General features: G+C 54.0%; 3 protein-coding genes across 7 annotated transcripts in view; 2 read left to right on the forward strand and 1 right to left on the reverse strand.

Annotated features, from left to right (window-relative positions):
• Positions 1 to 20,855: 20,855 nt before the first annotated feature.
• Positions 20,856 to 33,507, reverse strand: MRPL14 (mitochondrial ribosomal protein L14). Of its 2 annotated transcripts, XM_045866955.2 has the most exons (4): positions 33,374 to 33,475; positions 26,571 to 26,713; positions 23,269 to 23,347; positions 20,856 to 21,323 (listed from the first exon to the last, which is right to left on the reverse strand). In XM_045866955.2, exons 3-4 carry the CDS (start codon positions 23,337 to 23,339, stop codon positions 20,957 to 20,959), a joined length of 438 nt encoding a protein of 145 aa, XP_045722911.1. In that variant the 5' UTR covers positions 23,340 to 23,347; positions 26,571 to 26,713; positions 33,374 to 33,475; the 3' UTR covers positions 20,856 to 20,956. The 2 variants fall into 2 exon arrangements, with proteins under 2 accessions (XP_045722911.1, XP_045722910.1); XM_045866954.2 differs by lacking the exon at positions 26,571 to 26,713 and having other exon boundaries at positions 33,374 to 33,507.
• Positions 33,508 to 33,595: 88 nt separating this feature from the next.
• On the forward strand, positions 33,596 to 57,175 carry TMEM63B (transmembrane protein 63B). 4 transcript variants are annotated; one of them, XM_045866950.3, is made up of 25 exons: positions 33,597 to 33,716; positions 39,031 to 39,103; positions 39,607 to 39,789; positions 40,057 to 40,136; positions 40,374 to 40,415; positions 41,380 to 41,470; positions 42,920 to 42,957; positions 43,797 to 43,939; positions 44,050 to 44,101; positions 44,838 to 44,946; positions 45,555 to 45,625; positions 48,678 to 48,758; positions 49,226 to 49,349; positions 49,960 to 50,093; positions 50,209 to 50,346; positions 50,464 to 50,617; positions 51,541 to 51,647; positions 51,884 to 51,970; positions 52,168 to 52,233; positions 53,489 to 53,651; positions 54,216 to 54,321; positions 55,332 to 55,499; positions 55,765 to 55,880; positions 56,061 to 56,141; positions 56,411 to 57,175. In XM_045866950.3, exons 3-25 carry the CDS (start codon positions 39,631 to 39,633, stop codon positions 56,600 to 56,602), a joined length of 2,502 nt encoding a protein of 833 aa, XP_045722906.1. In that variant the 5' UTR covers positions 33,597 to 33,716; positions 39,031 to 39,103; positions 39,607 to 39,630; the 3' UTR covers positions 56,603 to 57,175. The 4 variants fall into 4 exon arrangements, with proteins under 4 accessions (XP_045722908.1, XP_045722907.1, XP_045722906.1 ...); XM_045866952.3 differs by lacking the exon at positions 40,374 to 40,415 and having other exon boundaries at positions 33,596 to 33,716; XM_045866951.3 differs by lacking the exon at positions 39,031 to 39,103 and having other exon boundaries at positions 33,596 to 33,716.
• An 11,159-nt stretch (positions 57,176 to 68,334) lies between these two features.
• CAPN11 (calpain 11) overlaps positions 68,335 to 68,914 on the forward strand; it is a 13,551-nt gene continuing 12,971 nt past the window's right edge. Inside the window, exon 1 of the mRNA XM_064597658.1 lies at positions 68,335 to 68,655. Coding sequence (XP_064453728.1) covers positions 68,416 to 68,655 — 240 coding nt within the window. The 5' untranslated portion in view covers positions 68,335 to 68,415. The remainder of the gene's footprint in view (positions 68,656 to 68,914) is intronic.

Genomic DNA, 68,914 nt, shown 5'->3' on the forward strand with positions numbered 1-68,914 from the left:
TAAAGGCTCTGGCCTTGAATTCAGACAGACCTGGATGTAAATACTGACCCCACCCCTGGCTCTGTGATCTTGGACATCCACTGTGCCTTCCTGGGCCTCAGTTTTCTCATCTGGAAAATGGAGATACGAAGAAGCATCTCTCAGGGGGCCTGGATGGCTCAGTCGCTGGAGCGTCCAACTCTTGGTTTCAGCTCAGTCACGATCTCAGGGTCATGGGATTGAGCCCCACGTCGGGCTCCACACTGAGTGTGGAGTCTGCTTGGGATTCTCTCTCCCTCTGCCCCCTACCCCCGCTCTCTCTCTTTCTCTAAAATGAATAAATAAATCTTTTAAAAAACAGTGACAATAAATGTTTTAAAAAGCAGCAGCATTTCTCCATGTTGCTGGGAGAATTCAGTGAGTTCACACGTGTGGAAAAGCCCCAAGCATAGTACCTGACACACAGTGAGAGCTCAGCGAAGTCTGCTCCCTCTCTTCCTCTCCTTCTGCACCCACACAGGCCCTTGACGTGGGTCCCGACCAGATTTCACCTGGATAAGCACCTTCCCAGAGGTTGCACGCACGCACACATACACACACACACACACACACACACACCCAAACACCTAAGCCAACAATTCCCAAGAGCTGGCTCCTAACCATGGTTTCACCTGTCCGCAGCCCAAAATGTTGGTGTAAGAATGCCTATAAACCTTTCCAGAGAAAGATTATTCTTTCTTTCTTTGTATTAAAATTTTCATTTTTAAAAAAAGATTTTATTTATTTATTTGAGAGAGTGAGAGAGAGAGGGAGGAGCAGAGGGAGAGGGACAAGCAGACTCAATGCTCAGTGCAGAGCCGAACATGGGGCTCGATCCCACAACTCTGAGATCACGACACCTGGGCGGAAACCAAGAGTGAGACGCTTAACCTACACTTAAGCCACCCAGGCGCCCCCATGTTCATTTTTTAGGATGTAGTAATAAGAAATTAATTTTTTAGGGGTGCCTAGGTGGCTCAGTCGGTTAAGCGTCTGCCTTCGGTTCAGGTCATGATCCCGGGGTCCTGGGATCGAGGCCTACATCGGGCTCCCTGCTCCACGGAAGCCTGCTTCTCCCTCTCCCACTCCCCCTGCTTGTGTTTCCTCTCTTGCTGTCTCTCTCTCTCTCTGCCAAATGAATAAATAATATCTTTTAAAAAAAAAAGAAATTAATTTTTTAAATTATCCTATGTCCTTATTTGACAAATTAAGATGCCAGCAACCCTTACATCAGTTCCCAAAATGACTTTTTGAAATTTTATTGGTAAATCCTCAAATCTGAGAGCACAGCCCTGCCTGACCTGCCCCTCAAGTCTCCCTCTTTTTTTTTTTTTTTAAGATTTTTGTTTATTTATTTGACACAAAGAGACACAGCGAGAGAGGGAACACAAGCAGGGGGAGTGGGAGAGGGAGAAGCAGGCTTCCCGCAGAGCGGGGAGCCCGATGCGGGGCTCGATCCCAGGACTCTGGGATCATGACCTGAGCCGAAGGCAGACGGTTAACCGGCTGAGCCACCCAGGTGCCCCAAGTCTCCCTCTTTTGGCAGAGGGTGAATCCTGCTTCACTTGTTCAGCGGGTGGGAGGATGGTGGGGCCCCTGGGGTCCATCCCTACCAGAGCGGCTCTCTCCAGCCCCTGGTCCCCACATCAGCTGACTCCCACATCCTCACAGGTCAGCCTCTGCTTACCAAGAGACTGCTCCCTGCATCCTGGCACCAGAGGCCTGTCCTCCAGCAATGAAGGGGGTGACATGGAGCCATAGCACCTCCCATTTACCAGACCTCTAGTTTGGCTTAAGAAGGGACAAGCCATGTTCAGGGACCAATTTTCTTGTGAACCAAATGAGACTTCATTAGACTATGTGGAGCCCACTCATCCTGAGCAATTCACAGCCCAAGTTCTTCTACCTGGGAGGGGCCCAGGGTCAACACTGGGACCTCTTGGCCCTCTGCAAGTCTCTCAGGTTAGACCAGACCATTCTAGATGCTACAGCCAGGACTGTACCCCAAACTCCTCACTGAAAATCCTGGTTTGGGCTTGGAAGCAAAGCAAGAGCCCTGCCTGGGAGGCACTCCTACTCTGGAAGATGCCAGGCTCAGCCTGGCATGCACTGGAAGCCATCAGGAGACCATGAGGAGCTGTGAAGAGAAAAGAAGGGAGGAGAACAAGGATGGGCAGACAGACAGCAAATATGGACTAAGGGCCTACCCTGGGCCAGGCCTGGTGCTCTGTGTGAAGAATACAATCATGACAGAGACATACTCCCTGCCCTGAGGGGCTCCCCGATGAGCAAGCAGAAGGGGTGAGGCCAGGGCTAATGCATTGAGTCTGGTCATCTTCCATAATCCCAGAGACAAAAGCTTCATCTGCAAGAGTTCAAGAGCTGACAACCAAGGCAAAAAGTAGGAAAATTCTTTAAGCAATTTTTTAACGACTTTATTTATTTATTTGAGAGAGAGAGAGACAGAGATAGCAAGCGAAAGAGAGAGAGAGAGAGAGTGCGAAGGGGGTGGTGGGGGGAGAGGAAGAAGCAGGAGCCAGACACGGGGCTCAATCCCAGGACCCTGGGACCATTACCTGAGCAGAAGGCAGATGCTTAAGGGACTGAACCACCCAGGTGCCCCAAAAAAGTAGAAAATTTTAAACTGGGGAAAATACACAGAAGGTGGGACAAAGCAGAGTGGAGCCGGCGATTTAGGGGGTGGTTGCAGAGGGCCTCTCTGAGGAGGTGACATTGGAAATGAGGTGGAGAAGAAGAGCATTCCAGGTAGAGAACAGCAGATACGGAGGCTAGGAGGCAAGAAAGGACTTTATGTTCAAGAATGAAGAGTGGGGGGGGGGAGGGAGCCCCTGTGTGGCTGGAGTGCGGCCAGCTACCTGGACAGGGACTGGAGACAGGTCAGGCAAGGCCTTGCAGACTGGGGTGAGGAATTTGGGTTGTGTAATGAGAGCTTCACCTGCATTTAGCTGATAAGAAAACTAAGGCTCAGAGAGGTAAATTACCTTGCCCACAGTCACACAGCTAGTGAGTGGCCAAGGAAGATTCCTCCATGCAGTCTGGGGTCAGAACGCACACTTCTTTCCTCTACCTGCTGAACAGGAACTGGGCGGCCTGTTCCAAAATGCAGTAACTGGAAAGGGATTAACGACAGCTGATTTAATGACAAGGGCAGGAGGGTGGCCAGTTCACCAGGGCAGTCTTTGCTGGAGGTGCTAACAACTGAACGGGACTTTAAGGATGAGGAGGACTTTACCAGGCAGAGAAGTGGGGAGGAAGAGTATTCAAAACAGCTTGAGCGGATGCTGGAGACAGGGAGCACATGGTCTGGTTTGGGATGGGAAGCAATGCATTGCAGAACGTGGAAGACAAGTGTGAGGAGGCAGGTTGGGCCAGATTATAAGGGGCTTGAGTGCCTGGCAAGGATGTTGGAACTGACTCACAAGCCATGAAAAGCCAAGGAAGGTTCTTGAACAGGCTAAGCTGCTCTGTGCTTTAGGAAGAGAACTCCAGTGCAGAGGCAGGAGAGGCTGGGGATGTGGGAAAGGGACAGCTAACATAAAGGAGGGGACAGAGTCTGATGGAGAAGAGAGGAAGAAGAAGGAGGGGAGTGGTGAGTTGTGAATTACAGAGGGAGGTGGAGAAGGGTAGGGCCCCTCAAACCCCAGAGATCACTGGTGCTGCGGGTAACCACCCGTCCCGCCTACTTCCGGGGTCCGGGGCAGACTTATCCTGATCACACGTGACCTCCGCAACCTGTCTGGTGTGTATTTGGCAGAGCAGAGGGGCTCAGGCAGTAGATAAGGAGGGATCTTTGCAGGACCTCACCCCAGGACCCACCCTGCTTCACTCCACCCCCCCACCCCTGCCTGGCCTGGGTCCATGATCCATTCCTAGCCAACATCCCCAGGCCCTGAGCCAGCGACCCCATCCACCCAGAGCTTTCTCTTTATGTCCACAGACCCCAGGCCCATCTTCGTCCCTCTTTGCTTTCATGATGACCCCGCCAGATGATTCCTGCCAGAACTGAGGTGGGCATGCCGGGATTTGGCGTCTGGGCCTCAGCCTCTGCCCCGGCCTGCCACAGTGGATGGTGAGGAACTCAGCCTGTCTGAAGCTTCCCCCACCCCTAAATCACTGCAGAGCCCGCCACCCCCCACCCCTGGACCTGCCCATAGCAAACCTCAGCCAGCCTGTCCCTGCCCCTCTGCTGAAGGGCCCCACGAGGCAACATCCCCCCCCCCGCCCCCACCCCCTACAGCCGCCTCTACCCCCACCTCCCCCAACCCCCACCCCCACCCCTGCTGCCGGGCTGTCCTGGGAAATATTCGCGGCACAGGCTCTGGGACCAGGGAGCTGGAAGCCCTTGTGCCCACTAGATGTCGTGATGCGCACAGAAATGTCGGTTTGACCAGCCCGGCCTCCCTCCTCGCCTGCCCCGGGGGAACTGAATTCACCACACACCCTTTGTCTTTATCTCGCTTTTATTCCCCTTCGGCCCCACCCACAGCCAACCTTTTGTATGCGTTCTTGTAAAACAAGTGCATGGTTTTTTTTTAAATGGGTGCTTAGTATGTCGTGTATTTCTTACTTCGTTCTCTCAGCACCAGGTTTTTTTTTTTTTTTAAAGATTTTATTTATTTGACAGTGAGAGATACAGCGAGAGGGAACACAAGCAGGGGGAGTGGGAGAGGGAGAAGCAGGCTTCCTGCGGAGCGGGGAGCCTGATGCGGGGCTCGATCCCAGGACCCTGGGACCATGACCTGAGCCGAAGGCAGATGCTTAACAACTGAGCCACCCAGGCGCCCCTCTCAGCACCAGGTTTTTAAAACCCATCCATGTTGCTAGTCCCTGGTGGGTACCATTTATTTCCCCGCTCTCGGGGTGCCGGGCATCTGGATTCCCTCCAACTCCTCCCCTCGACAATCCTGCCGTGAGCGTCCTTGCACATTGACCCCTTGGCCCTGCCTGAAGATTCAGGGAATGGAACTGCCAGGTCACAGGGTTGACCTGATTTGATGACCAGCCAGCTCTCAATTCAACTGATTCATGGATGCTTCATGGGAAAAGACTTCAAGCCTCTACCTCTAGGATTTCCAGGCTGGGAACTGCCCAACTCCCTGTGGGATATGATCCCAGTCCTTTTTCTGGGCATTCAACACACATTTTTCCACATGTGCAGAAATAAGTAATATTGTTGAGTGCTTTTATTTTATATAAATGATGCGTGTGTGTATATCACTCTTCAACATGCTTTTCCCCACTCAACAATATGTCTTGGAGAGCTCCATCTCTTTACGCCTATGTCCTCCTTTCTTGGAACCATTGTGTCTGGATGGGCTTTACTGATCAAACCTGCCCCTTCTGATGGCTGTTCAAATTGTTCCCAGGTTGCATTATTAAAAGCAGGGCTGAAAGGAACATACCTATGCACTGTGGCAGGAGGCCTGCACGGGGCAGGGACACCACCTCTTGTCGGTCACACTGCTCACAAATACACCTGATGGGAGTTCTCAATCTTGGGGCCACTGGAGGCCTCGGGGGCCTCGAACCCCTGAAATCATACCCCAATTTATCTGTGTGTGCCTCTGGATGTATGGACTATTTTGCAGAGAGGGGTGGAGAGGGGCCATAACCCTCACGGGTTTTCTGGTTGTCAGAGGGCCTCATAAAAGCTAAGAAGCACCAACCTGTGTGAACTTTGTGTCTTTACAAAGTACCATGTTATGTCAAAAGGGCAAGGTGGGCAGCATAAAGCCTCTTCCCTCCCGGCGGTTTAGGCAAGGATTCCATCTACAGCTGAGACGACCTTTGCAGCCAGACCTAGCGCAAATCCTGGCTCCACCCCTCACCCTGGGCACCTAATTAACCCGAGCCTCAGTTTCCACTTTACAAAATGAAGTCATCCCTGCCACATAGGACTGCTGTGAAAAGAATGAAGTCACCAGTGCCAAGCGGTAGGCGCTGCTCTGTGTCCCTGCCCTTGGCCTCCTTCCTTCCAGCCAAGATCCTTAGACAACCAGGACCCTCTCAAGGGCAGGGACGAAGGCTCACTCAGAGTCTGCCACCCCCTTGGGCTGGGAGCCTAAATCTACTGTGGACAAATGAGAAACACCATGAGCAGAGTCCCTGCCCCGCCTCTGTGGGCCACACCAGGGCGACACCACACGACAGACCCTGCGCTGGGACCGAAGTAGTGTATAGGTGTGTGTGCACGCATGGGAGTGTGAGTGCGTGTGTATGGACGTGGATGTGTGTGTGTATTAGTGTGTCCACATGTGCAGGAGAGGCAGAGACCAAAGTGGGCAGCCAGGGTTTCCTGAGAGGCAGGAGCCCCGGCCCCTTTCCAGGAGGAGCTTCCAGGCTGAGGAAACAAATATACAATCCCCCTGTGGGCTGGACAAGGCTCTGGTCCTTGAGGAACTCACAGGGGACAAAAGCAAGATTTCCGGGGCACCTGGGTGGCTCAGTCGTTAAGCATCTGCCTTCGGCTCAGGTCATGATCCCGGGGTCCTGGCACTGAGCCCCGCATCGGGCTCCCTGCTCAGTGGGAAGTCTGCTTCTCCCTCTCCCACTCCCCCTGCTTGTGTTCCCTCTCTCGCTGGGCCTCTCTCTGTCAAATAAATAAATAAAATTTAAAAAAAAAAAAAAAAAGCAAGATTTCCAGGTGGCAGCACTGTTCCCACCCCCTGGAGGCGGACTCGTAATTCCACAGGCACGGCCCCATGCGTGGCACCCAGGAACAGAAGAGTGTTCAAGACCCAGAGTGGAAGCGGGGGGTCAACTCTGTCCTGGGGCCACACACCCACTGGGAGAGAGGGGGCCCTGCAGACCCTGACCCAGGATGTCCACAGCCACCTTCTCTCCCCACCTCGCACGTGGCCACTGAGCCCTGCTGGGCAGACGCCTCTAGGGCACAGACAGGAAACCACAGGGACCCAGCGCCCTAGTACACTGACAACCCATTCTCTATCCTCAGCCCTCTCCCTCCTTCTGGGCAGCTGATCCCCACCTTTCCCACCCCTCACCCCCACTCTCCGGTGGCAGCCTCCCCCTCCCAAGGCTTTTAGGAGGGAACCCTGCAAGGTCCTGCCCGCCTGCCCCTCTACACAAACTGACCTCCCCGAGCGTCCAGCCTGCCAGCAGGCTCAGGGCCCAGGTGCCCTTTGCTTCCTTCCTTCCGGCTCCCCTGCTCTCCCTTCTGTTGGGGCCTCCACCTCCAGCAGCAACCGCAGAGGCCGAGCACCCCAGCTCCACCAGTTCCTGGCCCTGGGACCCGAGACAGTTACTGTACCGCATCAGAACCTCAGTCCCCACATCTGCAGCGCGGGCCCAGCCCAGGAAGACTGACAAAACCCTTACCTCCTAAGGCTTTGGGAAGACAGGATAGTATCAGCACCCGAATGCTTGGGAGAGGGCTGGCAGGCGGAGGGGGCTCATGATCGAAATTGCCTGAAGCCCTAGGCAACACCCACCTGTTCCAAAGGCCACAAAGGCGCCATCCGGTGATCTCTTGCCCCATCACATCACCGTTCGGCCTAAGTCAGAGGGATGGACCCCCAAATCCACTCCTCCTGGGGCCTCAGCCCGCCTCCGCCGAGGGTCCCGACTCTCCCTCAGGCAGCTCTGTTCTACTTTCCTCCCGGGGCGGGGGGGTCCCCTTCCTTGGGCCTGGGTGTCACCGGAGGGCCTTCAGGGTGAAACGTAGACCGTGCTAATGATGGGTCTTCTCGTGCTGATGATACGGACTCCCTAGCACTTACCAGGTAGCAAAAGTTCCAAAATAACAGAAGTAAAACCAGTGAATCACCCAAGTAGTAAGTAATAAAAGTTTATTGTGCACACACCAAAAAGCCGGTGTGCAAGGCAGCAGTCAGCACTTAAGCCAAAACATGGAATGAGGCTCAAGTATATTGTTTTAAAGCAGTTTATATGGTGAGGAAGCAGTGACTGTTTATTCTGCACAGTGATTGGTTATGATGTCAGAGTTTTCTTAAATGATAGGGAATTAGTCCGTGTTACCTCCTATCAACCTTGGGAAAACTTTCAGTTTTGCTTGTGATTTCCAGAGGCATAAGCAGGAAGTGACCCAGGTCAAGTCAGTCGTGCAAAATAAGCTAACTTAAGCTTGGCTCATATGACTAACCTGGTTTTGTCTGCTCAGGGAATTTTCAAGGCTGGCCTCCGTTTGTTGGTAATTTCTACATATGCTAGCATCTTCTTACCAAAGACCCCCTCCCAGCTAGGAGGAGAACCCACCCGTGTACAAACTGCTCAGATCTCTCCCAGCCTTTCAAAGCGTTCCTCATGCTGCCCTCTCTCGGTCCTCTCTTGTCAGACAAGCTTCTGGAAGAAGTCCTCCCCACTCCTCGTGACCATCGCGCGCCCTCACCCGTCCTCGACCCACTGCGGGCTGCCTGCGCCCTCACTCTCCGCCAGTGACAGCAGGCAGTCACGCCACCCATCCCTCTGCAGACCTCGCTGCTAAGGGCCCCTGCCCCCTGGGACCGGGGAGACCACCCCCTCCTCACACCGCACCTCTCTCCGGCCCTTCTCCCTCCCTCCCATTTCTTCTTGATCTCCTGCCCAGCCAGCTCTTAAACACCAGAGCTCTCCAGGGCTGTGCTCTGGCTGCTGGCTCCTCTCCCCCTCCTCTCTCCCTGAGTGACCACATGCGTCCTGATGCCTCTGCAACCTTCCGTTCTGTTCTCTCCCCGACCTTGTGTTTAGTGTCCCCCAAACACTTGCAGCCAGAAAAGAGCTCCCTTCCTCCTCTCCTCTCCTCTCCCAGGGTTCCCCCAGCCCCCCAGGCTGCAGACCTCAGAAGGCACCCTCACCTCCTTCCACTTCCAAATGTTCATCGGATCCTGCCCATTCCATGTCTGGGGCAGTTCCACAGTTGGGTGGCCCAGCAGGTTTAAGACTCAAGGTTCAGGATCATGGATGTACTTTATTTCAGGAAAGTGGCTCAGAGGGCAGCCTCGAGCCGCACGCCCCCAGTCACAGGCAGTCAGACTGGCCTCCCGCAGGCCCCAGCCGTATCGGGGATGCTGCAGGCACCTTCCCCTCCCTGCCTTGGCCCAGGTCACCGCCAGTCACCCCCTGAGCTGGCCACGCTCCCCCCTCTCCACAGGCACAGCCTGCAGCCTGCCCCATGCTCGGCTCCTCCACTCCCCGCCCACTCTCCTTTACTGTCTCCCACCACACAGTTCCTCTGGAGGCAAAGCCCAGCCCTTGATAACCTATCCGTGTATAGCCCGGTTGTGCTTTCTTGAGTTTCTGGACCCCTGCCCTATCTCCCAACATGACTCCTCTATGCCAAACTGGCTCAAACTGCTAAATACCAATTTTCTCCCAAATACGTCCTAACTCCCATCCTTCATCCCTGCCTTGTCCTACCCTAGTGCTCTTACATCTCTTGAACTGAGTGATTTCCCTGCCGCCTGCCTGGCCCTCCCACCAGCCGTTAGAGGGTCCTCCGCTCAGCAGCCTGGTCCATCTTGACAACCGCAATCTGGGATGAAGAGCCTCGGAGTATTTAAAGCCAGGTGGTGAGAGGGTCGGGTGTAGCCCCGCCAGCCTCTAGGGCCCCCAAACTGTTGACAGTTCGCAGTCCACCCCACTCAGTGTCACATCTCTGCCTTTGGTTGGGATGAAAGTCGCCTCCCACTTTACAATGTCACTGGACTGACTAATCTTCCAGCTTCCAGGAATCTCCTCGGGAAGTGTTTCTGGGTCTCCCAGGCTAATGGCTTCTGAGGCAGACACTTCCTGACACTTCCCGACACTTCCCATAGAATGAACCAACCCCATCACCTCCCAGGAGCTTCTCCAGGGCAGGGGCCGTCGTTTGCCATCTGGGTTCACATGCTCCATGTTTGTATCCAGTAGGGTCCTAGCAGGTCACTAGGTGGGCCACTCCATCAAAATCATTGGAAAAGGGTTTAACAAAGGCGTAGGCAGGGGCACCTGTTAAGCGTCAGTTAAGTCATTTAAGTGTCTGCCTTCGGCTCAGGTCATGATCCCGGGGTCCTGGGATCCAGTCCCACATGGGGCTCCCTGCTCAGTGGGGAGCCTGCTTCTCCCTCTCCCTCTGCCCTGCTTGTGCTCTCTAATAAACAAAATCTTAAAAAAAAATTAAAGGTGTAGGCAGCATAGTGGGCTCCACAGTGGCCTAGGGGCTTGGAAGGGGTGTGGCAGAGCTGTTCCGAGAGGGGCCTGAGGGATGCGGCCAGCCCTGCAGGGGCAGGGGACAGCAAAAAGTACCCCCGTACCCTCTCTTTCCTCCTGTCCTGTGAGCTCCTGCTGGAGCCTCCCCCTGGCCAAACCCAGCTGGAAGTCAGAGGGCCTGGGAGCCCCCGACGCAGTCCCTACAGGTCAGCCTCCGGGACAGAACCAGGCAGAAAGAGGCAAGAGGGACCCTGACAGGCAAATTAGGATGTCTGCGCCCAGGGCTCAATAAATGTCAGTGGATCAGAATTTAATCGATGAGCTGTCCGAGTGGAGCTCCACAGGATGACTACTGTGTCTCCAGGAGAAGAGGCCGTTCCGAGCCGAACACGCACAAAGGCACAGCCGTGGGCTCAGCCGGCTTCCCTGGGCATAAAGGCAGCAGGAGAGTGCGAGGGGTGGACCAGCCAAGTACGGGACTCCACGCTGGCGGGACCCGGTGAGCAGAGCTGTTCAGCCGGCCTGTACAGGACCTCCTTGGCCTGGCTTTTCCAGGTGGGAATGGGTTAGGAGAGGCAGAGGCTGCCTTTCATGGGGGCAGCGAAAGACCCGCGCTCTTCATTTGATGAATCACTCAGCAAACACTGAGAACCCACTTGGTACTGGGTGCTGAGAGCCAAGTGAGCCAAGACCAGGTGCCGGCCCCAGGGGGCCCACAGTCAGCTGGGCACGGAGTGCAAGGGGAGGCCCACTTCCTCAGCTGGAGCTGAAGCTCAAGTTGCAGGGGACCGGAGACAGTGCTGATAAATAAGGCAGGGAGCAGGCCTCCAGCGAGAAGCGCTGCCCTTGGCGGCTGGAAGGAACTGACCTCAGAGAAAACTGGAAGCAACTGTGGGTCTCCGCAGTGGCTATCCATCCAACTGATGCTTCCGGGAGACTTTACCAGCTGAGGGAGGGCACGTTACCAAGAAAGATCCCCAGCACAGGTCAGTGCGGCAGAAGGAACAGGAGCTGTGAGGTCAGACAGACCTGCCTTCGAATCCCGGCCCGTCATCGGCCTGGGTTTGCTCACTCACGTATCAGGCACAGCAAGGACTAGCTGGGACAGAATGTGTCAAGGGCCTGGCACAAAATCAGCCGTCAGACAGCAGGAGGAAAGCGATGTGATGTCTACACCGAGAGCCGGACTGTCCCAGAACTCGGTAGCAGGCTGCAGCATGCTGGCGCCGTACTGGGCCCCGGCCTGCAGCAAGAGTGCCACTCTACCCTAGGAAAATGGCAGCACCCTGTGGAAACTAAGAATGGGCAGGGAAAGCAGGGCAAACCCAAAGGGACACCACGGCTGTGAGATTTGTAAGTTAAGAAGGCTGCGAGTGCCACCACTAGGACTGTCGTGGAGAATGGGGGCAGGGGCAGAAGCCAAACCTCGGAGGAGAGTGATTAGCCCCCATGACCGAACCGGTGAGTGATGGCTGAGCCCAACCTACAGCCTTGCCTGCAACCCCAGCGCACGGCTCTCATGCGGTCTGAGACCCTCCGTCCACGCTCTGCGAGCCCAGCGCCTAATCCTCTGATGGCCTTGACTCTGCTGGTCTAGTTCTCCACCCTTCTATTTTTTTTTTTTTAACCACTTTTTTTTTTTTTTGTCAGAGAGAGAGAGAGCACAAGCAGAGGGAGTGGGAGAGGGAAAAGCAGGCTTCCCGTGGAGCAGGGAGCCCGATGCGGGGCTCGATCCCAGGACCCTGGGATCATGACCTGAGCCGAAGGCAGACGCTTAACAACTGAGCCACCCAGGCGTCCCCCTAGTTCTCCACCCTTCTAAATCCCCCATTAGCTGCTGCCCTACCTTTAGGGCTCAAGCCAGGGTAAAATGGCAGGTAAACAGCGACCAATAGAGAGTTTCACGGATTTCGGTGTTAGAGGGTTTCACACCTCTAATTCAACACCATTATTTAGGGACCGATGGTTGGCTGTGACTCCCGGATGTCCCCGGTCCCCTTACACACAACCAGTCTTATCCCAGGGTTTCCTATCCTTGGCACTATCGGCACTTGGGGCCGGATGTTCTGTGTTGTGGAGCCTGTCCTGTACATCGTGGCATGTCTAGCACTGACCCTGGTCTCTACCTACCAGATGCCACCCCCAGTCGTGACAATCACCAACGCCTCCAGATATTGACAAACGTCCCCAGTTAAGCACCACTGCCTTATCCCTTGCACAACTTTCTTTTCTCCTAAACATGGTGAAGATTTAGAAACTCAACTTTAGTAAGAAGCATGTTTATTTAGTACCTTTCCAGGTGGGGACGGTGGAGGAATCAAGATGGAGGAAGGTAGAAAAGCTTTGTCAACAAGAAGTAACCAACAGCCTTGGCACTTAATGCTGAAGCCAACTTATGGTGGCACATTGTCACTGTCACATGCGTCTCTTCCTCTTTCTTTTCCACCCTCTTTCTGTCCCCGAGCCTGAGGACTGCTGACTGCTTCCAAGGACATCATGTGAACCTGACGAACCTGCAGCAAGGGGTGAGTCGTTTACCTTCATCTCACTCCTTCCGTCCCCACAGCCTGAAGGGGATTGCTGTCCTCTAAACCCTGTACAAACAACTGCCCCATAAGCCACCTTGTAACTCTCTTTTATATTGTTGCCTAAACATTTGAAGGGACTAAAATTTTCATATGAACGAAACCAAGTATAGGAGGGGGGAAAAGTATTTTATTATTTGGAAAAGAAAGCAAGCAAGTTCCAGTAAAGGGCTCCTTTTTCATCCCGGCTAGTCCTGGCAAGAGATATCAAAAGTATGGCCAAAAGCCACATTCATCATGAGTTCTCTCCAAGAAAGCACATCTTGACACTTTGGACATGAACGTGAACTCTGGTTTCACAGGGTTACCAGTCTACACTCAGCATGGGCAGACGTCCTATGAGCAGGAAGCACTGGGCATCTGTCCTGTGTGGGTGAAGTCCACGGGTAAGGACCTGCACAGAGACATGCAACCCTGTCCAGCACCGGTCCTTGGAAATACTCTGAAAATGTCTTAATTTTGCACACTCCTATACTAAACATCTAAACACAGACTCCTAAATTAAGAATCCAAATTTTGGGGCACCTGGGTGGCTCCACTAGCTAAGCATCCAACTCTTGATTTCAGCTCAGGTCATGATCTCGGGGTCCTGGGATCGAGCCCCACATCAGGCTCCGCGCTCAGCACCAAGTCTGCTTGAGATTCTCTCCCTCTGCCCCTTCTGTCCCACTTGCTCTCTCTCCCTCTCTCTAAATAAATAAAATCTTAAAGAAAAAAAAAAAAAGAATCCAGACTTTAATCTTTGAGCTGTCAATATTTTTTGTGTACCTACTGAGCACCAGGGAGACAGCAGAGAACAGGACGGACACTCCTGAGCGCCTGGGGCCTGCCCGATTACAAAGTGGTGTGAAAAGGGCCATGCTAGGGGCATACAAAGCACAGCAGAGGCCCCACAGAGCATAAAAAGAACATTGGGCCCAACTCTACTGCATACTCACTCAGTTTTACTACCTATGAAATAAAGACCTCAACCTGACCTCCACCCAGAGTTGTCACCAAGGCGGGAGTCACAGAATTCAAGGCTGGGACACACCTTAGCAGCAGGCATGAGGTAAGACCACAAAGGTGAGAGCACTTTGCAAAGGGGAAGTGCTCCGAAGAGGCAGAGGTTTGCCAGTGGGGGTGTCCACGACTCAGGCAGACCCCGAGGAGGAAGCGCCCTGCTGCTCAGAGGAAGGAAGAGAAGGCAGCAAGGTGGTCTCTGAAGCCCTGGGACCCAGGAGGGGATGCAGGGTCCAGAGGGGAGGCTTCAGCCCACAGCAGCACAAGCACCGTCCCTCCTCCCCAACCAGCCCCACCCGGCCAGCCCAGTCACAGAGGATTCTCCCAGCTCCTCACACCAATGCTGCTTTCTGCCCCGACAGGCTGGGGAGGTGTTGCCCCTTCCAAAAGGGTTTTCAGAAAATTCAGATTTCTGAGCTCAGTGGCGAAAGAAGTGCTCAGTGATGCTGAAGTGCAGTGAAAAGAAGTGGGCTGGGAACCAGAAAATCTGAGTTCTCATCCTGAATTTGCTTCCCTCATCTGTGAAATTTGGGGAGCTCCTCAGCCCCCATGTCCACATGGTCATAGTGAAAGGTGCAAACCGTACCAGTTTTGTTTTGAAATAAACTCAAGCCACAGGTGGGTTACATCCGACATGCCCCGTGAGAAAGGTACCCTATGCTGTCAGCTGGATGTCACAGAAGGGAAAACTCAAAAGTACACACCAAACAAACAGTACTTAGGAAGCACAACGTTCTCCTTTCCTTTAAACACTCACCACGGGGACGCCTGGGTGGCTCAGTCGGTTAAGCGTCTGCCTTCAGCTCAGGTCATGATCCCAGGGTCCCGGGATCGAGTCCCGCATCGGGCTCCCTGCTCCGCGGGGAGCCTGCTTCTCCCTCTGCCTCTGCCTCTCTCTCTCTCTCATGAATAAATAAATAAAATCTTAAAATAAATAAATAAATAAATAAATAAATAAATAAATAAATAAATAAAAAATAAACACTCACCACGAACCTAAATAGAAGTAATTTATTAATTCAACACTTACTGCATATCTACTATGTGCCGGATGTTAGAACAGAGCTAGAAACACTTCTGCCACGTTCCTGGAGGAAGGAAAGAATACAAACCAAGCCCAGGCCATGGGGACAGGGGAGAGGCAGTGAGAAAGGCCCACCCAGAAGCTGGAGGGTGGGCAGCAGTGAGTGGACTAAACAGCTCCAGCTGCTGAACTGTCGGGTCCCCATCAGCCAGCCAGAGCCTCAGGCGCAGGGACCCAGTCTGGGCACCGATCAGTGGGAGCACGTTCCCAACACAGGTTTGATCATCAAAATTAAAAAAAAAAAGAAAAAGAAAAAAAGGCAATAACTCCTTTTTATTTCTTTTATCCCTATCATTATTTTGAAAACGTCAAACCCAAAATAAATTAAAAGAGGGGCGCCTGGGTGGCTCAGTCAGTTAAGCATCTGCCTTCGGCTCAGGTCATGATCTCGGGGTCCTGGGATCGAGCCCCACATCGGGCTCTCTGCTCAGCTGGGAGTCTGCTTCTCCCTATCCCTCTCCGTCTGTGCTCTCTTACTCTCTCTCAAATAAATAAAATCTTTTAAAAAAAGAATAGTACAATTGCCATATACTCATTTAGATTCATCAACTGATCATTTTTTGCAGATATCAAGACACTTCACTAAGTACTTCGGCATCGGGCTTTTTAAAAACATAAACACGATCTTACAAATAAAGGGAGTAGTCAGACTAAAATTAACTTTTATATGGAATGAAAGGGAGAAAAAACATGTATACGTAGACGGCCTCTGCAAGAAGTTACCTACCAAAAAGCAACTTAATTAAGTACAAAGGGAAGCCTGTGGGACAGGATATCTGCAGCAAAGTCTGAGGACTGTGTAACTAATTCTCAATTGTTCGCAAATTTGGGGGACGAGACACAAAATCCACAGACCCTAAAACCTCCTTTCAAGCAGGGGTTTCATTCTCCTTCACCAGTAAATCTTTAACCAGAGCTGGCAGCAAACCAGAGCATTACTGTAGTTAAGAACGGGGCCAATGAGGTCCAGGAAGGGCACTGGGTTAGCCTGTGGGTGTGGGCTGGCACAGGCCTGGAGCAGCATCCCTGTAAAGGGCCAGCAGGTGGGATAGGTCTCTGTCTCTCCTCTTCCTGTGCTGGTGCCGGGCCCTCCTGCCTTCGGAAGTTGCTACATATCTACAGGAAACCCAGAGCAGGAGTGGGAAGCAGAGAGGATGGCTCTGATCCCACACTGGATCATCAGTCCTGATTGCCCAAGAGTTGCTTCTATTTGACAGGTAAACATTTGCCCTAAAATCAACTGCCAATCCTGATTGTTCAAGAACTCTTGTGAAATTCCCAAAATGTTTAAGGTCACTTTCATTTAAAAAAAAAAAAAAAAAAAGCTTGTAGTCTGTCTTATGAGATAGCCTGTCATAATATCAAGCAAATGACAACAGGCATCGCTGTTCCTGAATCTGGCTGGAAATTGCCTTTAAAAAGTCATAAAGACGGGGGCGCCTGGGTGACTCAGTTGTTAAGGGTCTGCCTTCGGCTCAGGTCATGATCCCAGGGTCCTGGGATCAAGCCCTGCATCGGGCTCCCTGCTCGGCGGGAAGCCTGCTTCTCCCTCTCCCACTCCCCCTGCTTGTGTTCCCTCTCTCGCTGTGTCTCTCTCTGTCAAATAAATAAATAAAATCTTTAAAAAAAAAAGTCATAAAGACAAAAAAAAATCATAAAGACATTGGCTTGATGCTGAAAACTGAGAAGCAAACTCATGACCACTGTGAACCCGGGAAGTCCAAATAATTTGGAACATGACTAACATTTGGGAAAACACTTGGGCAAGTGTCCAAAATGCTGAGGGGAACTGAACTGTGATCCATACCCATCCTCCAGGTGGGAGAGAATAAAACAGAGTCCCACAGCTTGTTGTTAAAGACTGGATTACAGAACCAGAGGAGAGAAGCACAGCTGCCAGGACAGATCTGAATTTCAGTTCATCATCTGATTTTAGCAGCATGCAATTTTCATCAAAACCAACAATTCTCAGCAGCTGAGAAAGAACGTGAGAGAGCACGAGAAGGGCCAAGGAAGGCAATGAGGGGACAGAGCAGGGAAGCTAGGGAGGCTGCGCCCAGGTGAGGCCAGAGCCCGTGGGCCCCAGAGGAGGCGCACCCTGGGGCTGAAGGAGGGGCTCCTCCGCTCCCCTCGGACCCAGAAGGCCAGCCTCAGGCGAATTCTGACTCCCGATGGACCGTCTCTCACTGCCCGCCCTCGCTAAAGCCAGGCTGGGCTCGGGTCTCAGGAGGGACCTGCCTGTCACCCAGGAAGAGGCCACCCTGCCACAGATACGTGGCTTCTGTTTTCCAGGAGGGCTGGTGGTGACAGGATGATCTCTGCACATTCTTTGGCCAGGTCCCCACCGGCAGCCAAGGGCACGCCCTTCAAAGTGGCTGGGGCAAGGGCTGCAGAGGCCCCCCCACTGGCGGGGTCCCCTAAGCACCCAGCCCCCGTGCAACTCCCCTGAGGCTCTGGCTTGCCCAACTAGGCAGCAGCACAGGCCCACTGCGCGCCCAGGCCTCCCAGCCCCAACCACGCACCTACAGCCCCTTGCGGCACATTTCTGCGGCGGAGCCGTAGCAGAGGGAGTAAAACTACGGGTAGCGCCGGACACCGCAGGAGACACCGCGGTGAAGCCTATGAACCAAGAGACACAAGGCTCTCCTCTGACCTGTCAGGGGCAGCTTCTTAAGGGTGCAGAAGGGAAAACAACAAAAGCCAGCTCAGACCCATAGGGAAATATAATCTGTGATTATAAATATTTCATGAGCAAAGAAGGTGGTACTGGTTGAGACACTGGGGTGGGGAGGGCGGACAGCAAATTAGATCCCAGTTTGCAAAGTGACAGGGCAGCTGGAAAAGCAGCAAAGCTGAGGCTATTCTGGGCTGTGCGCTGGGAAGGCCTGCGTCACAGAGAGCAGGCTCCGGCCACTCGGCTTTGTGGAAACCACAGCCTTCCAGTGGTCAGCAGAGAACACCTTGGGAGGGGTGTTTAAGCCCACGGAAGACCAGAGGAGGGGACAGTGAGGATAGTCATTTGAATGACCTGGGTAGGCTGTGGCAGAGCAGCAGGACCCCGCACACTCGTGACAGGATCCATACGCTGTCTGCTCACTAAGGGCACAGGAAGGACTGAGCCTGACCCCAGAAGGCAAGGGGCCTGCAATGCAAGGGGGCAGCTCAGGAAAGAGCAAAGGCCCAGCCCCTAAGCAGGTGGTGCCCGGCTGAGAATCAGAACTCTGCCTTCCCTTCCAGGACAGGGGTCTCTTCTCCCTGAATCTTTGGGAAGCAGCCTGGAAAGCAGAGCAATGAGCAGCTTGCTGAGTACCAGTGGCTGCAGCTGGAGAGACACCCACCACTGACAAAGCAGGGCCCGGTCTGGGTGGGAGTCCTCCTCCTGGGCCACGGCCAGCCACGGCAGCAGAGCAGGCCGGCCACAGACTCCAGCAGCCCTTGCGGAGGGCCGGAAGGAGAGGGATGTTAGCTCCGAAAGCACCCAGGGTACCTTGAATCAAGCTTAGTCAGAGGAACCCTGGAGCGGGGGAAGCAGTGCCTGCCTCAACCAGGAGGACAGAAAACTACTAGTCCTCGCTTCCTTGCAGTCAGGACTTAGCAGGCAACAGGCTCTAGGATCACAGCTAGAGAATCAATTCAAGGTGGAGAGGACTCATCAACCCCAAAAGTAAGACCCCATGTTGTTGTTAGAAGACCCCTCAGTTGTAAGTCCCAGGAACTGACTTCAAGACCAGCTTTACCACCTATTAGTTTTAAGACCCCATGAAATGACGTTACTAAGAAACTCAGTGTCCTCATCTAAAACACGGACCCATGCCTGCCAAACCTAAGGACTAGGAGGGACCCAAGAAGAGACAGATACATAAACACTTTCAAAACAGATACTAAGTGCCGCTCCAATCATGAGATCATTTACATCCAGCTACTTACTTGATACCTCCTGGATGTCTCACAGGCACCCCCATCCAGAGGCCCCCAACTGCTCCCTCTCCCACCCAGGCTGCTCCTAGGGCCCTGCCCCCTCGACGCTTGGTAGGACCAACCATCCAGGCGTGGAAGCCAGGAACCCAGGACCCATTCCTGGCCTTCCCAACGGCGAAATGTACCACCGAGCCCAGTGAACTGAGCTTCCTCGAGGTTTCTACTCCCTTCCTTCACCACCATCCCCACCCAACTCGTCATCATCTTCACAGGGTCTGCTGCAAAGCCTATGCTGGCCATTCTGGCCTCCCTTAGCCTCTGTCCACAGAGCAAATCTAAGCAAATCTCCTCTCCCAGCTCCCCTACCCCACATGCTGAATACTCCCAACAGTATGCTGATGCCCTCAGGACAAGGAAAGCTGCCTGGGGCTTACAAGGCCCTGCACAGCCTGGCCCTGCTTCTCTCCTGCCCTCACCCTACACCACGCTCCAGCCCACTCTCCCTGCTCCAGCCACACTGGCTTTTTCAAGTCCCTGGTGGGTATTCCATTCACCGCTGCCACAGGGTTTTTGCACGTGCTCTTCCCTCTGCCTGGAATATTTTTCCCTCCGCCTAACTAACGCCTATCCATTTATTTCCTTCCCCTCTTCCCCTTTCGAGTCCACACTCCTCCCCAGCCCCAGGTAACCAGTATGCTTCTATCACTTCTAATCATTCCTCGGAAAGCAGCTGATGCAACCCTTTCTCGGGGAAGCTGCCTCCAATCCCTCAGAAAAAAAGTCTACTCCCATTATCACAAGCACTTTCCCACTTGAGGATGTGCATCCGAGTACTTAGGTGATCTGTGTCGATTTTCCCTGGGAACACCGTAAGCTCCGTGAAGGCGAAGACCTCATCTACTTGCACTCTCCGTTGTTCTTCAGGACTGGTGCATGCAGTAACAAATTAGCTAATACCTCCTGAGTGCTTATTATTGCCAGGCACTTAGAGGTACTATGTCACTGAATTCTCCCATCATTCCTACCAAGTAGGTGCCATTATTATATCCCCATTTTACAGAGGAGGAAACTGAGGGACAGAGAAGTTAAAAAACTTGCCCAGGGGTGCCTGGGTGGCTCAGTCGTTAAGCGTCTGCCTTTGACTCAGGTCATGATCCCAGGGTCCTGGGATCGAGCCCCGCATCGGGCTCCCTGCTCAGCAGGAAGCCTGCTTCTCCCTCTCCCACTCCCCCTGCTTGTATTCCCTCTCTCGCTGTGTCTCTCTGTCAAATAAATAAAAATTTAAAAAAGTTTTTAAAAAAATTAAAAACTTGCCCAAAGTCAGTAAGTAGTAAGTGGTGGAGTCAGGATTCAAACCCAGGCAGTCTGGCTACAGAGCCTGTGTTCTTAATCATTATGCTCTTCTACCGCTGAGAGGCCACTGGAATATACAATGAGCGTGTGCAAAGGATATTCTGAATGAATAAATGAAAGGATTTATAAATGAGTTGATGAGATCTCATTAAAGGAACTCAGGGAACCCCCAAATCTTCCCCCAGATCAACAAATCAGTGGGTTCACCCGCACAGGCCCAAGATCAGGTCATCTGCAAAACAGAAAGGCTAATCCATTTCCCCAGCAGTCAAGGGAAGAAGCTTTCTACTGCTGAACACACAGGAGTGTTCTGGTCCCTCACAGAAGGTACCCCCACAGTAAAGAAAGGATCACTGCCTGGGTTCCATTGAAGCCTAAAGGCAATGTTCCACTAGATGGAACAAGTCCCTCTGCCCTTATTCATGCTAACCTGCAATCTTCATAACCATTTAATATCTCGAGCCCTCCAACACAGAAAGAGGATACTCTGAATGGCAAAAAAAAAATTAAAATAAAAAATAAAAAAGCTTGCCTGGTGAGAAAGTGACAGAGTCCAACTGTACATTACGAATTTGGTTTGTACCTCCATTTTCCAGAGCTTGATAATCCTGGATGAGCTCATAGGCTACCTCATGCTATCGGTGTGACCAGACAAGGCTAGGCCACCTTTTAACTGCTTCGGTGCCACTTACCTCATGACCACATCCCAAAAAGCTCAGGAGGAAACATACATGAAAAGGTTTATTTTTTCACAGGACACTGTTCCCCAGCCATGGGGCCCCAAGTTCCCTCCCATGAGTCCCACCGCAGCCAGCGGCCCGAGCCCTGATCACACAAAGTTCTGAGCAATGGCCAGGACCTTGGAAAATTCACCTTCCCTCTGACGTAGGCTGGTGGGGATGGGTGTCTTAATTCGGGTCCCCACAGGGTTCCCATTGTCCTCAATGAGGACCACATTGTTGGAGTCAAACCTGGGGGTCATCCGGGGACCGGGCATGCGATGCCCCACAATGAGTGCCTTTTTCTTCTGTCCCTTGATGGCCAGCAGTATCCGGTCGCCCACCTTGCCCACCCCGTTCTTGTTATAGACGTGGATGCAACGAGGAGGGCGATGGTATGGGGTATTCCCCAGGGCACTGTTGTCCACCACACGGACCCGCGTCATCTTCTGAATTGCACTGAGGCTCCCGGTGGTGCTGGGGAAAGAAAAAAAGTCTGAGGTCTGTATCTCTCCTGGTCAGGGTGCAGAGGCCTCTGAGGACAAGGCCTGGGAGACATCACACGTTAGCAACAACGCACTGAACAGAGCAAAACCCAGGGCCCTGACAGAAAGTCAGGTGCTTGCGAAGACTTCTCTGTGCCCAAGACAGTTTCCTCACAGTCAAAAGCTTCTGCTGCTGGGTCAACATCTCGATTTGGAGGGGTTTTAAATAGAACCCAATTTTCTGTTACAACGAACTTCATGGCAGCCTAACTGAAAGCCTTTGGTATGCAAAAGAACTCTGAGAATTAAGGGACTATTTTATGGGCCAGGCCTCACCCACTGCCTAGCCTGTAAAACCTGCTCCCCCAGAATACACTGATTCCCAAACTTCCCGTCTATGTGTTGCTGGGAGCCAGACGATATGAGTGAGTAGGCTTGCTAAGGGAGTCCCCTGACATAAAAGAAGAAACCAGAAATAAGTCAAGGTAACGATCTTTTGTCTCAGTGCATTTTTCCCCACTAGAATGGAATTTTTTTTAAAGTGTACCTATTAAAGGCAGATAAGCTATTATTAAGCGTCTGATAACAGTGGGATTTCTATCTTCCTGATGCCAGCACCTTAAGTGCTACATTCTCCAGGGTAACCCTAGGCTCTCCCCTCACATTCCACATGCCTACTCTGGGGCAATTTTATTGATTCCCTTTGCTTCCAACTAGTAAATTCCACCTCCAGCCTTACTTCCCTCCTGTATTCTAGCCATGCTCCCCACATGTCCCAATGATACCGCAGACTCACTAGGTCCCACACTGACCTCATCACCCCCCTCGCACACCTCCCCATGCTGCTGCAGTTCTTACTTAGACAACGGCTCCTCCAGCTCCCACACTGCAAGCCTCTCTCCATCAGCACCCCGGCTGCCAAGCCCTATTGACACTAGCCATGAAGCCCCTCTGTCCTCTCCCTCCACCCCCCCCCAACACTTCCTCAGTTTGGCAGCTTTCTCTCTTACACCAAGACTGTTACATTAGTGTCCGAACTGGTTCCGTGTGCCTCACGTTGCCAGCCAGGGGCTCTCTTTTAGAACATAAAGCTGAGAACACTCCCCTTAGAACTGTTCAGTGGTCCAGCCCTGTCTACACTGTCAACAACCTGGCCCCACTTACCTGCTGTCTGAGGGCCACAATCTCTTACCGCTGAGCCCCCACCCCCCGGAGGCCCGGCCGGGGCCTGCTCCCACTTCCCTTCTGCGAAGGCTGCCTCTGCGCCCCCTTCCCCCTCCTCTGTTAGCAGCCCGTCTCAAGCCATCCAAAGCACCCTACAAACCCCTGGGTTATTATACTGGTCACATCTCCTCTGAGCTATTTGTTTCCAAGCTTGCTCCTGTGGCCAACTGTGAAGACTCTTTGAGGACAGGAAGTGATTCTTATTCATCTATGAGCAACCCCAGGCGCAGTGCTCAGTAAATGCCAGGGAGTGAGTGCACGAATGGGGCCAGGAGGCATGTCTGCCAACAATAACGCTCCCCGTGCTCTGTGTCCCGGCTTGGCGTCTAAAAGGAGGTGAGGCTGTCACACTTCTACCACGCCTGAGTTTTGGTAATACACATGTAACATTTTAAAAAGAGATTCTGTTTTTAAAAGAGAAGGTTTTCCCGCACTGGGGGAATGACAGGGTCGAGAGATGTTGGAGTCACTGCAAGAATCCGGCAAGGACTGAAGTTTCCTCTACTGTCAGCCATTCCCTACCCCACCTCCAACAGCAAGGTCACGTCCTTACCAATCCTCTTACCAAACCCCAGCTGCTCTGGCCCGTTTAGCTTTCCCAGATGCCAAGCCCACCTCTGTGAGTTCCAACTCCCTTTCTAGTCGCATAACACCCAGCCCTGATGGGAGGCTCACTCAGACACACAGCTCTAAGAACCGAATGGGAAAGTTACCTGAAACTGCGCTGGCTGAGCGCTCTGCTTGCATGGGTGAAGGGGCCCCAGAGCCCAGCACAGAAAGCCATGGCAAATCCTGCAGGAAAAGAGGGGGAAAAGGTTTATTTCTAAGTCAGTGTCCTTACTCAGAGCCAGCCTGCCGGGGACTTGTGTGGGAGATGGTACTTCTAGCATAAGATCATTAGTCACTAAATATAAATCTTAGTGGTTAAAAGACACGCAGATGATTAGATGGAACTCCAGCTACAGTTTTGCTGATTCATATTCTAACTGGGGTCAGAGAGCTGGATGGCCCACAGCAGTTCTTGCTATAATACAAGAGCACAGAGATGCCTTCCTGCTTACATCATTTCCATAGGCAGGAAGAAAGCAGGAATTCTCTGGTATACACCCCACCAGTGACCCCTCCCCAAGTCCTCCAGAGAGGAAAGCCTGCACGCTAGTGCCGAGTGCCTCCTGAAACCAGAGCTTCTACCCCCTGCAGGTAGATTACCTGAGCAACTGCCACATTGTCTTGTCACCATGTCACCTTTCCCCAAATATAAGCACCAGAACACCTGGGTAGCTCAGGGCTAGCCAAGTAGAGCCAAAGGATACTCCTGCCAAGCCACTGACCAAAGCCTCTATTTGGGTCAGTCTCCCCAACAACAATATACACAGACAAACTACCTGCCCCCCACCATAGCTGAAAGCGGAATTTGGGAGAGCAAGTTGAAGATAGAAGAACAAACACCGACCCAACACCAGGGCCTCCAACTTGCAGAACCCCAACCCTGCGGCTGGCTAGCACCAACAAATACAGCAACCCCAGAGGCCCACAACACCCAGGCATCACTTAGGGGCAGGCTGAAGAAAACCCTACAGCCAAGAGGCAATGCCAGCCGCAAGACACGCCTGCTCTAGCCCCGCGTTTGGCTGCAGAGGGCCTCATGGAGAAATCTGCTAAGAAAGACTAGACAAGTACCTTACGGTACCATCTCATTTAAGCCTCACAAAAACCTCTCCGAAACAGGCCTTAGTGTTAGGCTCATTTTACACATGAGGAGTAATTCTCTAACCAGCAAGGTGAAAGAATTCGCCCACGGTCACACAGCCAAGAGCTTCCTGAACCCACGCTCTTACTCAACAGCTAACACGGTTTAACTTTAAATATTAGTATTTTTCCAGGGTGCCTGGGTGGCTCAGTCGTTAAGCGTCTGCCTTCGGCTCAGGTCATGATCCCAGGGTCCTGGGATCGAGCCCCACGTCGGGCTCCCTGCTCCACGGGAAGCCTGCTTCTCCCTCTCCCACTCCCCCTGCTTGTGCTCCCTCTCTTGCTCTCTCTGTCAAAAAATAAAATAAAATCTAAAAAAAAAAAAAAAAGGGGCTCTGAAAAGCAGTCCGTCTGGTCCAGGCTGCAGTGACCTCTGATTTCAGCCAAGCTTTCCCATCTGATGCTGGCGGGCCCTTTTCCTCATTCCTGGGGAGAAAAGAGGCTCCTCAGCTCCTCCACAGAACCCTCAAGATTAGCCCAGCACCACCCACTCACATTCCCTCTCCTGAGAACTGCAACACCCTGCCTCCCCACACTGCACCTCTTCCTCAATAACACTTATGTTAGCCAAGGGCTGCCAAAGTGCTGGGGGCTTCCCAGAACTTTCCCGACTTGGGTACAACAAACCCACGATTCAAGGCACCTCTCTAAAATCTGCTGGGCAGCCTGGGCACAAACCCAAACCTAAACCTCCTCTCCGTGCCTCGTTCACAAGCCACCCCCACAACCTATGCCTGTCTCTGCCTGGCTAAATCTGAGCCAGCGCCCAACACATCTCCCCCAGTAAGCCTTGGGCAAAACTGCAGCATCACTTGCTACCCCCTCCTGCACACTGAGGACATCTGGGGATCCCGTGCCAGAGGAACTCCCACAGCTCCAACGTTCACTATCCAAACTCTGGCAACTGCATGCATTTGGATACTTGTCTTCAGATAAGGCTGATAACCCTTCACATTCTAGTTCTAGCTACTCATTCTCCAAAACTCAGGAGCCAGAGGTCTTGGTAACATGGCACTTGAACTCACACCAGAATTCAGAGATCATAGAGATTCAGATCACAAGGATTATGTGTACTGCCCTCAGACACAGGAGTAATACATTCACATCTCCAGGGGGTACTTCCATTTTCACAAGACGAGGTCCAATCCAATCCAGACTTTTCACCAGCTCTTTAGTGGATCTGATGGTGACCTCCACACCCAAAGGACTTAAGACATCAAATGGACAGCAGTAAGCATTCCCATGAACATAAAAGCACAAAAGAATCAAATATATTCACTTACTATATACATGTCCCTTCTTTCTTTCTTTTTTTTTTTTAAAGATTTTATTTATTTATTTGAGACAGAGAATGAGAGAGAGAGCACACGAGAGGGGGGAGGGTCAGAGGGAGAAGCAGACTCCCCGCTGAGCAGGGAGCCCGATGCGGGACTCGATCCCGGGACTCCAGGATCATGACCTGAGCTGAAGGCAGTCGCTTAACCAACTGAGCCACCCAGGCGCCCCTCTTTTTTTTTTTTTAAAGATTTTATTTATTTGACAGAGAGAGAGAGCACAGCAGGGGGAGCAGCAGGCTCCCTGCTGAGCAAGAAGCCTGATGCGGGGCTTGATCCCAGGACCCAGGGGTCATGACCTGAGTTGAAGGCAGATGCTTAATCAACTGAGCCACCCAGGCGTCCCATGTCCCTTATTTCTTAAAAAAAAAACAAAACAAAACAAAACAAAAAAAAAAACTGTGGTCCCCTCCACTCCCATCCCAGCAAAAGACCCCAGCAGCTATTGAAAGAGTAGGAATGCAAAGAATATTTGTTGAATAAAATAAATGAGGTAGCCAACAGAAGAACAGATTCCCCTCACCCATGGCTCTACACAGAAGGAAAGCCAGACGATGCAGAGCTCTTATCTGCGCATCAGGAACCAGGACATCACATGCAAACATGCTTTAGGAGAACCACGGTGCCAGTCATGGGAGGATTAGCCCATGCCAGGTTTACAAGCCCCTGGAATCATCTCTTGGGCCTGGTGCCTACAGTACCCATTGTGGAAAATCACCTCATCCCACCACTAAATAATTGGCTTGCATCAGGCCAGAGTAATGGAGGCAGCAATTTACTTCAAAGCAACTCCAATTGACCTTGATGTTATTTCCCAGCATAAATCCATCAGCAGACACAGGCCCTGATTCACTTTGGAGCAATCTATACACATAATGCTTTGTTTCACAAGCAATGTCATTCTGAGTCTTGTGTTTGCGCAGGCAACTAACCCAAAGATATTTCCTCCTCCACAACACTCTCACTCAGAGGCCAGGTACTCTGGAGACTCCAGTGCCAGAGATGGCTTTTCACGCCACTTCCTGGTCAGCACCAAGTACTGCCCTCCGGGTTCAGAGTATGAATCACAACCTCTCTGGAGAGGGGGAAGGGGAAGCAAGAGAAGGAAGGAGGGGAGGGAGGGAGGGAATGAAAGAAAGAGATTACTTAATACAATCCAAGAATTGTACTCATTTTCCATCCTGGTTTAGCTTTAAGATCTCCCCTTCTGTTCTGAAGGCCCTGTAAGTTTCAGGGACACATAGGTGAGCTTTTTACTCGACATCACTTTATAGGTCCCCTTGGAAATACACTCGGTGAGGGCAGGGACCAGGCCTGCATTGCTCATTGCTGCGCACTCAGAGGACTCAGTGCAATGCACATGAATGGAGTTTACTAAGTATCTGTTAAGTGAATACAATTCAATCTGCAATTGCAATTCATGCTCCAGCTCCAAAGAGCCTCCGTGCTGGGGGGTTGGTGGTCTTTCTTGTGGCCTTCACTCAGGCTCCTAGTGACTTGGGAAAGCCTCCTTAGACACAGGGAACTCGTGTTTAATGAATTTTAATGCACAGAGACTGAGCTGGAAAAGCAGACAGAAAGAGTCTATACCTCTGGTGCTTTGTAGAAAGCAGGAATATACCACTACTTGAGCAAGGAACAGCAAAATGGTATACTTAGTATCATATGTATTCATTGTTTCCACCTAAACTATTTCCATCTTAAAGATGCCTGACTTTATGTACGTTTTTGTTTTTTGGTTTTTTTTAAGATTTTATTTATTTATCTGACACAAAGAGACAGCAAGAGAGGGAACACAAGCAGGGGAAGTGGGAGAGGGAGAAGCAGGCTTCCTGCAGAGCAGGGAGCCCGATGTGGGGGTTGGAAGGCAGACAACGACTGAGCCACCCAGACGCCCCTGTTATGTACATTTTAAAGGCCTCCCAAAAGGATGGGCTCCAAAGAAACAAACCAAAAAAAAAAAAAAAAAAAAAAAAAAAAATCAAAAGTTCAGCACAATCACAAAGCCATGTTCAAAGCACATTGTCAGTAACTGAAAAGAAAAGCCATACAAATGCAGGGCCCAGTCACAAAAAGGAAAAACACCTAGGGTAAGGATAGAAATGTCCTTTTTTTTTTTTAAGACTTTATTTATTTGACAGAGAGAGAGACAGCAAGAGAGAGAACACAAGCAGGGGGAGTGGGAGAGGGAGTAGAAGGTTTCCCGCTGAGCAGGGAGCCCGATGTGGGGCTCGATCCCAGGACCCTGGGATCATGACCTGAGCCGAAGGCAGACACTTAACGACTGAGCCACCCAGGCATCCCTAGAAATGTCCTTCTTAATTAAAACAGGGAAAAGCAGAAGCCTATCAGCTTCCAGGAATCAAAAAAGGCACTCCCTGGCCCTCTGCCCTATCATGCAGACATAGGCCCTCCCATCTCCTGCAGGTGTCACCCCAATCTTCCTGTACCTGTAAGTACTCTTATTTGTTGCTTAAAAACTCATTACTGTTTTACTGTACAATTAGTCTCTTTTAGGAAGTTTTGTGGGTTGTTTTTTTGTTAACCTCACACAAGTAGAACATGTTAAAATTCTCGAAGTACTTTCATAGATCATTTTGTTGGATGACTCCCTTTTTTTCTTTTTTAAGACTTTAAGTAATCTCTACACCCAACGTGGGGCTCGAACTTACAACTCCGATATCAAAAGTTGCATGTTCTACTGACTGAGCCAACCAGGCACCCCTTGATGATTCCCTTCATGAGCACCCAACAGAAACCTATAGACAAATAATAAACAGCAACAGTTTGCAAAGGGTTGAATCTGCTAAAGGTTTTGAATAGTTCTGGAGGCTCAATCAAGTACCATTTTGCAGATGAAGAAATGAAGTCCAAAATGCTAAGCAACTTGTTGACTGTCCAAAGTCAGAAGTCTGTTTCTATTGCACCCTAGACAGATAAGATGGCTGCTTTAACCACTAATAAACTTCACAGAAACCAACACACCACCCAAAAGGTTAAGCACTCTTTCTCCTGTCGAATTTTATAAAACTCAGGAATTAAAAAGCTGTCCTTTTTTTTTTTAATTAAATTTTACTTAGTTAACATACAGTGCAATATAGGTTTCTGGAGTAGAATTCAATGATTCATCATTTACAACACCCAGTGCTCATCACAAGTGCCCTCTTTAATACCCATCTAGCCAATCCCCCATCCACCTAAAAAGCTTTTTTTTTTTTTAAGATTTATTTATTTAGATTTTTAGAGAGAGAGTGTACATGCGCAAAGTGAGGGGAAGGGGGAGAGGGAGAGAATCTCAAGTAGGACCCCCCCCTCCCACTGAGCACGGAGCCCCATATGGGGCTCAATCCCAGGACCCTGTGATCTTGACCTAGAGCCAAAACCAAGAGTCTGACACTTCACTGACTGAGCCACCCAGGTACCCCTGTCTTTTCAGTAAATATCTGCACTACACCCAGCCCAGCCTAGGACCAAAGCTGAAGCTGATCGGATTCATGCCAAGGTGTCAGTTTTCACAGCATATAAGCAAAGCTTCCCTCCATGGCACAGTGGGCTCTTTCTACCAAGGCCACCAGCAAGAACCCCATTTCTCAATTTGATTCACAAAGATAAAATGTTTCCAGGGTTCTTGTCCCATGCTTGTTTATTTATTTACCTTATGCGCCACGTTGTTACAAAAGTATTTAAAACAGAGGTTCCTTAATATACATGCCAATTCTCAATTATTCAAATTGGTTTTTCAATGTGTGGATTTTATCTATTCTAGCTTTGCTCCCCCTTCATCCCTACCTCACAGGTGTGCAAACACCTACAGTCCCAGAAATAAGTCTGTAACAATCTAGGTATGGTCAAACTCAGGAAAACCATACAAGGCAAAGTTAACTTCTACTTAATCACATACACATTTCCTTCCCATTAGTACCTCTACTGGGCCACTGGCAAGGGGCCAGGTTTATGGAGTTGTCAGGTGGGCAGTAGAGAAAAGGAAAATCCTACGGGAGCCCCTGCACTCCAAGACAGGATGTTGCTGATGAAAAGCATATCTCTTCCACCTCCATTCTCTGGGACCTCAGCAACTCTGTCAAGCAGGCATCCAAGGGAAGAGCAAAGAGGCATGCAAATGAAAATGCTTTGGCTTCGCATGAAAGGGGTTGTCTTCAAGTGGGGAATCCCTCTCTGAACTAACCAGTAGGGACCAGGTCTGCAGCATAATCAGTTTGTTTCCCAGATGTTGACCAGTGAGAAGAGCCTCACTCCCTGATTCTCAGGGCAGCACCAAGGGTGTGTCTTTAAAGATCCCTCACTCCTGGGGCACCTGGGTGGCTCAGTCAGTTAAGTGTCTGCCTTCGGCTCATGTCATAATCCCAGGGTCCTGGGATTGAGCTCCACTTCAGGCTCCTTGCTCAGTGGAGAGTCTGCTTCTCCCTCTCCCTCTGTCCCTCCTCCTGCTCGTGCTCTCTCTCAAATAAATAAATAAAATCTTTAAAAATAAATAAATAAAGGGGCGCCTGGGTGGCTCAGTCGTTAAGCGTCTGCCTTCGGCTCAGGTCATGATCCCAGGGTCCTGCGATCGAGCCCCGCATCGGGCTCCCTGCTCTGCGGGAAGCCTGCTTCTCCCTCTCCCACTCCCGCTGCTTGTGTTCCCTCTCTCGCTGTCAAATAAATAAAATCTTTAAAAAAATAAATAAATAAAAAATAAAAAATAAATAAATAAATAAAAATAAAGATCCCTCACTCCTAAAAGTGTTTTTCACAGGTTAAAGTAGACATGACGAAGTGCTCCTTCTCTTTTCTAAAGACACAAATGATTTTTAGTTTTTGACAGAGGGACTTTCCCACTCTGAGTTGTTTCACTAATAAATAAGCTACCTGGTGCCTTTCTTAACAAGAAAGTGTATTATCTGACCCAGAGCAACATTGCTGGACTCTGAATCAGTCCACTCTTACAAACCGGTTGTCATTGCTAATACACACGTACAGTCGCACCAGGGTGAGCTATAACCCAAAACCAACCATCAGCCTCTAAAATAAAGGCTAACTTGTAATCTGATTTTGGAGACCCTCAAAAAGAGACCTTTGGGGCCCCGAGTCCCCCCATTTCCTTAAGAACTATCCAAGTAACAAAAACAATAGGAAAATCCATTTTATGTGGGTCCCCCAACACAAAAATGGGACAAGATAGGCTTAAAGGGACTCCTACATCGTCTTAAGTTTCTAAATGTTGAGGCGAGTCTAAATAATCACATACAGTGCCAAACAGAGTGCCACCTGAAAAATGGACTCCATGCCAAGGTTTTTACCCCTGATATTCAGGAGCAATAATAAAATATTTTGGCCACTGTTTCTTCATGGATTTCACAGTGCGTTTGATTCAATTATCATTTCAGGCTTTTTTAAAAAATATATTATTTATTTATTTATTTGACAGAGAGACAGCGAGAGAGGGAATACAAGCAGGGGGAGTGGGAGAGGGAGAAGCAGGCCTCCCGCTGAGCAGGGAGCCCAATGAGGGGCTCGATCCCAGGACCCCGGGACCACGACCCGAGCCAAAGGCAGACGCTCAACGACTGAGCCAGCCAGGCGCCCCCATTTCAGGCTCTTTGAACAGTTCCCTCTTCTTTCTGTCTGTTAACATGTGGTAATCTTTTTTTTTTTTTTTAAGATTTTTATTTATTTGACAGAGAGAGACACAGTGAGAGAGGGAACACAAGCAGGGGGAGTGGGAGAGGGAGAAGCAGGTTTCCTGCTGAGCAGGGAGCCCGATGCAGGGCTCGATCCCAGGACCCTGGGATCATGACCTGAGCTGAAGGCAGTCGCTTAACCAACTGAGCCACCCAGGCGCCCAGCATGTGGTAATCTTAATCAGGCACAGGCAGAAATAGGCCAGGAATCCCCCAGATGTTCAGACTAAAAAAATAGTAATAGATAAGAAATACCTTGTAGTGATCCTCAGAGATCCACTTCCATTATAAGTGCTATTGGCAATGGATCACACCAGCTTTACAACCACAAAATCAACACAATATGCGAAAAGTTCCATAGTAAATATAGTAAATATACATCCAAGAAACTCTAAGGGTTGAATGGACAATTCCATCTAAGAAAAATAAAAACAAAAAAACAGGGCAGATCCTTGTTCATCTCAACTGCTTGCTCCTACCCAAAACAACTCCCACAATCCAAATCTACGACGATTCTTCCCACCAGGGAGTCTACCAAAGACAATTTCACTCCATCCTCCTTTCTATCCTTCCTAACTAAGCCAACCCCACTTCCTACTCCAACAAAATGCTTGTTCTTCAATTCCATGTATTTCCATGAGTGAAGAGTAAACTGTCTTTATTCTTGGGCAGTACCTCCCCTAAAAAAAAAAAAAGAGAGAGACACACTCTGTTCGTTACTGTATGTTCCCAGTGTGCTGAGTCCTTGTACACAATTTTAAATGACTGAACACTCAGACTGAGGAAGGCAAGAAGGCAAACAGGAGGATACGGAAGACCAATGCATTCCGAAGTTTTCTGTGACACACAAAAAACACACATGGTATAACACCTAACACATTCACATACATATGTATACCTAAAGCAAGCATCAAGAAACAATACTTGGTCTTACTAAGTACAATGCACTCTGATTATCTTTTTTTTTTTAAATGATGGCCATGATCCACTAAACTGGATTCCAGCTAACCAATGGGACTCTGTTTGAATGGGAGTTCAGTTTGAACTGCGATAAATCAAACCTCACAGTTGCATTCCAAAAACTACTTATGAACCCTTTAAAACGCCAGCAGACAGCAGAGACAATGACCAATCACAAGAACCCGACACAACCAGGTAGGCAGTACCTTCCTCTGTCCAGCAGCCAGGGTTTAAGTAGCTCCCAATATCCCAGCATCCCAGTGTTTCCCAAGTAACCCAGGGGTGCTCCATCCATATGCCTTTTTGTTACCCTCTTTATAAATTCAACCCATTCAATCTTTTAGGGTGGCAAAATTCATTTACTGCCCACTATGGAAAGCAATACTTCCTTTTTGTCCCCAGACCAACCCTCTTCAAGCCTGAAGGAAGAGCCTTCCAGGAACCCAAAATTCAATGAATAGTTGGTACTCTGCATGCCTCTGTGATTTGTGTGGATGCTATACAGGAGTATGCACACACACGTCTGTCTCTCTCTTTCCCTCCCTTTTCATTTTTCCAGTCTTAGTCCTGGCTGATGCAGCCTCTCGTGAAATGAGAAACCTGGGAACCCCCTGGAGCCGGAGAAGCCACTCACTGGCATGACAGAAAGCAGTGGACGCACTCTCCACACCACAGAAACGCCTGGCAAACGAGTCACAAAGTTATTTGAAGACCCAGGCTGGGAAAGGGAAGGGAAGACAGAGAAGTAAGACAAACTCGAGGAGCCGCGGAAGGGTGACCGACTGAGGCCACCTCGCAAAGGCTGGACCGCAGCCCACCGCTCCCCAGGCCGGCCCCACATCTCTGGGAAGGCAGGTGAGCGCAGGAGGGGGTCGCGGGGTGCAGAGACCAATGGGGACCCCGCCGCCCTTGGGGACTGGGAGGGGAGGGTCGGGGTCAGGGGCCGCCCCTCTGCCCCCAAGGGGCCCACTAACCTCCCACTCCAGCTTCTCCCCACCCACCCCGGTGAGTGCGCCTTCCCAACTGCAGGGAAGGAAGACAGCGGAGAAAAAGTTAGGAGCTTGACGCCCATTCCCCCAGCCACCCTGCCATACCGCTCTCGCCGCCCGGGAATACCCCGCTGCCGGCCTCTCTGGCCCAGCGCCGCCTTCTGCCCCCACGCGGCCGCTCCACTGCGCTTGCGCGCCCTACCCAGCCGGGAGAGCGGCGGTCTGAGAGTGCGCGCGCGCCTTGCGTGTGCTGGCGTGGGGGGGTGGGACCTGCGAGGCCCCGCCCCCTCCTCATCCCCCTCCCTCCTCCCGTTCCCCCTCCCCCAGACTGCCGCGGCCGCCGCAGGAGCCCGGAGCTCGAGCCGCCCAGCGACTCCCCCTCCCCCTCCCCCAGCCCCGCCCCGCCCCAACCCGGGGCTCCGAGCCGGAGCCGAGTCTGCGCCTGGGGGTGAGTACGCGACCCTTCCCCAGCCCCTTCTCTTTTCTTTGAGGATCCTACCACCACCCAAAGGAAAACCCGGACTCAGCTGCGTGTCCCCTCCCTTCAACCTCCTGCGGGACCCAGAGGTGCCCGGGCCCGCGGGACCTAGTGGTGTCGCGCGCTGCTCCCAACCCCGCACCATCTTGAGCCAAATGCGAGTCCTCCGAACCCTGCCGAGGGTCCAGATGTGCCCCGCCGTCTGTCCCCACCCCTGGGGAGATCCAGAGGGGTGGGACCCCCGCCCCCGGCCCCCTAGCGCCACTCTTCTCCCACCTGCCCGGTCCAGGTGCGCGTCCCCCGCGCGTCCCTCCAGGGTTCCAGCTGCGCCCCCATCAGCCCGCCGCCGCTGTGGGGAACCTGCCGCCCCCGCCCCCGAGTTTTGGATTCCAGGGTCGCCAAGTCCAGTGCCCTCGGTCTCTTTTATCTTGTCTCCTGTTCCCGGGGCTGAGTACCCCAGAAGCCGACCCGGGGCAGGGGTTCGGGCTCGGACAAGGGCAGGGTTCGCGGGTGCTGGCGTGAAGCCGGCCGCTGCCCCCGGCCCGTCTGGGGACTGGTCGCGGGCTGGGGAGGCGACTGGCCCCAGGAGCGTGTCCTCTCCTTGCGCCCCACACAGTGCAGTTCATTCATGAGCCGCCCGGGCCTGCGTTGGAGGGTGCGGTGGGGAGAGGATTCAGACACGGAACCAGGAGTGGGGCAAAGGCCCTGTTGGGGGGAGGGGGCGCGCTTTGTCCCTCCTGGCCTCCTTGACTGTCTAGGGAGGACAGTCCCAAAGATTTGGCGCCTTGTTCCTCAGAAGAGAAGGTCGCTTGGGAAGTGGAGAGAGGTCAGAGGGGCCCGCTGCCCTTGGGGCTCTGTGCTGCCACCTGCCTGGGTCCTCTGGGGGGAGGTCTGGCGGCTCAGCACTCCACTTCCCTGGGGGGCAGGAGAGTCCCAGCTTCTCTACCCAGTACCACTCTAGCCCTGGGTCGGCCCAGGAAGAATGAGGCTGTGCCCAACCCCTCTTAAGGATGGACCCTCGGTCTTGCCCCCCAGGAGCTTGTGAGGAGAGGAGTGGAGTGTCTACCAGGCTTCCAGCCCTGGTATGCTGGCAGCATGACTGTCCTCCAGGGCACCAGAGGGTCCAGGCCCTGGCTTGCTCCAGGTGGCACATGCTAGGGCCTGCTGTTGGCTCACCCAACTCAGTCTTGGCCTATGGGTGAGTGGGTGGGGATGTGGCAAGGCAGAAGGCAGGTGGTGGGTAGCTAAAGGTAGCTGGGGTGGCTAACCCCCTTTTGGACATCCTACAAGTTCTCTCCAATTATAACAGCATCTTAGAGACCTCAGTTCAAATTCCAGCTCTGCCATTTTTTAGCTGTGTGACCTTGACAAGTTACTTAACCTGTCTGAACCTTAGTTTTAATTGAAAAGTGTGTTTACTACCATCTCCTTACATGATTTATCATGGGGATCAAATAGATAACACAGATAAAGAGCCTGGCACGCTGCCTGGTTGTTGATCAATAATAGGTCCTCTTCTCTGAACTTCTGACCCATCCTGGCATAGCATCACCCTCCCGTACCCCCACCTTTCCGGCCTGCTACAGATGGATTGGGTATGTTTGAAGAGTTTGGGGACACTCCCTGCCACTTAGTGGCAGAGTCCCAAATGCCATATAAGCCCTTGGGTCTAAACAAGAAGCCCATCCTGACTGAGGGGCTCTATCATTAAAGTGTGTTTTCCTTTATTTTTATTTTTACCAGTTTCCTCCACTAAACCAACCCTTTTATGCCAGACTTTATTAATAACAGTAGCTAATTTTTTTAGAATCCATCACGTGCCTTGAACCCTATTAAGAGCTTTACATAAGTCGTCTTGTTTAGTTCTCAAAACAACCACACAACTGAATGATTATTCCCATTTTCAGATGAAGAAACTGAGGCCCAGGGTGGTGAAGTAAATTTGCCCAGGTCAGTAGCCAGATCTGTCTCATCCTAGAGCCTGAGCTTCTAACCCCCAGGCTCTGTCACCTGTCCTCTACACTTCTCCCAGAATCTGAAATCACAAGCCCAGGGTCTGAGTGGAGGGTCTGGCAGCTACAGGCAAGAAGGAGGGCAAACACCAATAGGATGTGGCATTTCTCCAGAGTTGTAGCGGGCAGCCCCCAGCCCCCAACTCCCAGGCCCCCAGTGGAAGCGGTTCCTCTGTGGGCCAGGGCAGCAAAATGCAGTGGTCAAGAGCATATGCTTAAGCCAGGCTACATGGGTCCATATCTGGATTTATGACAGTCTGGCTGTGTGACATTGGGCAAGTTATGTACCCTCTCTGCACCTCAGTGTCTTCTCAGGGTCTGGATGGCGAGTAAATAAGTTAACATGTGTAAAGCACTTAAAACAGTGCCTGGCACAAAATCAGAGTAAAATGAATATTTGATAATGCATTCTTTTCCTAGTACTTTTATCCTCACTCGTGGATACTTTTTTGCCTGTCCCTGTGAAGTTGGGAGGGGTGGAGCAAGGATACCTTTTTGCTACAGTTTGGAAGACTGAGGCCCGGGTTACATAATAGCAGGGCAGGGCTCCATCACATCATCTCCTCTCTTCAGACCACACCGCCTTCCTGGGAGTCCAGGCCCTAAACGAAGAAATCTTCCCAAGTGACTCTGGAAGAAAAAAACTTTTTAACTGATAACTCCCCCACCCCTGCCACTTCTTAATGGTAAAATAACAACCTTTAGATAGCTGGAAATAAAATCCTCTGCCACCCTCTACCCATTGGTGGCCGAAGCCTCAGTGTCAGACTAGAGAAATTCCAGGATACAGCTGGCTGAGTGGATGAACTGCCCCCCCCAACACCTCCCCCCAAATATTCTGCCTCAGTCTCTTCCCTCCAACCAGCTGCTCTCACTAAAGGCTTTGAGTAGCTGCCCTAGGTGAAGTTCAGCCCAGCAACCCCACCCCCACGATTTGGAGCTTAGAGGAACCCAGTCAGCCTAAAGAGCCACCAGCCCTGGCTCCACCCTTTACCTGCCCTGTGACCTCTTGTGAGTTGCTTCTGCTCCCTGGGTCCCTGCTTCCTCCCCTGTAAAGTGGGGATAGTGATCTGGTCCAGCAAGTGTGCCCTGCCTTCCTTGGCCTTGGGGGGGGTACTGGGGGGGGGATATGTAAGATCAATGCATTTGTGGAGGGGAGAGTGCTTTGTGACTCGAAAAAGGGAGGCAGCAGATGGACGTGGTAATTTCAGTTACTAAGCATCTACCTGGACCTTCACCCACCCTACAGGGTCCCCTTAATGTAAAAGCTCCCGGAATGTTCCACCTTCCTTCAGTGTGGAGAGGACTGGTGGGGGGGGGCCTCCAGGGGTTTGTACCCGTTACATTCGTTTTGGTTTTTTTTTAAGATTTTATTTATTTGAGAGAGAGAGAGCGTGCGTGTGAGAGAGAGAACAAGGCGGGGGGGGGGGGGAGCAGAGGGAGAAGCAGGCTCCCTGCTGAGCAGGGAGCCCGACATGGGGACATAGGACTCAATCTCAGGACCCTGGGATCATGACCTGAGCCGAAGGCAGACGCCCAACCGACTGAACCACCCAGGCTCCCTGTACCCGTTATATTCTGGCCTGGTAGAGCCTTGGAGTTAGGGAGAGAGACAGGCTGTCTTGATTGTTGGAGTTCACTGGAGTAGGGAGTTAAGGGGGGAGGTGCTACTGCAGAGGGCCCCCAACTACCACACACCCAAGCTACCTCTGCCTACCTTTAACCTCCCCTTTAACCCTGGTGCCCCAGGGTTCTATGCACCTTATGTTTACATACCCAGGCTCCCAGGCACACCCACACCCCAACTTAGAGACCAGTCACCTACCTCCCCCTACACACACACACACACACATCAACACATGTCTGCACACCTGAACATACATATTCCCACAGTGCTCTGGTGTTTTCTAGCCAGAGAACATTTAATGAGCATGTACAAAACTTCCGTGTTCTGCAGAGTCCTGTTCTAGGCACATCAGAAGAGCATGATGCCCTGAACAGTGTTCTAGCTTTAGAAAGAGGTTGACCTAGGTTTGAACCCCATCGTTTTATTAGCGGTGTGACTTAGGAAAAGTTACTTAACCTCTCTGAGCCCCTGTGCCCTTATCTTAAAATGGCAATAATATCCAACTCAGGATTGTCGAGGGTTAAATGAAATCATGTATGTATTATTCTTGAAACAGTGAGCACTTGGTAAGTGGTGCCTGTTGCAATCACTGAATTAATGGGGTTTTCGGGGTTTTTTGGTTTGGGGTTTTCTTTTAAGGCAACTTGAGCTGGAACAGAAGAGGGGGGCATAACACACCAGGCAGGTACTACCTTAGCCTTCCTAACACAGGCTTTTCAGAAACTCCCTGGGACCAAGTGAAACATACAAACAACCACAGCTCCCCCCTCCATCTGAGAGCTGGTGCCTCTTGTCCTGTAATTTAAGTGTTAGGAAGAGGCTGGGGAAAACCAGGGATCAGTGGGCAGGAGAAACCCTCTGAGTCCACCCAGGAGGCTGGAGGATGCTTGCTCCCAGAGTTATTGTCACGGGTTCTAGGTTTGTTGTTCTCTCTCTTTGTCTGGTTTCCTCTCTTCTCTGGGGAGCCCCCCCCCAAGGCAGAGTTTCAGTGTTGTCAGCAGAAGGGGCCCCCAGGGGCCCCCCAGTAGGACGCAGGTGGGGCAGCAGTGCCACGGCCACACTTCTCCTCTACTCTAGGAGCCTCCCCAGGGCCCTGCTAGGCTTCGTCCCCAGGCACTCCCAGAACCCAGGTATCCGGGCTGGCTGCCCCTTCCCTCCTCCTCCCCCGCCCCATCCTCCAGGTCCACAGAAGGCTGGACAACCCCGCAGTGGTGGGGATCGGGGCTCGAGGGTAGTACCCTGGCTGCAGGGGGCTTGGGCAGGCTGAGAGGCCCCCGCCCACCCTCTCTCTTCCTTTGCCAATAGAAAAGCTGGAGGGCCTGGCATTCCCAGCCTGCCCTACTCCGGAGGCAGGAGCAGGGCACTCTGGGAGTTGTAGTCCTCACACCACTCAGGTGACCCCTGTGCTGAGATAATTGGAGAGGTGAGGAAGCTGGAGGGAAGGAGGGTGTAGCTGCTTCCAAGGCAGGGGAAAAGGAATGAGAGCAAGCAGTAGTGACTGGGACCAGGCCGATAACACAAACCCGGAAGTCCTACTTTTTAACTGACTTCCCACTCTGACCCCATCCTCAGGTCCCTGCTCTGAGCACAGAGGACCAGCTCTAAAGCTGAACATCTTTTTCTTTTTCCTTTTTTTTTTTTTTAGCCAATTGTATTGGGAAGGTGATTAACAGAGTTGAAAGCTCTAAGCCAATGAAACCACGCCATTTTTCTAAGAGGTAGGAAGAGAAGATCAGGATGAGCTAGCTGGCTCCTGACCCATCCTCCCCTGGCCTCCAGACCCCACCTCTCAGCCTTGAATCCTCAGGCCTACGACCTCCCCATCTTTCCTCATACTCAATTTCCAGAGACAGAGAGAGAAAGAGAGAGAGAGAAAGCAAGCATGTGAGTGTGTGTGTGTAGAGTGTTTGTGTGTGTATATGGAGGTGGTGGGAGGCAGACGTTAGAGACTCACAACTTCCAGCTTAGAAAAACCAGTCTCCCCAGTCCAGATCTGGGCCAAGTTCCCCAGGCCCAGGGTGGGGTCGCAGCCTTACAGCCAATGAAGGTAAACCCATGTGACTCAACCCTCCCCTCCCCAGGCCCTTATCTCAGAAAGCCAGTGCTTCCACCCACCCAGGCTGCCGGATGATCTGCCCTCACTCCCTCTCCCCGTGCTCAGGCTGGGAGCCATGCAGGGCATCAGGAACAAGCCCCGCTGACCACTGTGCTCTCTGCCCAGGAGGACCATGCGGCAGTAGCAGCCATGCTGCCCTTCCTTCTGGCCACTCTGGGCACCACGGCCCTCAACAACAGCAACCCCAAGGACTACTGCTACAGCGCGCGAATCCGCAGCACCGTCCTGCAGGGCCTGCCCTTTGGGGGCGTCCCCACCGTACTGGCTCTTGACTTTATGTGCTTCCTTGTGAGTGCCCACACACCACCACCACCACCCCCACTTGGCATCCACACCCTGTACAGAGCTAGCTGACGCCCGCAGCCCTAACCTCTCCTCCACCTGACTCTGACTCCCCAGGCTTATCTGTGGGAGGGGTCTGCATCACCCAGCCCAAGCCTAGCCTCCCACGGTTCACCTGAGCCAAGGTCATCCCGGCCCCTCCGCCCCTGCCCTCCTGGCTAGTCCAGTGTGTGGACAGTCTGTCCACTTGCCAACCATTCCTTCTGCCCTCAGGCACTGCTGTTCTTGTTCTCCATCCTCCGGAAGGTGGCTTGGGACTACGGGCGGCTGGCTTTGGTGACAGATGCAGACAGGTAAGGCTTTGGGACTCTCCCTTACCTGTATACACACACACTCACTCACTCACTCGCTCCTTGGGGGTAAGAAAGAGCCAGCCCTCTCTCATCCGCCTTTGTTGGGAGGATGAAGAGGGACCAGTCCCAGAGCAGACGTGGGGGACATGAGGGCATGGGCTTCCGTCCTTTGCCAGTCCCCGGGACCCCCCCCCGCTGCCCCTCCCCCGTTAACCCTGTCTGTTCTCTGTTCCCCAGGCGACGGCGGTGGCAGGAGAGGGAGCGAGTGGAACAGGAATAGTATGTGGGGCACCTGCCCCCTCATCCCCACCAAACCAGCTCTCTCTTTTCTTCTCTCATGCTTCTCTTCTCTTCCTGCCAAGTTACTGGTTTCTCTTTGCAGTTTTCTCCTCTGCAGGCTCATGTTTCGGATTAACGCAGGCGGTGTGCTTTGCAGAGCAGGGGGCTCCCCAACTTGTCTCTGCCTCACCCCTCCATCCCCCACTATGGCTTTCAGCCTGGGAGAAGCCCCTCCCTGTGTGTCCTGCCCTCTTGGTGGCTGGGCTGGAGGGGCCGTCCTCCCGGAAACTTACAGTACGCTCACCTGTTGGTCACAGAGACAAGATTGGGTGTCACCGGTGGCTTGCCATCCCCTAACAACTAGTTCTTCATATTTCAGGGTTCCCTGCTCAGCCCTTCGGGAGGCCTGGGAGGGGGGCCTCCCACGGAGCCCCGAGTCTGGCCTTTGAGGTCACATCATTGGTCTCTGTCTATAGGACTGGCGTTGGAGTTGCGGAAGCTGCTGGGGTCAGGAAAAGGGGAAGGGGGGGCCCACCTGGGGGACATCCCTCAGCCCCCGAAACCCCCAGCCCTCCTGGGGCTCTCCTAGTCCATCCTTTCCTTCAGCTCCCCGTTGCCCTGTGCATAACATTGGCTCTCTTGCCCCCCATCCAGTCCCCTGCTGGTCAGCTCCAGAACTGCAGGGCCTGCTCACGTTCTTACTTCAGCCTCCGGGGGTAACGATGAAGACACCCTCCTCCTTTCCCTCACTGCCCTGCACTGGTGCCCCCCAGGCCTCCTGAAGGAAAGAGGCGAGTTTAAGGGAGGCAGGGGGAAGGCAGTCATCCCTCCCCGCTTCAGCCTCTGCGCTTTCTGTGCCTTGCCTAGCCCCTGGAGCTCTGGAGTGGGAGCCCCCCAATTCAACCCTGCTCCCCAGGAGCTCAGACTCACCAGGCTCTCTGATCTCTCACCTCTCCACTCCCAGTGTGGCCTCAGCTATGCACGGGGACAGTCATGACCGGTATGAGCGTCTCACGTCTGTCTCCAGCTCCGTCGACTTTGACCAAAGAGACAACGTGAGTGCCCTCCCCCAGACCTGTTAGCTCGCTGCTCCTCCTCCAGCACAGGGGGCTCAGCAGCCTTAGCCTCCAGTGGTACAGGGTCAGGGACCTATGGAATGTGACCTTCTCCGCAGCAAGGGAACGCCTGTCTAAGAGCCGCAGGAAAGCCACCCCGACCTGGAACTCTTGGCTCTGTACTGCATGCTAACCCCCAAGCTAGCACCAACCTAACTTCACGAATCCTAGACTTTGTCCCACATAGAACTCTGTGCCTGTCTCCACCAATTAATCCCAAGGACCCCTTTTTCCTTAGGCAGGGTTTTAGAAGTAACAACAGGCCTTTCTGGCCCATCGAGCAAAACATAGAATTCGTTGTGTTGCTCAGAGATTGCAGGCTGGTGGCCCCTGGCTGGGTGGGGCCAGTTGCGGATTGGAGCTGAGTGGCAGAGGCCCCTATAGACAAGGCATGTACGTGGTGATTCACAGCAGTCCCCAGACCCTCATTCACGTCGGGCCCAGCAGTCTGGCGTTACCTGCCTGGCCCCTGTCGTTCTGCCAGCGTGAGGGTCCTGGACAGAACTCTAATCTTTAGGCCCTGGGATGGCCCTGGTCTGTCCAGCTTGGGCTGGGGGCCCTGGGGACAGCAGCTCTTGTAGCAGCCATAGTAGAAGAAGCCAGTCAGCCTCCTGAGTTGGACTCACTCTGGTAAGTGGCAAAGCAAAGGTATCACCCCTGCCCGCCCAGAGGTGTCCAGATGGTCCCTAGACTCAGGTGATGTTGGCAACAGGTAGCAGTCCTGCATCTTAGCTGGAAGGCACCTCTCTCCCCGATCCTGGGTTAAGCCTGGCCCTTCTGCTAGAAGGAAGGTGGGGGGGGTTCTCTCTGCCTAGCCCTCCTCCGTATGTCCCCAGCCTGCTGTCAGCGGGGTGAGTCTCTGTCTGAAGGCAGGCCTGGGAGCTTGAGGGTAGGAGATTGCAGCTCACAGGGACCCAGGGTCTGGTCCTTCTGGGGTGTGCTGGAAGAAAGGCGGCAGAACTCGGGCAGTTTGGCCCGCCCCTCTGCCGTTGGCAGCCATGTTGCAGACTCTTGTTAGCTACAGGTCTGGAGGTTCCCAGTGCCCTTGCTAGAACCCTGAATCCCACCCATCCCTACCCTGACCCACACAGCTTCAGGCCTTCCCCTGGTTGCGCTGCCCCATTGGCTCTTTGCAGGCATCCACAGCTCTGGGCATGAGCATCCACAGATAGCTCAGTTTGGCCTTGGTCCTTTTCTCCCTTGAGGGCTGGCGCCTCCCCTCTCCCCCTCTGGGCTGTGCTGCTTGCTTTGGGGGGTTGTGGCAGTTTTGCCAAGGTGGGCCACAGCCCAGGGGTGATCACGAGAATGGGGCGGGTAGGATTCAAGGGGGAAGGGAGGTGCGCGTTGGTGGGGTGGGGACTCCCAACTGATGGCCCTCTGTCCCCGCAGGGTTTCTGTTCCTGGCTGACAGCCATCTTCAGGATAAAGTAAGTGAACAGTCTTCAGACTCTAAGGAAAGAGAGAAGCAGAGAAGCTTCAGAACCTGTCACTTCCCTACAAAATCCAGAGGCCAGCAGCTCTGAGGGCCTTGGCGCTCCCGACCGTGCCAGCAGCCTCCTCCCTACTCCAGGAGGCCAGGCCCTGGGGTCCCGGCCCCTGTTGTCCCCTGAGCTGGGCCTCACCTTACCCCACAGTCTCCCGTGTACCCGCCTGCCTGGTGGGCCCGCTCTGCCCGCAGCTCTCCGAGCCCCTGTGGCAGGGGCTGGAGCCCCCCACCTCAGAGCCTCGTGCAGCCAGTGGGGCGGGGGGGGCGGCAGGCAGGCAGTGAGTGCTGAGAGAGGCAGGAGGCCCGGACAGGTCAGCACCGCCACTGCCCACGCCCCAGCCCCCCCGGGGACCCTCCCCTGGTGCACCACGTCTGCGCTTCTCCCGCACCCATAAGGCTACGTCCCCAGCCCCGGTCCTCCCTCCCGCTTCTACCTCTTCCGTCAACTTGCCTCTCTCCCTCCTCACCCTCCCTTTCCATATCCCTTCTGCTCCACCTTTCTCACCCTTTCTTCCCCTCTCTGCAGCCTTCCCCTTGGCCCCTCTGTCCCCCTCCTCTCTTTCTCCTCTTTTCCTTTGCCTCCCCTTCCCTCTCCCGTGCTCACCCCTCCCCTCCCAGAAAATAGGGGGCCCAGAGACCCCACCCCACCCCCATAGTGCTGCCAGACCGGCCGGGGCTAGGGTGGACATGGGGTGGGGGCGGGCGGGCCAGGCAGGCAAGCCGTGCCCCGCCCCCCCACCCCAGTCCTCACTTGCGTGCCCGGCCGCCCCACGCCTGCAGGGATGATGAGATCCGGGACAAATGTGGGGGCGACGCTGTGCACTACCTGTCCTTCCAGCGGCACATCATCGGGCTGCTGGTCGTCGTGGGCGTCCTGTCTGTGGGCATCGTGCTGCCTGTCAACTTCTCAGGGGACCTGCTGGGTCAGTGCGGAGGAGGATGGGGGGGCGGCCAGGAGGGGAGGAGCGGGGGCGGGAGGACGTAGGTCCTGACCCCAGCACCGTCCTCTCCCTCCCCCTGCCCCCCCACCCAGAGAACAATGCCTACAGCTTCGGGAGAACCACCATTGCCAACCTGAAATCAGGGTAAGGTGGGGAAGCCGGTCAGGGAGGTCAGGGTCTGTACTGGAGTCTATCCGTTTAGCAGGGAGGGGTGCAAGGGGAGCACTGGGGGAGGGGTGGCTGAGACCGCACCAGAGGCTGCGGGGCCCTGAGGACTTGGGCTGGAGACAGAGGAGGTGGATGTCTGCTGGGGATCCCCAGGGATGACCAGATCCAGAAGCAGCTGTGTGACTGCAGGCCAGGGAAAAATGGCAGCAGGCAACTGGGGGGGGGGGGGGGGCAGTGTAGCCAGTGGGCAGGGCAGGAAGAGATGACCTCTTTTTTTTTTTTTTTTTTTTTAAGATTTTATTTATTTGACAGAGGGGGGGAGAGAGAGAGAGAGTACAAGCAGGGGGAGCGGCAGGCAGAGGGAGAGGGAGAGGGAGAAGCAGGCAGGCTCCCTGCTCAGCAAGGAGACCGATGTGGGGCTCAATCCCAGGACCCTGGAACCATGACCTGAGCCGAAGGCAGACACTTAACAGTCTGAGCCACCCAGGCGCCCCAAGAGATGACCTCTTGGGGACATTTCAGCTGCAGTGGAATAATCTTGGGGCCTGGACAACGTGGAGTGTGGGGCCTGCCCTGCAAAGGGGTCAGTGCCAGAAGACCCGTGGCAGGAGGGAGGCCCTGTACCAGGGGCTGAATTCACAGCGGGAGGTTGGGGGTTATCTGAGTGCATTCCTGTCCCCAGTGGCTCCACATACCCCTCTGCCCCACCTAGGAACAACCTGCTATGGTTGCACACCTCCTTCGCCTTCCTATACCTGCTGCTCACCGTCTACAGCATGCGTAGACACACCTCCAAGATGCGCTACAAGGAGGACGACCTGGTGAGCAGAGCAGAGCCCCGGCCTACCCCGTTCCCAGCCTCTTGCCTTCCCTCCGGGCCTCGCTTGCCTGGGCGCTAAGGGGTGTCCACACCAGGGTGGGGCCACCTGGGTTCCGATCCTGGCCCAGCAGCTCAAGAGCCCCTATCTTGCACGTTAAGTCACCTCCCCAAGCCTCAGCTTCCTCATCTGTAAAATGGGACAACAGAACCTTCCTGAGGTCGGTGGGAAGGTGAAGTGACTTGACCCGTGGAAAGCACCCGTGCTGTGCCTGACCCTCAGGAAACAGCCGTGGTGATGCTTGGTAGTGAGTGACATGCGCTGTCTGCATTCATCACCAGGCCAGCCACTGTGCCGGGCTCTTACGGCCTGAGGGTCAGGGAGTCGTCCCCCCTTCCCCTTGATGGCCCCCTTGGGAGCAAGGGGCCAGGTGGCTCTTTGATTAAGCTCGCTGCCTGATTTCAGTTAGATACCCTCCCCCTGCTTTCCCTGGGACCTGGCTTATCCCTAAGGCCTCCTCCCACCCGTTCAGCTCCCTGTTCCCCACACCCTTCTGGCATATTCTCGAGCCTCCTCCTCCGGAAGGCAGACCCACCCCCCTCTCACCTCAGGTGAAGCGGACTCTCTTCATCAATGGAATCTCCAAATATGCAGAGTCAGAAAAGATCAAGAAGCATTTTGAGTGAGTGGCCACGCCTCCCCCAACCCCAGGTCCTGTGGGCCCTTCTTTGCCATTCAGCCCTCAGACTTCTCACACCTCCCGCTGAGGTCTGGGGCTGACGTGGGGGTGCAGGTGAGACCACGGAGGTGAGACCACGGAAGAATGACGTGAGTCCAGGGCATTCCAGCACTTGGGCTGGGTGAGAGGCCCCCACTAGAACAGGGGAAATACAAGAAATACTTGAAAAGTGAGAGAAGTGTGGGCCTATCCCCGCTCCCCCACCCCACCTCCTCCCAGCTTGAACTGGGTCATGCGTTGTCGCCCTGGGGTCCATGGGCCCTTTGAGGTACGTGCTTCAAACTTTCGTGTGACGTCTGGGGTTTGTGTGCGGACCGGCTGTCAGCAGATCCTGAGGGAGCCCAGGCGCGCATGTTCGCCGAGGCTCTTTTCTAGCTCTGGAGTTCTGTCTTGTGGGGTGGGGGGGATATGCACCTCCAGGAGGGCCAGGTGTGTGTACAGGATTAGGGATCCTGTCACACGTTCATCTGTACACGCAGCAGACTTTCTCGGAGGATATTAGGCCGAAGTCACTGCGGTGGGCCTTGGGCCCACAGAAATGAACGAAAGGTCATCGAGCTCTCAGGGGTTCGCACGGTGGAAGTGAGCCTTAGGCGCCAGTGAGGGTCTGATCAGAGTTTTGGTCTGAGGTCGGTCTGTGGCCAGAATTAGGAGTTAGCCAGTGGCCCTGATAAGGGACCTTGGTGGTCAGGATCAGGACTTCGCGAGGTCTCGATCCACCGTCAGTTGGCCTGGATCAGAAGTCAGTCGTCCTGGGTCAGAACAGGATGGCGAGGCAGTGTCTAGTCAGGGTCAGATTGCAGACCCCTTTGTTGCAGGCCAGTGAGTGGTTTGCGATCAGCGATAGCGGATGGGTACTCATTCAGTCTACATGCGTGTCTTGTCACCTACACTCCAAGCATACACAAATTAGAAACAGGCCCTGCCCTCCCAGAAGTTACAGAACAGCAGTCAAAATTAGATCATCCTCAGTCAGTACGAGAGCGACTTAGGGATCCTGTCTGGAGTCCAAGCTGTGATCGGCATTAGGGGGCAGTCTGGGTCAGGATTAAGGACTGTGTGTGCTCAGAATTAGGTGACATCTTAATATTACCGTCCTGTTGGAATCAGCTGTCAGCTTGGACTGGTAAGCCTTTAATAACAAATACTTACTGAGTACCTGCCATGTGCCTGTGCTGGAGAAGGAGCTGGGGTTTCAGCAGTAAACAAACAAACAAAGAAAAGTAAGAAGCCTCTGCCCTCACCTGCTCCCATTCTGGTGGGCGAGGCAGATAATAAATAAATGAACTAGTAATAGACACCTTGTCAAGCAGGGGTAGGTGCCGAGAAGAAAACCAAAGCAGGGAGAGGAATGGCGTGAAGGAGTCAGGAAGGGGTGCTGTTTCCAGTAAGGTGGGCCGGGGGACTCTGACAGGGCCCTGCCTGCAGTGAGGACGTGAACCCCGTGAACCAGGCATCCACTCAGCACACGTCTGTTGTACACCTACTGTGTGCTTCATACCAGACCTGACGTGTCCGTGGGGAGCTCGTGGTTCAGGTTGTCTGTTTCAGGGGTCAGCCTGTGGTTTTGTTTAGGAAGCAGACTATGATTAAAATTAGTGGTCAGCCTTTAAGCAGGAGTGGGTGAGACTGTGGTCCTGATTGGGGTTTGGGGGATCAAGGAGGTGAGCATGAGGGAATGACCATCTCATGGATCCATTCGTTCAGCATGTGTTTATGTCTAAGCTGTTGGCCCAGGCCTGATGTATGGTGAGGAGTAGGGTTTGTGATCCAGGTCCGTGGTCTGTCTGGATTAGGGGACTACCCCAGCAGAATTAGGGAATTTCCTGTGTGTAAAATCAGAGAGCCTGTGTGGTGGAGATTAGGGGGTTAGAGATGAGTCGGGTGAGAATGAGGACTTAGCCTGCCACAGGGCTAAAGGCCCTTCCAAGAAAGAGCCCTAAAATAGTTGGAGCAACACAGTGTCTGGGGAAAGGTCTGCAGAACATTTCAAGGACCCCATCCCAGATTTAAGTTTCCAAATTCTCGTGGATTGCACCATCCATCTTGGTACTTAGACCCAGATCTTGTGCACCTTTAACCCTTGGTGGTTCTTCATTAAAAAGTTTTTTGTTTTGTTTTGTTTTTTAAAGATTTTATTTATTTGACAGAGAGAGAGACACAGTGAGAGAGGGAACATAAGCAGGGGGAGTGGGAGAGGGAGAAGCAGGCTTCCTGCTGAGCAGGGAGCCCTGAGCTGAAGGCAGACACTTAACGACTGAGCCACCCGGGCTCCCCTAAAAAGTTTTTTTAAAAGACGGGGCTCAGTCTAGATTAAGGAGCAGGGAGCAGTGTGTGATGAGAAGTAAGAAAGAATTGCTTCTTCCTCCATGAGCAAACACCCCTTGAGTGCCCCAGAGTCACAGTCTCTCTCTGCTCAGTTTCAAAGCAAGGTTAGGGTCAATCCCAGGTCAGGGTTAGAAAGTCAGTCTTGGATCTGAGTTATGGGTGAGTTTGGATCCCAGTAAAGGGTCAGTTTCAGGTCAGGGTTCAGGATCCATCTCTGGTCAGTCTCGGGGCGGGGATCGTTCTGTAGACTGGGCTATGGATTGGCTGAGGTCAGTTCATGGTCAAGGCTAAGTGTTGAACTGTAACCAGGTATTCTGGAAACAGGATTAAGAGAACAGCCCATGAGTAGAAACAGTTTCTCTCAGCTGCTCTGGACATGAATCAGGCCACAGCCGTGGCCTCCCTGGCGCCAGCCACGCAGGTGTCCTCTCACATCCTGGCTCATTGCGGTGTGCACAAGGCCCCCGAGCCTTCATGCTTCCTGCTGCTCACATGAACACGGGGAGGAATTTCAAAGATTTACTCTTATGGAACTCCCATTTTTGTAGACCAGACAGAAGGAGCTTGAATTCGGGGTGTGTTGTCTTAAAGGTGATGGGGTCATGGCTGCAGGGTGGGGGCAGGTGGGCAGGGTCCCCGCAGAAGATCATGGTGGACTGTGTTTCAGGGAGGCCTATCCCAACTGCACGGTTCTTGAAGCTCGCCCGTGTTACAATGTGGCTCGCCTTATGTTCCTCGATGCTGAGAGGTAATGGGGGGGATGACACGGGAGGGGCCCCTGCCTCTTGCAGAATGCATCTTGGCTGCCTCATGGGAACCTGGCTCCCCTTCAGATGTTTCCCAGGGCTTTTGATTTTAATTCAACCCCTGGAGTGCCTGTCAGTTCAGCTCTGGAAAGAGCAAGGCTTAGAGGTTAGAGTTCGTTGCGAGAGGAAAGGGATCCACCATCCCCACCCCATCTGAGGACATACCCTTCTTCAGCTGCAGTATAAGAAACTTAGGCCAAACCATAGGAAGAATTTCTGGCCCTCAGGGGGTGGGTGGGAAGACCCTTGAATATCTGAACCATGCTTTCTAAGCAGATCCAAGAGTAAGCTCACGCCTGGCCTTAGGGAGTGGACTTAGATGACCCCTGAGCTGAGCTCCCTACCCACCCTCCCAGCCATTCCTGGCCCCAGCGGGGCCGGCGGGTGACTGGGCACCTGGGTCTCACAGGAAGAAGGCCGAGCGGGGGAAGCTCTATTTCACAAACCTCCAGAGCAAGGAGAATGTCCCCACCATGATCAACCCCAAGCCCTGTGGTCACCTCTGCTGCTGCGTGGTGCGAGGCTGTGAGCAGGTACGAGGTGACGCCAGGCCCCCAGAGCTCCTGCTGGGTATGGGGAAGAGGTGGACAGATCCCGGGAAGACCCGTCACATTCCAGGCCCGGGTCCCGTGACCCTGGGAACACGCACACAAATGGGTCTTGTACATAACTAACCAAAGGTAAACAGACTCCCAGAGCAGGCAAGGCCATGCCAGAATGGGGGGGGGGGGGGCAGCCAGGACTGGGAGCAGGGTGCAGCCCCGCCCTCAGGTCCCCAGCTGGTCCTACAGTCCTCGAAGCCCCAGTTCCCCTCTTGGGTTCGTCCCCATCCCTGCAGTAACCAAGTTTGCAAAGCCCAAATCAGTAGGGGTCAGCCAAGAGAACAGCATTGTGCTGTATTTACTGGCTCTGTGGCTTTCAGCGAGTTTCTCGCCTGCTCTGTGCCTCAGTTTCCTCCTCTATAAGATGGAGCTAATGGTACCTACCTCGGGACTGTCATGAGGCTTACACAAGTTAACACGTAGAAAGCCTACAGCAGCGCCCGGCCTGGAGTAAGCCCCAGGTCCGTGCCGCCGGGTGCGCTGGGGAGCAGCCGGGCTCTCTGACCAGAGCCCCGCCCCGCCCCTCACTTGCCCTCTGCAGGTGGAGGCCATCGAGTACTACACGAAGCTGGAGCAGAAGCTGAAGGAGGACTATAAGCGGGAGAAGGAGAAGGTGAACGAGAAGCCTCTTGGCATGGCCTTTGTCACCTTCCACAATGAGACCATCACTGCCATGTGAGCCCCTGCCCTGCCTGCCCATCCCCATCCTTGTCCCCCAGGGACCAGCGGGAGCTCCCGGGTCCCCGCGCTCATGGCCGGCCAGTGTCAGTAACCAGTGCCCCTCCCCCAGCATCCTGAAGGACTTCAATGTGTGTAAGTGCCAGGGCTGCACCTGCCGCGGGGAGCCACGCGCCTCGTCCTGCAGCGAGTCCCTGCACATCTCCAACTGGACCGTGTCTTACGCCCCCGACCCCCAGAACATCTACTGGTGAGCACAGCGCGGCGGCCGGGGCAGGCTTCGCAGGGCCTGGTGGCTCCAGTTGGGGACGGGAGGAGAGGGAGGTCCGGGGTGTCCCCAGAACAACCCTCTCCCCTGCCTTCCCAGGGAGCACCTCTCCATCCGAGGCTTCATCTGGTGGCTGCGCTGCCTGGTCATCAATGTTGTCCTCTTCATCCTCCTCTTCTTCCTCACCACCCCGGCCATCATCATCACCACTATGGACAAGTTCAACGTCACCAAGCCTGTGGAGTACCTCAATGTGAGGCCCGGGCCCCACCCCGCCCCCTCCATGCCGAGTTGTGAGACACAGATACCAGGCCTCGAGTACCTCTTCGGTGGGGGGGGCCAGAACGCCCTCTGGCGCGGCTAACTCCGGTTCTGCTTTCCCAGGCCAGCCCTACCAACAACTCCCCCACGACTAAGGGCTGCAGAGCCCTCTGGGAATGTCTCTTGGTCTCCCTGCCACCTTCCCCCTCGCGACACCACCCCTGGGGTTGCATACACCTAGAGAGACACCAGGGAAGAGAGCGAGCCCACGGCCAGTTTTAACTGACCGTGTGACCTCAGACAAGCCCCCTTCTCCTCATCTCCCCATCTCGCCAAGAGAAGAACAGAGGTTCAGACTAGAGCACTGGCTTCCGAACTTGGATTCGGATGCCTTTATCGAAAGGACTCTTACGTGAACCCCAGTGTGGAAAAGCAAGGCTGCTCAGATGGCCATAGAGTGAGGGGTCATTTTCACCAGCTCCTCCCTCGCCCAGCTCCTTGGAGCCTCAAAGTCCCAAGTTAGACAGTTTGAAAATTCCTGAGTGATAAGAGCAAAGTACACCAGACCCAGTCAGCCTGGGTTCACATCCCCACCTCACCACTTGACTAGCTGCGTAACCTGCTGACACTCTTTTTGCCTTAGTTTGCTCATCTGTAAAATGGGCTAATAGCATTGTTGGGAGGATCCATACATGTAAAGCCCGTGATCAGTGCCTGGCACTTAGGAGGTACTCCGCAAATGCTAACTATTAGAGTAACTCACCCTGCAGTGGTACTCATGAGCCCGGCCCCCACCCTCGCCCTGGCTCTGCACATCTGGGGCTCAGCAGGGGAGGGGGCAGGTAAGCAAAGCAAGCTAGACGGGGGCCCGCCAGACGGCCCCCGCCTGAAACGTCCCTCTGTGCCCCGCTGCAGAACCCCATCATCACTCAGTTCTTCCCCACCCTGCTGCTGTGGTGCTTCTCGGCCCTGCTCCCCACCATCGTCTACTACTCGGCTTTCTTCGAAGCTCACTGGACACGGTGAGACGCCTCACACGCCCTGCACTCTGGCCCTCCTAGGTGTATGGCCGTCCCTACTGGGCAGCCCTTTCCCCTTCGGCCTCCCTGCCCCGGGCAGTCCCAGAGCTGCCAGGGAAGGGAGGCTGGCCAGCATCCTCACACTGGGAGGCCCCCGTCCCGGCAGATACCATCCTGGCTGGGGGAGCAGGCCTGGGGGCTGGTTCACCTGACCCCAGCCCCTGTGCCCCCCGCCCCAGCTCTGGGGAGAACAGGACCACCATGCACAAGTGCTACACCTTCCTCATCTTCATGGTGCTGCTCCTGCCCTCGCTGGGACTGAGCAGGTGGGTTACAGAAGATGGGATGGGAGCCGGGGTGGGGGATGGGGGACTAGGATGGATGAGGGGAGCAGTTTAGGCTCCCACTTCCCTTACAGAGGTGCTGGGGGGCGTCCCCAGAGGCTCATGGACTAGACTCCTCCTCCCCTGGTGTTCTGGGCCATTCCAGCCCCCCACCACACCTCTCCACTCCTCCTCTCCAGCCTGGACCTCTTCTTCCGCTGGCTCTTCGACAAGAAATTCTTGGCTGAGGCAGCTATTCGGTTTGAGTGAGTGACCTGGGCCCCCAGGGAAAGAGCCCAGAGGGCGGGGGTGGGTATGTCTGAGACACACTGGAGGTGGTGGGGGGGCAGCTCACATGGCGTGGCAGGGTCATCCCCAAGATTACACCACAGGGCTCAGGTATAGACATGGGAGATGTCCCTGGGGTGTGTGTTGGGGCTCATTCTCTGGGAACCCATGTAGAGGTCACCGTCAAGGTATATTTGGGGCTTTGGGACCCACACTGGGGCATTTCTGTGACAGCCTGTAGAGCTTGTGTCTGGGACGAACTCTAGGAGTCAAGTTGTACTCAGGAGGTTTGGAGAGACGTCTCTAGTAGGATCTTGGTCATACTTCGGGAGTGATTTGGGGGTACCCCTGAAGATCCCTGGAGCCCACACTTTTAAGTATCTATGGAAATCTCGGGCTCACAACTCTGGACTACTTATGGGGAACTCTGGAGCTCACACTTGGGGTGTTTATGGGGCACAAGTCATGGGAAGACCTCTGCAGTTTCAGGCTCTTATCCAGAGGAGTGACCGTGGAGTTCCTTACAGGGTACCTTTTATAGGAGGCCCTATGAGGCTGTTCGGGGGTGGGGGGATGGAGGGCCATGTGCCGTGGCTATGTATGTGGCACAAGCTCTAGGGGTCTTGCTCTAAGCCATCTGTAAAAATCTTGGGCTCACACTTGGCGTGTCACGGGCATTGACAAAGGTTCTTGGGTTCCCCACCCCGAAGAATTCCAAAGGTTCTTGGATGCCCCACTTCCTCTTTGAGGAAGGGTCTGTGAAGCTTGCGTTCTGGAGGTGTCTGAGGCTCACACTCTGGGGGTGACTGTGGCTTAATTTAAGGTGTAAGGGGGTCCTTTCTGGGTAATCCTAGGGCGCACACTCTTAGGGGTCTTCGAGGGTCTCACGGGCTTTGTGGGGATCTCAGGCAGTCATCCCCTGAACACTGGTGGCCTTAGGGGTTTGGAGCGCCCTCCATGGGTCTTTATAGGGCACGAGTTCTCGGGGCACCTCTGGGCTCACACTCTCAGGTCGGATCCACTCACACTGACGGTGTTGGAGGTGTCTGTGGACACCCTGGCATCTGCCCCGGGGGTTCACGCTCCGGGGGCACTGGGGCACGGGTGCTTGCGAGCCGAGCTGGGGTGTCCGCATGAAGGAAGGCGCGTCGGGGGTCGAGGTGGTGCTGGCCGTGGGCAGGCAGCCGCGGGGCCGCCCGAGGGGGGCAGCGCTGGAGCACTTGGTGCCCGCAGGTGCGTGTTCCTGCCCGACAACGGCGCTTTCTTCGTGAACTACGTCATTGCCTCAGCCTTTATCGGCAACGCCATGGATCTGCTGCGCATCCCAGGCCTGCTCATGTACATGATCCGGCTCTGCCTGGCGCGCTCTGCCGCCGAGAGGCGCAACGTGAAGCGGGTACGGCCGCCTGGGGCCGCAGCGGTCCGCGCAGCGCCCCCTGGTGGGCCCAGCCTGAAACAGCGGCAGCCGCGCTAGGGTGTGGGGGGGCACAGGGGTGCTGGAACTCGGGGGACCCAGTTCCGTGGCCCTGGGCTATCCCCTTCCTATCTGGAGCCTCAGTTTTCCCATATGTGCGGCGATCATCAACATAGATAACCCTGCCAGTCCTGACAGTCTAGTGTTCCGATGGGAGTTGGGGGAGGTCCGGGTCCCTAGACCTAGGGTCTCTGTGCCCTAACCCCACACGAGGGCTCTGGGCATCCCACCCCCAGGCCTACCCACCTGCCAGCCCCTGATCTCTCAAAGGTCCTCCCCAACCCATGGCCCATCACTGTACCCACCCTGATCTCCATCTCCGCCACAGCCCCTCTTTCCATCTGCTTTGCCCTGCCCCACCCTGGACATTGGGTTTCTTTTCCCCATGGCTTCGTTCCTGGCCCCCTGCCCCCTCCCACCTGCCCTGCGCCCTTCTAGCCTGTCCCTCCCCTCCCTGAGCCACCCTCCTGCCCATCTCCCCCCCAGCATCAGGCCTACGAGTTCCAGTTTGGCGCAGCCTACGCCTGGATGATGTGCGTCTTCACGGTGGTCATGACCTACAGTATCACCTGCCCCATCATCGTGCCCTTCGGTAGGCACCGCCGCGCCGGGACCTGGGCCCTGCTCGGGGGGACCCAGGACCTCACCCGCTTCACTCTAGTAAGGCAGGCCGCCCCGAGTGGACAGGGCCCCGGCTGGGAGACCGGCCCCTCGGGCCTCCCGCCCGGTCCCTGCCTCAGTCTGGGGCCCGGCCTGCGGGGGAGGAGGGGGAAAGCCATCTCAGCTCAGGCTGGCCCCAGCTGGTGTGCTGGGCCCCTGGGCGAAGTCACCCCAACATGGCCATACTCATCCACACCAAGTGCCTTCGCTCAGCTGATGCACTTGGACACACATCGCATATCCACAGCCATGTTTGTGCACACGCACGCGCACACACACACACACACTCACACTCCTACACAGGGTCTGCCGGTACACTTGGAGACAGTCCCGTAAGCTCAGGAAAGACCTTTGGATCCCAGGGTGGGGTTGGGCTCTCGCCACTCACAGAGATACCCCACTGTAGCTGAGCTCTGCGCCTTGGACACGTCCCGCTTCCTTCTGAAATTTAGCAAAGTTTCTCCACAGCTGTCACCCTACTGGTTCCCTCCGCTTTCCCCCTTGTTACATCCTAACCCCTTAACCACCATTCCCGGTTATTGAAGACTCCAAACTCCCAAACTAACCTCCTTGTCCTTTCAAAAGCTCCCATTCCCTCAGCCCCCAGGAAAACAGAACTTCCCACCTGATTTATACTCATCTGTGTAGGGACAGGGTCGAAAAAAACACTAAGGGTTTCAAGAAGAAGCTCACTGACTCAAACGAACGGACTTCTAACAGTAGGATTTTCAGTGAGGGGCCGCGGAGTGAGGTGGGGAAGCTGAGGAAGCTGACACTGTGATCCTGTGATGGGCCCGGGGCTCTGTCCTGTCCTGGGGGGCTCGGGCAGGAGGAGGGAGGCCAGCCCTTCAGCCATCTTGGAAGGACTAGGACAAGCTGTGACGGACACACAGAGGTCCAGTGCCACTGGTTCCGAGGTCAGGCCCGTGTGGCTTCCCCCAGGGCTCATGTACATGCTGCTGAAGCACCTGGTAGACAGGTACAATCTCTACTACGCCTACCTGCCGGCCAAGCTGGACAAGAAGATCCACTCAGGGGCTGTGAACCAGGTGGTGGCTGCACCCATCCTCTGCCTCTTCTGGCTGCTCTTCTTCTCCACCATGCGCACGGGTGAGGGCCACCTCCACCTACACCTCAGGGAGTGGCAGGGTCGGCGGGGGGAGGGCCTCCACCCGGAGTTGAGGCAGAGCAGGCCGTGGGAGGGTCCGTGATGGCCAAGGGCCACAGGCAAGGAGCCTGGGTGAAGCCAGGTCAGGCCACAGCACATAGGAGTGCAGGACTGCATTCAGAAGGTAGCCAGAGTCGGGTGGTGGGCCCCTGGGAGGGGGTGCCCAGAGGAGAGGTAGCAGCCCCATCCTTTGCCCCCCCCCCCCAGGGTTCCTAGCCCCCACGTCCATGTTCACATTCGTGGTCCTGGTCATCACCATCGTCATCTGTCTCTGCCACGTCTGCTTCGGACACTTCAAATACCTCAGTGCCCACAACTACAAGGTGTGGGGCAAGGGGGGCAGGGGATGGCTGAGGGCAAAGCTCAAGGGGGTGCAGGGGAGCAGGGGGATGGATGGGAGCTGAGGGCAGGGGCAGCAAGGGTGTCAAGAAGGAGTGGGGTCATGATGGTGGCTGAGGGCAAAGACATCTCCCCACTCTCTGACTCATTCTGGACCCCTCAAGATTGAGCACACGGAGACAGATGTCGTGGACCCCAGAAGCAATGGACGGCCCCCCACTGCTGCCGCTGTCCCCAAATCTGCGGTGAGTACCCTGATTCATGGCCAGGGGTGGGGAGGAGCCTCTGATTGAGGCTCTGTCCAAAGCCAGGGATCCCATTAGTCCTCCAGAAAGTGAAGCCCATTCCAGCTCCCAGGGGCAGGGAGAGATCTGGCTTCACTGAGGGGACTGCCCACCTCTCCCTGGGGGGAGGATCGCTGTCCCGCTCCCTGGAGACTCTGAGATTCCCTAGTCAGTCCCTCGCCATGAGGAACAGTTGTCCACCCTCACCCTCTACTCCTTTCCCCCTTCAGAAATACATCGCTCAGGTGCTGCAGGACTCAGAGGTGGACGGGGACGGGGATGGGGGTCCTGGGAGCTCAGGGGACGAGCCCCCGTTGTCCTCGTCCCAAGATGAGGAGCTGCTGATGCCGCCTGATGGCCTCACGGACACAGACTTCCAGTCTTATGAGGACAGCCTCATAGAGAATGAGATTCACCAGTAAGGGGAGGGAGGGGCCCTGGAGGCCACGCCCTGCCCCCACCCCACCCGCACCCCCATGGACACTAAAAAAAAAACGCTAATAATTTATTAGGTCTAAAGCCCCTTCCTCCCCCATCCCCTGCTTTCATTAAGGTATTTAAACCTGGGGGTCTCACCACTCTTCCCCCACCATGGAGGGAGGGAGGGAAACCCCAACCTCAGTGAGGAGAGCCCCGAGCCGGACCCGGGGCAAAGAGGGGTGCGGACAGGGTTCCCCCAGATCAGTGCCCCCCACGCTAGTAGTGTGGTCAGGAAAGGGTTATTGAGAGCCAAGAGGGGTACCTGGTGCCGAGGCTGGAGACCTGGGGGGGGTGGCGCAGGCAGATCAGGGGCTGCCCCCCCATTCTTTCCTCCCCCCAAGGCCCCCTGGGACCTGGCACACCAGGAAGTGGCGCCTCCAGCCCCTGTGGGTTGCATGAGGGGGAGGGGCTGCAGAGTGGGAGGAAGCGACAGGCCCCCAGCCAGGGAGGTGACCTAGGGGTGGGGGGTGGGCATGGCTGACACTGGAACAATGGGTTTTTGCACTGTTTTGTTTTTTTTTTTCCTTTAAAATAAAAATGAAAAGAAAAGCTCTGAGGCAGGTGTCTGATTTGCGCTGCTGCCCTGGCTGGGCACATGGGCTGGGGACCGAGGAGCACCCTGCTCTGGATCTGGAGGGCCTTTTAGGTGCCTGGGCAAGAGACTTCTGGTGTGGGAGCTCGGTTTCTCCAGGGAGAGGAGAGAATGGGCCCAGGAGACTTGAGGGGAGTCTCAGGCAGGAGGGGCCTGCTGCGGTCACACTGGCACCCCCCTCAGCTCCGTCTCTACCCCTGCCCTGAGGAAATGGTGGGACCGCTCAGTCTGAGGGACGGCAGGGGGACACACACCCACTTCCTGAATCCCCAAGAGCCACACAAATGGGATGGAGATTCGGGGAGAAAGGCCGAGCAAAACTACAGGTTCTCCACTGGTCCAGGAAGAAGGCTCCCTGGAGGAGGAAGATCCCAGGAGAGATCCTTCTAGAACACTCAGCAGGTGGTTCTGGAGCGGAGAGGCAAGAAAACAGGGCCACAGTAGTCCACCAAATAATATTATTTGTTGTCATTGTTGCTACAACTTCTTGAGCAATTGTTACGTGCCTGGAATTGTGTCAAGTGACTGTATTATGTGTGGGTTTTTTTATTTTAAAGATTTTATTTACTGGGCGCCTGGGTGGCTCAGTTGGTTAAGCGACTGCCTTCGGCTCAGGTCATGATCCTGGAGTCCCTGGATCGAGTCCCGCATCGGGCTCCCTGCTCGGCGAGGAGACTGCTTCTCCCTCCAACCCTCTCCCCTCCCATGTGCTCTCTCTCTCTCTCATTCTCGCTCTCTCAAATAAATCTTAAAAAAAAAAAAAGATTTTATTTACTTATTTGAGAGAGTAAAAGGGAGCACAAGAAGGGGGGTAGGGTCAGAGGAAGAAGCAGACTCCCCACTGAGCAGGGAGCCCTATGCAGGACTCGATCCCGGGACTCCAGGATCATGACCCAAGCCGAAGGCAGTAGCCTAACCAGGCGTCCCTGTATTATGTGTTTTAAGGCATTTACTCCTTAGAGAGCTTGCTCTAGGGTCAGGCATGGGTCTACTGTGAGGATTACATGAGATAAGATATGCCAAGTGCCCACTTGGCCCAGCGCCTGGCCGTGGAAAACACCCAATAAATGTCAACTATAATTAATGCTGTGATCATTAATAGTACCTACAAAGCGGGTGTGGTTTCCCTCTTCTTATGGAGGCTCGGGGAGCCTATGGGGTTTGTCTAAGGTTACCGGCCTGGAAGGAGTCTTGGAAAAGTCCTTCTGAGTATATCAGTGAGCCAGGCTCCTCACTCATCTGTCCCTTCCCCCTCAGAGGTGCCTGAGGCCCCGAAAAGCCTCCTGCCAGCCAAGTCTCCTGCCAGCCAAATCTTACCCATCCCCAGACCCAACTGTAATCCACCTTCTGTAAGAGATTTCCTGTGGCCACTCTAGCCCACCCTCCAGAGGCCCTCCCAGCCACGTGGCCACATGCAGTGTGTCCTGCATGTACAATGGGTCTCCTGAGAGCCAGGAACTCCAGTCCTGGCTCTGTCACTAATGCACTGTGCAACCCAGGGAAGGCCACCTCTCCCCTCTGCACATATCTGCTCATCAATAAAACCAAGGAGTAAGACCAGGTGGCCCGAAAGGCCCTGAAGCATCCTGCCCACCCATGACCCACCACCCATCAGCAGGACCCAGAGAAGAAAGTGAGTCAAGGAACTCCCAGAGGAGAAAAGAGGAGAGACCCGGGGGTGGGGGGGGCGAGCGTGCAGGAGGGCAAAGAGAAAAAACAGGTATCGCGAAGGCTGGCAGACAGGCAACCAGAAATGACCAAGAGCAGGGACAGCAAACACAGCACAAAGCCTGTCAAAGATCGCCCAGACACTGGCAAGGGACAGGAGGCACACGGTGTGTGGGGTTCGCCCACCCCCCAGGCTGCGGAGAGATGCCCCCTGCCTGACGCACGTGGCTTGGAAGGCCCATGTTCCCTTGTGGCCAGCCGTGGGCAGCTTGGTCCAGGCGTCAGCCTTCACGTGTACGACAGATCCAGAGTCTTTTTTTTTTTTTTAAGATTTTATTTATTCATTTGAGACAGAGAGAGAGAGAGAGCGCAGGGGGTGGGACAGAGGGAGAGAGAGAAGCAGACTCCCCACTGAGCCAGGAGCCCTGATGAAGTGGGGCTCAATCCCAGGAGCTGGAGGCAGATGCTTAACCATCTGAGCCACCCAGGCGCCCCACGACAGACCCACAGTCTTGTGAGATGTGGCCCTCCAGGCGGAGTCCCCAAGGTCTCAGGGCTGGGGAGCAGAGTGCCAGCCGGTGGGTGGGCAGAAACCGGCTGTGAATTTGGAGCAGGGAACACACACAGCAGGCCCCGAAGCTGCAAACAGCAGTCTGGCCCTTGATCCTTCCATGAAACCCATTCAAACTTTTGACTGTTCAGGGGCATCTGGGTGGCTCAGTCGGTTAAGCGTCTGCCTTTGGCTCGGGTCATGATCCCAGGGTCCTGGGATCAAGTCCTGCATCGGGCTCCTTGCTCGGCAGGGAGTCTGCTTCTCCCTCTCCCTCTGCCTGCCCCTCCCCCTGCTTGTGCTCTCTCTTTCTCTCTCTGTACGTGTCAAATAAATAAAACCTTAAAAAAAAAAAAAAACTTTTGAGTGTTCAACCAAGAAAGTTGACATCCAAAGAGGAGGAATGACAAGACCCCACAATTATTAAGGCCAAAATGGCCAGCATGGTACCAAACGCCTTCCCCAGGTTCATTGGATTAAACCAGAAACACTCCCATCACCTGCTCTGAGGCTGGGAATAGGGGGTGGGCAGTGAAGTGATCCTTCGTCAGGTCAGATGGAAAAGTCCAGAAGGCCAAGTAAGGCTGGGGACCTGGCTTAAGGGGCAGTGAGCAGACAGGGAGGGGTGGGGGCCCAGGTAAGGACTAGCTGGCACAGGCGGAACCTAGGTCAGAAAGGGGGAGTTTCAGTACGTGCATTTGACGCCCACTTCCTGGACCAGGATTGAGTGTCCAGCTCCACACTGAGTGCTGGGAAGGATCTCGAGGTGTAACGGTGGAATCGTGGAAGGAGGAGGGAGGCCACAGGGAACCCCAAAGTCCATTTCTCTTCCTCCCTTTATAGCTGGGGCCAACAGAAGATAATGGACAAGAGCTGAGGATTTAGGTTCAAATCCCAGCTCTGCCACCTACCAGCTGGGAGACGTTGGGCAAGTTGCATCGTACCTCCTGAACAGGAAAACTGTTGTCCTCACACACAAAGAGTTGGACACCAAATGAGGGAAAGGGGACTTTTCCCACACCAACCAGTTCTCCAGCTCTCCAGGCACCAGCTGGGTGTGCTACGATTCCAGTCAGTTCTGACACTGGCTACCTGGAGTCAGCATCAGATCTCACAAGGGCTCCGTCCCACAAGACTGCCCCCGCTGCGGACACCCATCAGGAGTCGCAGGCTGTCACCTGTGTTTCTGGCTGACTGGCTCTAGATCAGGGCTCTCACGACCCCCCGTCAGGTTTTGCAATGTGCTATGACAGCTCACAGAACTCAGGGAAACACATCTATCAGTTTCTTGGAAAAGGATATGTTAAAGGATACCGATGAATAGCCAGATGAGGAAGGACATAGGGTGAGATCAGAAGGGTCCCAAGCTTTGGCGCTTCCGTCCCTGTGAAGTTGGGGCGCACCACCCTCCCAGCAGGTAAATGTGTTCACCAACTCAGAAGCTCTCAACCCAGACCCCATATTTAAGGATGTTTATGGAGGCTTCCTCATAGAGGCATGATTGCTTATTAACTCAATCTCCAGCCCCTCTCCCCTCCCTGGAGAATGAGGAGTGGGGCTAAAAGTTCTAGGCTTTTAAGCATGGCTTGGTCTTCCTGGCCACCAGCCCCCATCCTGAGGCTATCCCGAAGTCCTCCAGGAATGACCTCATTAGAACAAAAGACGCAGTTATTGGGCGCCTGGGTGGCTCAGTCCGTTCAGCGTCTGCCTTCGGCTCAGGTCATGATCCTAGGGTCCTGGGATCGAGCCCCACATCGGGCTCCCCGTTCAGCAGACAGTTTGCTTCTCCCTCTCCCACTGCCCCTGCTTGTGTTCCCTCTCTCGCTGTGTCTCTGTCAAATAAATAATAAAATCTTTAAAAAAAAAAAAAAAAAGACGCGGTTATCACTCACAAGATTCCAAGGGTTTAGGAGCTCTGTTTCAGGAACCAGGAGCAGAGACCAAGGATATATTTCATACCATATCACCACTGGCCCTCACCTTTCTCCTCTATAACACGAGGATAATGATACCATGTCCTTGAGCTGTTTTAAGGATTAAACAAGCGGAAGGTTCTTAGCCCAGTGCTTGGCACATAATAAGAACTTAATTAACTGTAATTAATGTTCTTACAGATGAGGAAGTTGAGACCCAGAGAGGGGGGTGGGGAGAACTTGTCCAAAGTCGGCTTGGGACAAGACTCTGTGATTCCATTCAGTGACCTGAGCATCTGCTCTGTGGCCAACGCTCCGCCAGGCTGGGCAGAAGGTCACCGGGATGACCTCGACAGTCCCCGTCCTCAACGGCCATACACTAAACTATAGGGCGGGTTTCTCAGGTCAAAGAGTTCATGCTTTCCCCTGGAGAGACATGACAGCCAAGCCAGTGGCCTAACCATGACAAGGAGAGTGTTAGGGGTTGAACTGTGTCCCCCCACTCCAAAGATATGTTGAAATCCTAAACCCCAGTATCTCAGCATGTGACCTTATTTGGAAATGCGGTCATGGCCGAAGTAAATAGTTAAGAGGAAGTCATGCTAGAATAGGGTGGGTCCCTAATCCAATACAACTAGTGTCTGTATGAGGAAAGACACAGAGAAGGGCATGTGAAGACACCATGCCATGTCAGTGGGAAGGTGCCTTTTGAAAAGGAAAGGCTTTCAGGATAAAAGGGTCAAGCTGGGGTGTCAGGGACAATCCTTTCCTAGAAGCATCGGGCTTAAGGAGGGGGCCTCAGACTTGTCCTGATCGGACAGTACAATGAGGACAGCCAGCCTGGTAGAGGTGTCCCCAGGTAGGGGTGCTGGGACTCCCGTCCCCGCAGGGAGATGGCCCTTGGGCTGGTGGGTGGGGACCAGACAGATCAAAAGGGGCTAGGTTACTGACCGTGCCAGCCTGGCGGGGGGAGGGTGGGGGGTGGGCAGTGCGTAGGAAGACAGAAGAGGAAGGCAGCTATTAAAATGTGCCACTGCCCCAGGTCTCCCACTGCAACTGGAGAGTTCTGGGTGGGGGTGGGGGTGGGGGCTCTCCTCCCCCTCCCCCCAGAACCTTCAACTGTCAAGCACCACGCTAGCCACCAACATGCTGTACTCCCCAGGTAGGCGCTGATGGGCCTTGTACCCCTCCTGCACCTCCGCAGACTAGGGCCTCCCCGCAGGGAAGCGCCTGAGCCCCCTGGAGGGTGACCCCTCCATCAGACTGGATGCTCCCTTCCTGACACGGTCCACTGATGGCCAGACCCCCAGGAGCCCTTCCTCCTGCCTCCACTGACAGTAGGGGAGTCGGGGAGAGGAGAGGGACCAGTCACCCCGCTCTCACAGCTGCCTGGGAGGAAGGCTTGTGTGAGGGAAGCCCCAGCAGCCATTAGAGAAATAAAACTCAGGGAACGGAGAGAACGTCTCCCCAGCCCAGAAAAGTGGGCCTCTTGGTCCAAAAAAGACCAGACCCTAAGAGAACCACAGGAACAGGACTCTGGAGGCAGGCCTAGGGACCTGACCTCAGGGCCTGAGGGAGACAGCACCGGGGAGAGGGGCGCTCAGCAGAGTTGACCTGTTCTGTGGGGTGGGGGCTAAGTGGTGGGGGGCAGCCAGTCCCACCAGCAGAAGGGCTCAGCCCTATCCCTCCCGCTATAAAGGGCACCCCAGATCCTGGCTTCTCGGGCCCGCACCATCTGCCTGGGCCCTGGAAGCGTAGGCCTCGCCCTAAGAGAAGACCTAACCCAGTCCTCACTCTTCAGAAGTCCCCTGAGGAGTCTAGACCATGTCTTTGTTTCCTGCCAGCTTTGGAAACTCAGCTGTCCCCAGATCTGCAGGCCTCCGTCTGGTGGGGAGGTTGCACCGCCCTCCGCGACGACTCCCCGCCTGCAGGGGAGACAGGATACACACCTGGGACAGAGAGCTTCCTAGCCACTCGTGGCCACCTGTCTGTCCTTCCCACAGCCAGCCTTGTCTGTCTGTCTCAGCTTGCCCACGCCCCTAGCCCACCTGACAGGACCCGGATCTGTCACCCTCTCTGGAGACATTTTTGGTGATGACTGTGGTGGAGCGTGTGTGTGTGTGTGTGTGTGTGTGTGTGCGCGTGCATGTCCCGGCCAGCCAACTGAGTAATGCGCTCAGACCCAGCACTCCAGAGGGATGAGGAAGCTGAGATTTAACTTCCCAGCCTTGGTCTGCCCTCTGAGGTTCTCCAGTTTTCCTGGACCCCAGCCCCTCCTCTGGTCCTCCCAGACCCCGAGGACAGACCGGCACAGTCACTCCCGGAGGCAGCCAAGTCAGAGGCCTCTGAAGGCGACCCCGTGGTGGAAGGGCAGAGTGGTTCGCCTCACTGCGTGGGTGCCCTTGGGCCCCTCACTTAACCCAGGTCTCTCAACCCGGACACTTGACATTTGGGACTGGATAACTCTTTGTCATGGGGCTGTCCTGAGCACTGTAGGATGTTTAGTGGCCTCTCCAGCCTCTACCCACCGGATACCAGGAGCACCCCCTGCTCCCCAGTTATGCCAACCAAAGAGATCTCTAGACCTTGCCGACCTTGCCGAATGTCCCCTGGAGGGGGGATCTCCCACGTGGAAGACCTCTAGCCCTAATGCCTCCGGGTGGGCCCTGGGATAGGCGTAGGTCACGTGGGACAGTCATCCCTGCCCTGCTGGTGCCCAGGACCAGGGGTGAGGACCAGGTGATGAAACAAGACCAGTTCTGATTCTCATCCCTCCTCGGGATGTTCTGCAGCCTGCCTCTCTGGACCCTCTTCACCTGAAGGGGGTTCCAAGGTTCGTCCCCCACAGGCCTCCCTCCAAGTCTTTCCCTTGCTCTTTGAGCAAAGAAATAAGCCACTTACTCGCCTGCTGCCACAACACGCCCCTTTATTCATTTTCCCCTGGCCTGAGGGAGTGAAAAGGAGTTCCTCTACTATTTCTAAGAGAAAGCCAGAGGGCCTGGGTGGGAAGAGAGAGGGTGGGGGCCAAGGGAGAGGAAGGGGGAAGAATGCCCAGATTCCCACTGCACACACCCTCTTCCCTGCCCCCAACCCTGATCCTTCCAGAACCAGGAAGTTCTGGTGCACCCACCCTCAGGGACCCCTCAGGAAGAAGGAGGCAGTCACTCCGTCACTCCCCCCCCCCCCCCCCGCAAGAACCTCCCAATTATCCCACCTGATCTGGGTAGCCTCTCTCCCCGGCCCCTCCTCCCTGCCTCTATGGCCCGTGAAGCTGAAGAGGGATAGTTTGAGAGGGTCCTCTCAGAGCTCCCTGCAGGCGAGTGCTCACTTCTGACTCCTCGATGCCCAGCACAGACTGAATGTTCCATGAAGGTGGCTGAGATGAGTTACGGTTTGCTCTAAGGAGCTCACACCGAGACAGACAGACACACCGAGATCCCAACATGCTCCTGCATCCTTAGGATCATTGAGTCCTAGGAGGGAGGAGGGCTGCTCTATGATCCCAGTAGGAACTCAAGAAATACCACTCAGCCAGGTCAGTAGGGGAAAGGCCACCATCATCTTCTGAGCACCTACTGAATGCCAATTCATGTACATTGCATCATTTCATCCGGAAACACCCTTCAAGGTAGGATATAGCAGCCTCTTTATGCAGAATAGGAAATCAAGGCTCAGAGACATAAAGCAACTTGCCCGTGGTCACACAGCTACCCACTCTGGTTCAGAGCAGCCCAGCCCCTCTGCTAAAGAGAAATCAGCTGCCTTCTTGACCCCTCTTCCAACACCTTGTCCAGACTCTGCCCCTGCACCGCGGCTCCCTCCTCGTGAGGCCACGAGTGATGGGTAGGAGTTCGGACCAGCCCGCCCCTGCCTGACTGCTCCCCACCAGGTGTGCAGCCTTGAAGAAGCTCAACCTCTCTGGGCCTTGGTTCTTCCATCTGTAGCAGGGAGACAGAACAATAATAAAGCTAGCCATCAGGGTTGTTGGTGTGAGGCTCCCCGGAGCTAATGCATGGAAAGCATTTAGAACCACGCCAAGCTTTGCGCCGGGTCCTCAAACACCGTTAACTAGTATTTTTATAACTGCTTTGTAAGTGCTAGTCCCTTTTACAACTGGGGGAGATTCCTGATATCTTCTCATCACAAACCGTAGGCTCCGAGGAAGAAGCCAAGGACAGGATCTCCCGAGTCTGTCCAGCAAACTCACCCTAATCCTTACGGCCAGTGAACTTTTCTCAGTGGGGGCCAGCAGACTCCAGGCCCCAGGGACCCCAAGGTTACTCCAGAGAAGCCTTTATGCGGTGGCCAGGGCCTTTGCTCATGGCCTGCACCAATGCTCTGGCTTCCCTGGGCTGAGGTGAGCTCTTTTTGGTCCCCAGCCCAGGCATGGCCGATGGGCAGTGCTGGATTGGAGTCTGTAGGGTGCACCATTTACCAGGCATCTGGGGAGAACTCTCCCTAATGGAATGGAGGGTCCCAGGGATGAGCCACATGCCCATCTATCCCTTCACAGGGAGAAACTAACATGCATGACCCTCCACCCTTCTAGGAGCACTGGGGCACATCATTCAAAGCATCTATTAAGCACCTACTATGTGCTCAATGCAGCAACAAACAAAACAGACAAAAATTCCTGCCCTCATAGGCTTTCATTCTAGTGAGGGAGACAAATAAAAAAATAATAATAAATATACATCTGGCCCCTGACGGATAGTCTGTCAGGGACGAGAGTGGGACAGGGAGCTGGGGGGCAGGGCAGGAGACAGAAAACATAGATTTGCAAACGTAGATGAAAAATCCCTACAGTGCAATGCAAGGCATTCATTCATTCATTCATTCATTCATTCATCCCCTGAAAGCATTTCTGAGCCCCTGCTGGGGCCAGGTGCTATGTGAGACAGAGGGAACCCAGTGGTGGTCAGAGAAGCCCCCACCTCCACCCTTGAGAGCTCACAGACAAGCCAACTCAGAACCGGCAGGCAGCGATGGGTGTCCCAACAAAGGAAAGTGCTGGGGGTGGGGGCTGCCCCAAACCCTGCCTGGGACATTAGGGGAGGGTTTCCCCAAGGAGGTGGCATTGAGCAGGGCCTAGAAGTCTGAGCAGGACTTTCCCCAGCGGACAAGGTGTGTGTGTGGGTGCAGGAATGATTCCAGTTGGAGGCACCGAGGCAGGAGCGGTCCAGTGCGGCTGAGAAAAGGCTCCCTGTGCTGGAAGGTGCTGGGCCTCTCGGTGGCAGCCTGGTTTGGGTTTGTCAGGCTGACAAGGGGAGACCATAGGGGCATTCCTGGGCCTAGGGAAGTCCCAAGGAGACACCGCTGTGGGACAGGAGAATGGGTGTGCTTGGTTGGGGTAGTGGGAAGAGTCAAGGGGCATCAGAGACGTTTCGCCACAAATGGCCCATAATCCCCTTAGTTGATGAAGATGGGGAGATGGTGCTATTCCACAGGACTTCCCGCTGCGGAGAGGCACCTCCCTCCATGGGGACTGTCAGGGTAAGGTCACGGGCCTTGTCTGGGGTCTGCAGTCAGACTCCGTCCCATGCCCACCCCTCACCTGTGACCTTGGGCATGCTCCTTGACCTCAGGACCTCTGCTTCCTCTTCGGGTAATTGAGAATATTGCATGGATCTTTCTGGAGGCTGGTGTGCCTGGCGCAGAGCAGGTACTCAGTGCTGTTAGCTTTGCTACTGTAACCCTTCTTGTCTGCCAACTCGAGGGAGGACGAATCACTGAGACCCCCTGCTCTCGCCTCGGTGGAACTCAGCCCTCTGTGGGCTCAGCCTGGGTCTCAACCTCTAGACAGCCTAGACCCCTCCTGCCCCTCCCTGTAGCTGCCCCTTCTTTTCCCCACTCTGATTCCTCCCACACCGCGGCACCAACTGGGCTCTGTTTAACTCAGACCACACCCTTCTACTACTCTCTGTCTCTATGTAGATTGGCCTATTTGGGGCATTTTATATAAATAGAATCATGCAGTCTGTGGTTCTTTGTGACTGCCTTCTTTCACTTAGCATCATGTTTCTGAGGCTCATCCATGTTGTAGCATGGGTCAGTACTTCATTTCTTTTTTTTTTTTTTTGAGAGAGAGCGAACACGCGCGCGTGCACACACATAGACGTTCACGAGCATGCACAAGTTGGGGAGGGACAGAGGGAGAGGGAGAGAGAGAATCTCAAGCAGGCTCCACGCTCAGTGCAGAGCCCTCACAACCCGAGACCATGACCCGAGCCAAAATCAAGAGTCAGATGCTTAACGGACTGAGCCACCCAGGTACCCCCAACACTTCATTTCTTTTTGAATGATATTCTTGTATGAATGATATTCCAGTATGAATGATATTCCATTGTATGTATGTTTCTCGTCTTACTGGTTCTTTTATCAGCTGATGGAACTTGGCGTTTCTTCCCACTTTTTGGCTATTGTGACTAATGCCACGAACATTTGTGTACAAGTTTTTTTTTTTTTTTTAAGATTTTATTTATTTATTTGAGAGAGAGAGAATGAGAAGGAGGAAGGTCAGAGGGAGAAGCAGACTCCCTGCTTGGCAGGGAGCCCGATGCGGGACTCGATCCAGGGACTCCAGGATCATGACCTGAGCTGAAGGCAGTCGCTTAAACAACTGAGCCACCCAGGCGCCCTGTGTACAAGTTTTTTATAGGGACATACGTTCTCCTTTCTCTTGGGTATATACCTAGAGGTGGAATTGCTGGATCAAATGGTAATGATTCTATGTTTAACTGTTTGAGGGATGGCCAGGCTATTTTTCAAAGTGGCTGCACCCTTTTATATTCCCACCAGCAGTGGATGAAGGTTCCAATTTCTCCACATCCTCTCTGACCCTTGTTATTAACAGTCTTTTTTATTATAGCCATCCTAGTGGTGGATCATTGTGGTGGGTTTGCATTTGCCTGGTGACTGATGGTGTTGAGCGTCTTTGTGTATCTTCTTCCGAAAAACTATCTATCCAGATCCCGTGTCCACTTTTTTTAACTGGGTTATCTGTCTTTTCATTGTGAAGCAGAGTCCATTTTCATGGATCGAGGAATGGCGGCTCACGTAAGCCAGAACCGCCTCAGAGCCAAGGGCGTGGGCCAACACCACAATGCCCAGAACTACAATAACCAGAACTATGAGGACCTGCAAGCAGCCTGTCTGAGGAGGGGAGAACTGTTCGAGGACTCCTTTTTCCCCGCCGAACCCAGTTCCCTGGGCTTCAAGGATCTGGGCCCCAGCTCCAAAAACGTGCAGAACATCTCCTGGCAGCGGCCTGGTGTGGGTATTGGGAGGGGAGGCGTGGATGCCTTGTCGGAGTGGGAGGACTGTCCGTCATGAGGCCCCTGTCACTTTGAAATCTCCCATCCCCCGACCCTCTATCCTGACCCTGGATCAGGCCTGGGGACAGTTCTGGCCCTGCTTACGCCAAACCTCTCAGAGAACCCCTGGGAAAGTCCCTCACTGACCTTGGCTGTCCCATCGTACAACTCTGCCGAGCCGGTCCAGTGACCTTCCCCTTCCGGTGCCATGTTTTCCC

Source organism: Mirounga angustirostris, unplaced genomic scaffold, assembly GCF_029215605.1.
Source record: "Mirounga angustirostris isolate CCGP_5_RB_7025 unplaced genomic scaffold, mMirAng1.0.hap1 SCAF_8, whole genome shotgun sequence".
Taxonomy (NCBI): Eukaryota; Metazoa; Chordata; class Mammalia; order Carnivora; family Phocidae; genus Mirounga; species Mirounga angustirostris.

What these genes read in the sequence shown, in the direction of transcription:
- MRPL14 (XM_045866954.2), bottom strand. Translation starts at nt 23,339, where the DNA reads ATGGCTTTCTGTGCTGGGCTCTGGGGCCCCTTCACCCATGCAAGCAGA. An exon ending in CTCAGCCAGCGCAGTTTCAG is followed by an intron (nt 21,324 to 23,268) that starts GTAACTTTCCCA and finishes TTCTTTCCCCAG; the next exon opens with CACCACCGGGAGCCTCAGTG.
- TMEM63B (XM_045866951.3), top strand. Translation starts at nt 39,631, where the DNA reads ATGCTGCCCTTCCTTCTGGCCACTCTGGGCACCACGGCCCTCAACAAC. An exon ending in ATGTTCCTCGATGCTGAGAG is followed by an intron (nt 48,759 to 49,225) that starts GTAATGGGGGGG and finishes TGGGTCTCACAG; the next exon opens with GAAGAAGGCCGAGCGGGGGA. An exon ending in CCCTCGCTGGGACTGAGCAG is followed by an intron (nt 51,971 to 52,167) that starts GTGGGTTACAGA and finishes CCTCCTCTCCAG; the next exon opens with CCTGGACCTCTTCTTCCGCT.